At 37.5% G+C, this 72089-nt stretch overlaps 1 protein-coding gene across 2 annotated transcripts; it reads left to right on the top strand.

The window, feature by feature from the left end:
* The first annotated feature begins 37029 nt into the window (after positions 1-37029).
* RAD21 (RAD21 cohesin complex component) lies at positions 37030-64888 on the top strand. Of its 2 annotated transcripts, none has more exons than XM_057735722.1 (14): positions 37030-37223; positions 43960-44134; positions 49240-49369; positions 50559-50658; positions 52262-52368; positions 52670-52876; positions 53328-53453; positions 53783-53905; positions 55683-55906; positions 57193-57352; positions 57795-57940; positions 60786-60935; positions 62386-62469; positions 63189-64888. In XM_057735722.1, the coding sequence occupies exons 2-14, from the start codon at positions 43991-43993 to the stop codon at positions 63378-63380; spliced, it is 1893 nt and encodes a 630-aa protein (XP_057591705.1). In that variant the 5' UTR covers positions 37030-37223; positions 43960-43990; the 3' UTR covers positions 63381-64888. The 2 variants fall into 2 exon arrangements, with proteins under 2 accessions (XP_057591705.1, XP_057591706.1); XM_057735723.1 differs by lacking the exon at positions 37030-37223 and adding an exon at positions 37468-37487.
* Positions 64889-72089: the final 7201 nt, after the last annotated feature.

The following is a 72089-nucleotide window of genomic DNA, read 5'->3' as shown; positions in this document are numbered from 1 at the left end:
ACTTTTCAAAGAGCTGTTTTTTTAATTACAGAAAAATCTTTAAAAAAACAAGAAATCAGAATTAAAGGGAGGAAAATGACTTCTGAGATGTGATTCTTTGAAGAAGAAAGAAAAGAATTACTAACTAAAAAATACACTGGTGGAAATACCACATCTAGAAATTGCAGAACTAGTAACTTAATGACGCATAGCTCTGTTACCCTATAATGGGAAGCAGAACAGCACAGTGAAGGGAGAAGGGTATTAGAAATCTATAGACACGTGCTCTTTATTCACTTGGATTTGACTTCTCTTTTCCTTGTTACTTTTCTACAAACAATATTCGCTGCTCCTGGAATATCTCTCGGACTCTATCACTGCTCTGTGCCTTCGTTCATGTGCAGTTCCTATGCATGAAATATCCTTCTCACCCTGCCAACAATTCTAGTGAGTCTTCCCCAAATTCCCTACACAGGAATAGAACTTCTCTCCATTGTGTGTTCCCACTACTGTATCCATAACTCCAACTCTTAGTCCTTTCTATGCTAGACTCTTATTTCTTTGTTATCTCCTTTAGTCCATGAGTTTCTGAGGCAAACACCTTGTCTTATTCATGGGGTCTAGCCCACTGTTCCATAAATGCTGTGGGAAGATGGGTGAATGTTAAACTAAAGACTGACGTGCACTCCATCTTTATGGGATTTGAGTGGATTTCAAATACCTAGTAGAGAAAATTGTACATTTATGATTCAGGAATACACAACTTTTTTTTTAAGAATTCAAAGTCATCTATTTGCCTTGATTCCAATTTTATAATATTATCATTACTGTTATCTCCTATTGAGAAAATACTGAGAGAAAACATGCCAAAACACATTGAAGCATTAACACGCAATTTTGAGTACAGTGATTGTAGGGTATCAGTGAGCATTATTAATATTTTGCACAATGAGGTAGTAAGTGATTTTGTTTTGGCTGCTTAGGATCTTTGTTGCTGTGCACAGGCTTTCTCTAGTTGCAGAGAGCAGGGGCTACACTTTGTTGCAGTGCGTGGGCTTCTCATTGAGGTGGCTTCTCTTGTGGAGCACGGGCTCTAGGTGTGCAGGCTTCAGTAGTTGTGGCATGCAAGCTCAGTAGTTGTGGCTCACGGGCTCTAGAGCACTGGCTCAGCAGTTGTGGTGCACGGGCTTAGTTGCTTCGAGGCATGTGGGATCCTCCTGGACCAGGGATCAAACCCATGTTCCCTGCATTGGCAGGTAGATTCCTAACCACTGCACCACCAGGGAAGTCCTCTGATTTTTCTTTCGTTCAGTATATTTTTCTTAATGACAATGCTTTCTTTTTACATTCAGAAAATAACAAAATTTTACTTTAAAAGTCAATGTGCAATTAATAATAAAATGGCTATTTAAACAAATATATTGAGTTAAGAAGGAAAGATTTCTGTGGGTTGTTTCTGTTGCAGTTTCATAAAAGAGAAGGGACTGAAAGGATATGATGGAAAAGTAAACATAAAAGTTCTGATATAGGGAGGTGAATACACCACTTTTTAGTACACAACTTTTAAACCATGGCATCGAATGAGGCCAGCTCGCTTTTGCCAGCAAGAAGAAAGTTAACTGAGCAAAGTATAGAAAACAGTAGGAGCCTTGGTTGCTGCTTTCCAGTACCTGAGAGCCCCCTGCTGTCCACAAAAAGACACCACAACCTCTCCCCAGGCTAAGAGGGCAGTGTTAGACACTTCACGTGCAACCTTAAAAACTTACTTTTACCATTTCATACACCAGATCATCATCATCCTCAGCTTTTATCTTCCTCGTTCTGAATTAGCCAAGTCCTCTTTCTGGGTTTTCAATTTTTGTTAATGGTACCACCATGATCCAAATCATCCTGGCTCAGACTCTCCCTCCTGCTGTTCCTTCTCTTCTTTTTCAGCCATTCACTTGCATTGCATATCACTTAATCTCACAATAACCCTTATGAGGCAGGCAGTTATGTTCCTTTTAGTGAAAGGAAAACTGAGGCTTACGATGGTTAAGTAACTTGCCTCGGGTTATAAATATGACAGGGGTCAAAGCTGGGACTTGAACCAGGAATTCTGGCTGCAAAGCCCTTAACTTTCCAAGCCACTGCTTTTGCATCCAGCCCAAGTCCTACTGAGTAACTCGGTTTCACCTGCGATAGCATTCGCTTGGTGTTTTGTGAAGGGTGATATATAAGCATGCAGAATAATCATTAGATAAACTAACATTGTAAGAGCAAATACAAATGACATTGATAATAATTTATGTTTTTGAATGTTTAAACTGTTTTACTAGCAAAATGCATTAGTAAATGCGTGGTGGTTGCATATAGATTGAACAATTATTCACTCTTAATTTTTAACCTAACATCTTTTAGCAGATAATTTCCAACAAATAACTAGCACATGCACTTGAGCATTTTGATTTCATTTTTTTTTCTATAGAATATACATTCAATACACTTGGGGATGCTGAGCTAATCCTCCTTCCTCAACCCCCAAATGACCTTCCCATTCCCATCACACATACCAGGATGGCTCCGGATTTCTCACACCTAGCGGGGAAGAGAGGATGAGGGATAGGAAAGAGGGGAACAAGTGATGGACAACGACGGTCTGAGTATCTCATATTGCAGACCCCACATAACTTTCCTGGCTGCTAATAAAGGTTTGTTTTAGAGGCAGAAATCAACCTGAGAACACCTCACTGATTCTAAGCTTGCTCAAGCGTATTATAATGAAGTGGCGAGTATTGTCTAGCTCTTCCATCTGTGGTTGCCTATTTTAAAACACCTTTAGTTAAAATTGTATACCTAACTTTCATTTTCTTGCAGACTGACTCCAAGGAAAGAGGACTTAGATGAAGAGAATATTGGACAAGGTCCCAATACAGATGTGAAACCTGTGTGTATTTGTTTGATGTTTATTATTGAGAAATACCTTCTTGGTGAGAGTGTTGTTGGAATGGGGACTGGAAAGTAGAACTGAATGTTCCGTAAGTTGGAACTTGACTTTGAAGCTTGGAGTCAAATATCATATGGTCATTTTTTATCAAAAAATACATGAAAAACAGTGCGAGCTTTGGGTGACAGTTACTACTCAATAGTGATACCTTTTCATTATTAAAACCCCATCTACTTTCAGAAGGAGGCAGCTTATGAAATAGGTGAGTTTCCACCAATAGCACTGTGAGAAATCTCTGATGGTAGTTCGCTGGGTTCTAGGAAAATACAGGGAGGGAGGGAAACTAATGCAGACTGAATGAGGGTCAGGAACTTAGAATTGTGAAGAAAAGTCAAAGCCAGAAGAGTAAGCAGAGGCCAATCATGAAGGCATCTCTCTCTACCAAACCAGGAGAGTAACATAGATAAGCAGTATACAGAAAATGCTTTAATTAATAATCAGCAACCAACTACATTTGCCACTTTTTTATTGAAGTATAGTTGATTTACTGTGTTGTGTTAGTTTCTGGTATACACCAAAGAGATTCAGTTGTACCTATATATATTCTTTTTCATATTATTTTCCATTGTGGCTTATTGCAAGATATTTAATATAGTTCCGTGTGCTGTATAATAGGACATTGTTGTTTATCCATTCTATGTCTAATGGATCTTGTTTAGATTTGGATTTTGTTTGCCACTTTGAATAATCCTCAAGCAGGCAAGTAGCAAAAGTATCTCCCAGTGGTCAGAAAGGTCTTACTTTCCTAAACATCAATATTGTGTCCTGATCATGGACGATCAGAAACCTAAGCTTCCACAGGCTCAAGGACTCTCCATCCTCAGAGAATACTGAAGCTATTTTTATCTTCTCTGCCTAGTAACATACTTCACAAAGAGAGGGAAATTGGCTGATATATTTTCAAAAGATCTTCAACAAGGATTTTTGAGTTTTTAGTTAATTCTAAGGTAAGAAAAAAATGTTTCAAGATATCTGGGTACCTTATTTTTCTAGGAGGAGTTCATAAGGATTTATTTCAGTGATTCAAAGCTTTAAGCTGAAGAATTAAATATTCATCTGAGCTAGAATAATGGGGAAGATTCTTCATTACAGGTTTCAGTAATCAAATAATTAGGAAGAAAATGTTATTAAAAAGGAAGTCAAGGTACAGCATGGTGACTATAGTAATAATACTCTATTGCATATCTGAAAGATCCTAAGAGAGTAGATCTTTTTTTAATTGAAGTATAGTTGAAGTACAATATTATATTAGTTTCAGGTGTACAATATAGTGATTCAACATTTTTATAGATTGTACTCCATTTAAAGTTATTACAGAGTAATGACTATTTCCCTGTGCTGTATATCTTTGTTGCTTGTTTATTTTATGTGTAGTAGTTTGCATCCCTAATCCTCTACCCCTATCTTGTCCCTCTCCTCTCCCCTCTCCCTAAGCACTAGTTTGTCCTCTATCTCTGTGTCTGTTTCTGTTTTGTTATATTCATTCCTTAATTTTTTAAATTCCACATATAAGTGATAACAGACTATCTTTCTCTGTCTGGTTTATTTCACTAGCATAATATCCTCTAGGTCCATCCATGTTGTTGAAAATGGCAGAATTTCATTCTTTCTTATGACTAATATTCTATTGTGTATGGGTATATATATGTATATATACACACGTGTACACACACACGTTCTCATCACAAGAAAAAACACTGTAACCAGACTTTCTGTGGTGATCATTTTCCAATGGATACAAATATCAAATCATTTTGTACATCTGAAATGAATACAGTGTATTATGTCAATTATACCTCAATTAAAAAACAGAATTTTTTTACAGTGCAATTTGGCCTCCACTAGACATTTTGCAATGTCACTTTTGATTGGCACAACTGAGAGAAATGAAGTACTACTGGCATCTAGTGAGTTAGAGGCCGGATGCTGCTAAACATCCTACAAAGCACAAGACAACCTCCCATAACAAAGAGTTCTGCAGCCCAGAATATGAAAGTGCTGCCATTGAGAAATCCAAGAGTGTGTCAGGATTTTCTTTTTTTTTGGACCAAGCCATTCTTAGTCAACATTTAAATAATTTTTTATTCTAGGTAACACTGGGATGAAAATCATGGTAGTTCCCACTTGCTGAGGCTGTCCTGTGGTCTGCATGATAATTTATGTTAAGTTGCATCAATATAAGGAGTTTGGGATGCATGTGAGTGTGTGCATCTGTGTATAGGCTTGTACTTGGGAGCGTAATGCAAATTATCCCTGACCCACATCCTAGGAACAATTAAATAGCACGCAAAATGTCCTAAAAAAGATGAACATTTTAAGAGTAGATTATCTGGTACCTAAAGTATTCTTATTGATATCTACACAGGGGGTGTGTTAATTAGCATGTGACATTAAAAAAGTTTGCATTGATCTAATGGGTGATGTTTCCTATAAGCAACTGATAGAAGTAAGTTAGAAGACACACTGCTCCTGGATGCCAGAAGGTGTAGGAATAGGACAAGCCCAGGAATCCAATGCCGTCAGTAAAGTATTTGTGGTCAAAAGTCCCTCTGAGGATGGAAGATGCCTTAGAGGACTGGGGAGGGGAGGGTGGGGGGACTCAAGGAGGGGGGGAAGTCAAGGAAGGGAGGGAATACAGGGATATGTGTATAAAAACAGATGATTGAACTTGGTGTACCCCCCAAAAAATAATAAATAAATAAATAAAATTAAAAAAAAAAAGTCCCTTTGGTCACTGGTCCCTCCATCCATGACAGACCCTGAAGTCTGCTGGACTCTACACTCACAGTCCTGCCTTCAGGCCACTGCCCTGTTAGCCTTTCAGGCAAGTGCTGGTGACCGCACGTAAAACAGAGCTGGCCTCTCTGGGAAGATTATAGATGGAATGTGTTCAAACTGGTTTTGGGGAAGTATAACCGACCTTCAAACCATGATTTCCCTGGTATTGTTGCTTAGCGCACAACTGCTTTGAAATACACACAGACACACACACACAAAATTGGAAGTCAAAAGACTGCTCTTTGTGAAAAACTGGGCCTCGGCAAGGTCATCAGGTAGATTTGGGGTTGATCTAGACTATTCCTTCCTAGATTCATGACTTGGGGCAAGCTCCTGCTCTGAGCCTCAGTTTCCCTCGTAAAATGAGGATTTTATCACCAGTCTCAATAACTACATTAACTACAGAGCAGCACAGCTGACACACTGTGCGCATGCTACAGGTGTTAGTATTATTTGCATGTCTTTATACCCATCTCTACTTCATTCCTTAGGACAGATTTCTAGAAATGCAGTTTCTGGTCAATATCACCTTTGAATGTAACATGACTACCAGTATTTTCGCAAGAAAGCACTGATTGCTTCAGTGATTTAATGATTTTTTTTTCATTTTGTTCTTTTAGAGGAAGAAAAGGTCAGTCTTTGGTTTGTTCTTCTCTTTTGATGGGAGTCAACTCTTACTATCTAGTTTCAAGAATATATTTTGGGAGCCTGGTATTCCCAGTTGCCTGCCACCTGCCTGGTGTTCAGGTACAACCACTCCCACCTGGCGCCCTTCCACCAGCTTCCTGGGATAATTCTAGGAAAGTCTCACACCCGACCTTGCCCATAGCAGGATTAGAATTCCTGGGACTAAGAGAAGTAGATCCTCAGAAAAGAAAGATTATTTGCTTTTTATAACTAGAGAGACAAGACACATTACACAGTTCTTCAAAGTCAGGAAGGGAGTAATGAAAATGTTAAGGTATGTATATGTAGAGTGATGTATCAATGTAGGTTCATCAATTGTAACAAATGTACTACTGCAGTACAGGACAGTGATAGTGGGGGAGGTTGTGTGTATGCAGGGTAGTGTGTTGGGGGTAAAGCCTATATGGTAACTATGGTAACTCTCTGTACTTTCTGCTCCATTTGCTGTGAACCTAAAACTTCTCTAAGTACTGAAGTCAACTGTTTTTTAAGTCAGTAGTAACACCTCCATCATAGGCTTTGGGAAAAATTGAATGCGATACATATGGGCAAAACTCATAGCACAATGCCAAGCATCTAACTGCTCAAGCAATGTTTATCGTTGTTGTAGGAGAAAACGTAAAGGATGGCAGGAATTGCTTTAATCTGTACATCTATTTCCCCATAATAATAATGAAATAATCTAAATACTTGTTTAAAAAAAAAAAAAAAGAAGAAGAAGGGGAAGGAGACGGCACTACATGGAGTACTAGGTACTAAAACTCAGATGCCCTGCCTTTAAATGGCCTCTATCATTTAACTAGTTCTTCATTCAGTAGACATTTGTGGCCCATCTGCAATGTCTAAGGCACCCTGCCCAGTGCTGGGAATACAAAGATGAGTGAGACCCAGCCAGCCCACAAGGCAAACAGTGTGGGTAATCAAGAGTCACAGGGAGGGGCATCGATATTAGATCAGCTACATGTTCAGATACTAGTCATTTTAAAATAGCAAGGGAGAAAAGATCTTATTCAAGTCACTTAATAAGTGGGCAGAAAGCTCTGATACTTTACTGAGGGATGTAAAAGAAGACAAATACATAGCCATCAGGACTCCCTAAATTAATCCATAAAGTCAATGTAATCCAATTCAAATATGCCCAAAGGATTGGGGTATTTTTAACTAAACCAGTTTTTGAGTTCAGGTGGACTCATAAACCTGTGAAATGTCTAGAAAAAAAATTAAAACACGCATAGAGATAAGTCTAGCTTTTATTAAATATACACTGTATTCCTTCTTTTAAAAAAAAAGGCTGAAGCCACACGAATGTAGCCATGTGGGTTTATGCACTGTCTCCATTGGTCTTTAAAGTAGGCTTCCTAGTTTGTTTTCTCTTTTTATCCTAGGGGCATTGCAACATAGCATGATTTGGAATGGATGAAAAAATATGCCTCTCTCTCTCCCTCCCACTCCTCCCCCTCCTCTTTCTTCTAATGTAGAAGTATTGTTTTGAACTTGGGCAAGTTATCCAGAAGATCAGTTTGAAGATTTGGAATCTGGCCATCAATATATGTACCTCAGTTTGAAGACTATTAGCTTAGATGAAAGAGAGGCTGGTGTGGCAAGCAAAGGGATTTTCAATTTATCCCATGTGTAGAGGTTTCTGAACCCCCACAATATGGAATTTTGGAAATTAGGGGAAATTCTTTCGTTTGGGGAGGCCATCCTCTGCAGTGCAGTGAAGAATATTCAGCAGCATCCCTGGCCTGTAACCACAAGATGCCAGTAACACCACCCCACCCTCTCTAGTTGCAGCAACCAAAATGCCCCCAGATATTGCCAGATTTCCCCTAGGGGACAGCATCACCCTTAGTTGAACACCACTGCCCTAAGCAAAAGGTAAGTCACCGAAGGCCTTGAAGCAACAATCAAAACTGCAAGATTATTGCTTTTAGAAGTAATTGCAATGTTAATATGGGGAAAGGCCTAATAAGCTTTTTATAGACCTGGTGAAAGTGGAGGAATCTTTGGGGACATTTGCCTGTCCAATATCAAAGCAGACTTTAAAACTTTGTTATCTGAACTGTGGTACTTGGGTAGGAATTGATAAAGAGATTTAAGAAATGGAACAAACAGTCCAGAAATAGACTAATGTTAGAAAGAAGAGTGAAATAAGCACTCTCACACAATATGATGGTGTCATCATGGTGTAAATTGGTACAATCCTTGGAAAGCTATTTGTTTCTATGTATCAAGTTAAGAAAAAATGTTTATATCTTTTGGGACTGTATACACTTATCAGAATACTGTGAACTTGTTAAGAATTATCTTTATCAAGAGTGTATGATAGCATGCAAGCATGCTTATGTTACACTAAGTGAATAAAAATACAGAAGACCATATGCATATATACATACATATTGAATACAGAATACAATACACATTTTGAATGTATATTCAATATAGGCACAATTAAGTTAAAAAAACAATAAAAGTTTAGGAGGGTGTAGAATAACACAGTGCTTTTCTCTATAAACATTTCACAGGCTACTTTTCTGCTTTTGGTTTCTCTTTATTAAGTTTTTTTCTGTAATAAGCATATGATTCCCCCTTATTAAAGGGTGATTTTACAAAAAATTTTTGAAATAAAGTATGATTTAAAATTGAGGGGAAAAAAAAATAGCCCAGTGTAATTTTTATTTTTTTATTTTTTTGCTTTTATTGAATGTGTCTTTTGACAGTTGATCGTTACTGCCATAGCTTTCTTGGAGAGACATTTGTTTTTTGTTGGAAAAACCCTATGCTTAGGGACCGTTGAAAACTGAAGAATGTATGACATAGAGTTTACTTCAGCCTGATTATGAGTCAGTGTTTTGAGGGTGCTGGCGATGTGCGTTAATTTGAGACTGAATTTTCTTTTCCCTCACCCGGGTGGCATTCTGTCCTAGGAGGAGCATCCTGATGGTTTTATTCATCTTCCATTGTCATTCTTGACAGTTTTCATCATGAAATGGAGACGTTACTGCAGCTCAGGGTAAGAAAAAGTCTAAACTGAAATTTGTTGGGTTTGAAGTTAGGTCTAGTAACAGTTATGAGTTTAAATCTTTCTTTGTCTGGGACTCAACTCTACTCATCCACTTTGCTAGATGTAGAATGCAATTCCTCTTCTTTATTTGGCATTCGCATTTTTCTTCAACCCATGTAATTTATTTTTATGCTTGGCATTTTGGTTAGATTAATTTTTTTCATTTACTCTCAGATGCGTTAACTCTTACACATAACTTTATCATTTCCTGCCTTGACATAGTACAATTTATACTTAATTAATGAAATATCCTACCTAGGCTAAATGATATTCATAGAGAATTGTAATAAAAGTATCAGAGAAATGAAATATGTCGAGTTATTTTTAGAAAGTGAATCAAGATAAATTTTAGTCATGGAAAGCATTATTTTATGTATACACCTCATCCTTAATAATACTGTCTGATTCCTATTCCTATTCAACATGTCACTACAGTGTCTCTTAATTAATATGATAAGTTATTTCTACTGGAATTCATAATCTCAAGTAGTTATTAGGAAGACAAAATTTAATTCCATAGTCCACGAACTGTAAATATCTACTGAGAGGTGCTTGCTAATTAAAATAACTCCTTGAAGAATATTTTTGGCTTTTAGCTTTTCTATTTAAGTAGAAATGTTCCCATTCTGGTGAAAATTTTTAAAATATAAAATAGAGCCTTTTATAATGCTGGCATTGGAAGATAGGCTCTTACTTAATAAGTTTATGTATCGTGTTTAGAGAGAGATGCTGAACAAAAGGAAATTTATTTGATCCTCAAACTGATTCCATAAAATATGAGCCACATTTTTGCTTTCCAATTTGATAAACCAAAAGAACCACCTGTTAATTTGCAGTAAGAAATACAACTATCAAGCCAATTAGAATGTTCTTATCAATTAACATGTCATCTTCTGAGAAGAAAAAAGTCTAACCAGGAAACCAAACTATTAGATCTTTTCTACCCTATGTGGCACCCCTGTAGTGAGGTTTTAAGAGTCCAGTAGATGACACTACTTTCTTCCACTCTTGAGCTTGACACCCACTAAGAGATGGGATTACTGACAAAAACTTTATTGGAAGACAAGGCTTGGAAGTGCAGCCATGATGATCTTTCTTACCCTGCACTTTTCAGTGCTCACAAGCACCCTGTAAAGTAGTCACTTTTACTATCCCGATTTTATAGATGAGGAAACTGAAGCAGAGAGAAGTCAGGAAATCTGCTCATGTTCAAAGATGTACTAGATGGTGGGCTGGAAATGTGAAGCCAGGCATTTTGAGTGGTCAAAACAGAACAGAGTAACTAGAGAGGAGATGAAATCAGAGGATCAGGGAACTAGAACATTATGTGAATTCATCAGCAAGATGTACAAATTGTTTGTGTTTACATTGTTTTTATTGAACTAGGGGAATAAAACTGATGATCTATTTTAAAAATGTAAGCCATTGTTCACCTGTAATTCTTTATCTGACAACAAGCAGCTTAAATTCTGCGAAACAAACATCTTTGTAAAGTTAAAAAAAAAAAGAAAAAGCAAAGCACTGTCTGCCTTATTCCACAATCTTTTCTTCCAGTAGCTTGGGAACAAAGTTGCAAACATTAAGCTCTTCTGCTGCACTACTGAGTCTGAGACTTTTTTTTTTTTTTAATTTTGGCTGTGTCAGGTCTTGCAGTATGCAGGATCTTTGTTGAGGCATGTAGGATCCTTCGTTGCAGTGCACGGGCTTCTCTCTAGTTGTGGGGTGTGGGTTTCTCTTCTCTAGTTGTGGCATGCAGACTCCAGAGTGCATGGGCTCTGTAGTATGTGGCACGCAGGCTCTCTAGTTGAGGCGTGCGAGCTCAGTAGTTGTGGCACTCAGGCTTAGTTGGCCTGCAGCATGTGGGATCTTAGTTCCCTGACCAGGGATCAAACTCGCATCCCCTGCATTGGAAGATGGACTCTTTACCACTGGACCACCAGGGAGGTCCCTCAGACATTTTGACAGTTGACATTTCCTCTGAGAGAGTCGGTTTCATTCAGTGGTAACAGCTTAAGCCAGAAATTGTGAGAGCTCCAGGTCTGAAGTGACCACATTACTACCATAGCCGTCTGTGACTCTGGCTACATGTTTGTACAGGTTCCTTTCCCTTTACCTTGACTGAACCCTCCTCCCTTGTGTACTTCATAACGCTCAACCCTTCAAGACTCAGTTTAAGAGGATCCAATTGCCTATTTTTAAAAGCAGGTTCTGATCCCCTTGGGAAATGAAATGAGTCATGCCATCCACTTGACTCCATAGAACTTCCCTCATAGAGCACTCACCAAATGTACTTCGGACGATACACCTGCTTGCCTACATACAAGTTCTGTGGAGACAAAACTGGCATCTTTTTATCTTGCTCTTCCTAGGATTTAGCCAATTATGAGCCTTAAAAGAAAGTAGGCTCTATAATAAATGTTGTACAATTATAAAATCTAGTCCAATCTTATTTTGACTATTTGAATTCCTTCTACAACTCTACAATTTTAGTTTATCTCTTGCAGGCTGTGTAAGTGTGGGCTGAGGGTTTGGAGATTACGCATTTAGCTTTGGGAATGAGAAAACTGAGGAATTGAAAAGCAACTAAATTGTAGGTGTAAGATACTGTTACAAATTTTTATATAAAAAGTAATGTAGACTAGCTGTAGAGAAATATAAAAATCGTAAAACGCAACTCTAATCACATCACCTTGCTGTAACATTAATATATTCCTTCTAATCTTCTTAACAGCTATTGTTAAGCCATTAAAAAATAGAAAAGGGGGAGTAATAAAGAAAGTATCAAAATACTTTTACGGCAGCTGAAACAGGGATAAGGAATGCTCAGTTTAAATCAGCAAAAATGTATTGAGTGATAACTAAAGACAAATGTGGTAATAGTAATGGAACCGCCTTTGTGACCTCAGAATCCTCAGCTCTCAGATGGTGACCAACAGATAATTTTGTTCATTCATTCACTCATTCATCGAAGGACTCAGCACCGTAGCACATACTGGTTAACCCCTAATAGATCAAAAAGACCTGCAGAGCACATTTTATCCTTTATCCAGTAAGTTTACCCAATAAAAAATGTCCTGCTGCCTACTAAGCAAAAACAAATTAAGCGTGACCCCAGCCCTGCGTAGTAATCTCTTGTCAACCTTGGGGTCTACCTTCCTGAAAAGTCTTACTTAATCACACTGTAGGTTGTGCGCACATTAAGGTCTCATATGAAACACGGTGTTAAAATGATTTAAATGTCATTAAATATATTTTTGAAAGAATAAATAAATATTCCAAAAGGGATCTGCTTCCAAAACAAATCAGATTCATAGAATTAAAACCCAATCATATCAGATAACGCTTCTTTATTAATTGCCTTCTTCTGTTGTTCAGGATACATGGCTGTGGTATCATTTTCCTAAGGCAAAATTGATTTCCCCACAATTTTAATATCGTGCAGGTCTTTCAGGTCTTCAGATTTTTGAACTAGTCCTTACTGGCTTGAAATGTAATGCTGTTAACACTTGCATTCCTTCTGTTTTGTTTCAACATGCTCTGTAACATCTGCTTTGTCATAAACGATCATAGTGCTTGAGGGCACAGTGTTCCTGATTTTGGTCCCATAGGTAGAGGGGGTGGAGCATCCACACATACATACAAATTCTCTCTCTGTAATGTCCTCATAAATGCATACCTGTGATCTCCAAGACTGGGGAGCTAAATTTGGGTTCTTAACAAGACTGAACCAAACCACATATTTTTTTTTAATCAGAGTTGTTTATATATACAAGACCCCATTGGGACTTCCCTGGTGGCACAATGGTTGAGAATCTGCCTGCCAGTGCAAGGGACACAGGTTCAATCCCTGATCCGGGAAGATCCCACATGCTGCAGAGAAACTAAGCCTGTGTGCCACAACTACTCAGCCTGAACTCTAAAGCCTGCATGCCACAACTACTGAGCCCATGTGCTGCAAATACTGAAGCCTGCACATGCACACCTAAAGCCTGTGCTCCACAGCAAGAGAAACCACCACAATAAGAAGCCCTCGCACGTCCCTGCTCACCGCAACTAGAGAAAGCCCATGGGCAGCAACAAAGACCCAATGCAGCCAAAAATAACATAAGTAAAATAAATAAAGAATTTTTTTTTAAAAAAGACCCCATTATGTCTATTAAAAAATTGTCCAAGACCTGGTACGGTATAGAACCCTATTTTGTTATATTATTCCAACCTTTCCTCTGAAAAGAAATTAGCCCTCCTGATAAAGTGCAGAAGCAACTTTAGGGCTTAACGGGTTTAATACTTGTTCTGAGAAATGAGTCATCTACCCTCCCAGCTGACTCTCACTTGGTGATTGTTATGAAACATCATTTTTCTATAGTTCAACAAAGATTGGACAACCATCCTCTTTTCCTATAAGTGTTCTCATCAAGAGTGAATCTTTGAACTGGCCTCCTAGTGGCCTGGTTGCATCAGGCTCATAATTAAATCCTCCAAAAACTCTTTCTAAACATCTCAAAACCTCCATTAGCAAGTCAGAGTTTATAAGAGATTCTTCTAGTAAAGAAGAGAGCAAAATAAGTTGATAATTACAGTGTGTAATAAATTCCACTTTATAGATATAGCCAGTGTGCCACAAGGATAGAGGAAAAGCATTGAAAGCAGACTGGGACCAGCTTACTGGAAGAGAAATTGAAGGTAGGAGAATTTTTGTGAATATTTTATGAATGACTTTTCATTCAATGTGTTTATTAATTATTAGTTTTAAGACAGCTATCATTTCCTATCTATTTTTGCTAAAATACATTGTTTCATCCACATTACAGCTCAAACAAGCTTTTTTAGGAATAGCTGGGAATTTAACCACCATTGGTAATATCATTACTAGGGGAAAATATGTTACAAAGTCTAACCATAAAAATCCCAAATTGACATTTGAAACACAACCAATTGGTAAATAAAGATTTCTTGCTGGTCTTTATGGGTGAATACAAAAAAGATGAAATAATTCTTAGGTAAGTTCAGCTTGATTTGGCTCTGCAATATCATTCTCAGAAAGCCCCTTTCTGATTATTGAGTTGGAGTCCCAGGTATCTTGATAACAGGAAGAAGAATTTCAGCTGATGGATATGATGATAACATTAGTCACAGCAGTTAAATCTTCTGTTAAAAGTCAATTCATTACAGATGGCCAACAAACACATGAAAAGATGCTCAACATCACTAATCATCAGAGAAATGCAAGTCAAAGCCACAATGAGGTATCACCTCACACCAATCAGAATGGCCATCATCACAAAGTCTGGAAACAACAAATGTTGGAGAGGGTGTGGAGAAAAGGGAACTCTCCTGCACTGTTGGTGGGACTGTAAGTTGGTACAGCCACTATGGAAAACAATTTGGAGGTTCCTTAAAAAACTACAAATAGAACTACCATATGATCCAGTAATCCCACTCCTGGGCATATACCCAAAGAAAACCATAATCCCAAAAGAAACTTGTACCATAATGTTTATTGCAGCACTATTTACAATAGCCAGGACATGGAAGCAACCTAAATGCCCATCAACAAATGAATGGATACAGAAGATGTGGCATATATATACAATGGAATATTACTCAGCTATAAAAAGGGATGAGATGGAGCTATATGTAATGAGGTGGATAGAACTACAATCTGTCATACATAGTGAAGTAAGTCAGAAAGAGAAGGACAAATATTGTATGCTAACTCACATATACGGAATCTAAAAATGGTACTGATGAACTCAGTGACAAGAACAAGGATGCAGATACAGAGAATGGACTGGAGAACTCAAGGTATGGGAGGGGGCGGGGGGTGAAGGGGAAACTGAGACGAAGCGAGAGAGTAGCACAGACATATATGTACTACCAACTGTAAAATAGTCAGTGGGAAGTTGTTGTATAACAAAGGGAGTCCAACTCGAGGATGGAAGATGCCTTAGAGGACTGGGGCAGGGAGGGTGGGGGGGACTTGAGGTGGGGCAGTCAAGGAAGGGAGGGAATACGGGGATATGTGTATAAAAACAGATGATTGAACCTGGTGTACCCCCCCCAAAAAAAAAAAATAGCAACAATAAAAAAAAAAAAAAAAAAAAAAGAAAGCCAAAGAAATTTATGGGTAGGGGATTACAGGGATTTTAGTTGTTAAATTAGCCTTATTTTAATGAAAACATTGACTCATCAGACAAAATAAATCCTCAAACTCAGGTATGTGTTCCATATGGCAGGGTCTTCCACAGGTACACATCTTTTAGAATAAAATCACAAATGAGACGAAGTGAGAGAGTAGCATAGACATATATATACTACCAACTGTAAAATAGATAGCCAGTGGGAAGTTGCTGTATAACAAAGGGAGTTCAACTCAAGGATGGATGATGCCTTAGAGGACTGGGACGGGGAGGGTGGGGGGGAGTCGAGGGAGGGAGGGAATACTGGGATATGTGTATAAATATAGATGATTGAACTTGGTGTACCTCAAAAAAATAATAAATAAATAAATAAAATGAAAAAAAATCAAAAAAAAAAAAAGTCAATTCATTGGCCTTCTGGGGTATGAATTAGTCTTTTGTTAGAAAAGTGTACATTAATGCTAAAGTTGAGTCCGTGTAAATATGCACATGGTAAATATACACATGGTAAAAGAATCAGTTTAACTGCCTTAACCATATATTGACTCTGTCCTTGGTGCTGGCCAGTTAATATTTATTTGCTTCATTGTTTATTGTTAATGCCTTGGATAAAGTTACACGCAAAAAATTTCCAGTTGACACTGTTGACAAAATCAAAACTAAAAAATATCTCCATGTACTAAAATGAGCCAAAATTACACTAATAAGAAATTAACTAAGGATAAATCTAAGAAACAAATTGCACAGATATAGGAAGATGTGACTTAGTAGCAGCAGGTATAATGAAAATTTTTAAAATCAGAGGGGCTTTTATTAACAGTAAGCTTAGTGTGGGTTAAAAGTGGTCAAAAAAAGAAACTAATATGAACTCAGCCTATTTTAAAATGCAATTAACAGTCAGTTCTTATTTTGCACTATGTTTGGGTCTTCCATATCATCATTAAAGGTTTGTAATGAGAGGGGGCATCAATCAGGTTTATTCTGTGACGGTTGGACCCCAACTAGAGAACAGTGCTATGTTTAGAACAAAAAGGGAACAGTTTTGTTTGTTGGAGTTGCATGTTTGGGCTTGCAAGTTTTTAGTGAAATAAATTTTCCACAGAAAATGTTTGACAAAATATATATTATAGAAAGTTTTTAATTCTGTATTATAGAATTTCACATTTACCATTTGTTTTGAATTCTAAAAGGTGAAATTGTAATATAAAGGGAAGAACTCATGTGGAACATTGTTGAATTTTTACCATCTGAAGATTGTTCTTGAAAAGTATCTCTTAATCGCGGGTCACTTCAGTCTGGCAGTCCAATGACTAGATCCACAATCTCTGATATTAGCTAATAACTAATTCTTGTCTGCATCATATCTCTGTTAAAAAACATTCACTTCACCCATAGAGACATCATCTTAAAGTAAAATAAAATGAGAATCACTTAATTAAATCAATGTGCAAAATGCAATCTTGGGCAAAACCAATCTCGGCACAGCAGTGAAAGTTTTTTCCATCAAGGAGAAGGACTTTCATTCTACCGTGAATTTAGGACAAACTCTACAGTGCATGGAATTCCATGAACTATTAATTTAACAGATAAGAAGTAACTCCCAGATGCTTCATGCTATTTAAAGTGAAAGATTCATTTTCCTCTAAGCTACACTCAGAAAACTTCAGCTAGTAAAAGCCTCCTCAACTGAAATGAACTAAGAAAATTACATGAAAGTCAATTTGCTTTCCTACTTGGAAACTTTTGATTTCTGAGATGAAGAAAATGAGTATAATTTTCTATAAATTTATGGATTCAACTATATGAATGTAAGCACCAATAATACATCTTAATGGAAACATGGGAAGTTATTGCTGGCATCCTCCACTTCCCCATTAAAAAACCAAAAATCTCCTCCTGCAATCCTGTATTTCATGAAACAGACTACTTGGTCTCTGTGGCCTGTATTTAAAACAAGAGTAATAAATGCAATCTGGGATGAGTTGTACAATTTAAAGGAGACATTGGGGTTTTGATCCTATCTTTGGACTCAGGCAAAGAGTTGTTTTATTTCTCTTTCTTAGAAAAGACCTGCAGAATGCAGCAGAGACCACTGGCAAAACTAAATTTCCAAAAGTTAAGTAAGTATTAGCTGACAGTTGAACCCATGGGTTATGGAGTCAGACAGACCTCTGTTCAAAGAGTGCATGTGCCACTTAGTAGCAGATACTAAACCTCTCCAAGTCTTAGTTTCTCCATCTGTGAAATGGGATAAAAAAATACTACTTATAACAGAATAAAATATATGCATATATAATATAATATTTTTCTAGAAACTAAATGGTACCATGTCTAGTTTCACTCACCACCTATCAAAATGCCTTTGTTATATAGTAAATGCTCAACAAATAGCAGTGATTATCAATATCATTATTATAATTATTGGCAAGAATTACAAACATTAGCCCAGCAGTTAAAAGTACAGTCTACAAAGCTAGACTTTCAGGGTTTAAATCTAATTTCTGGGACTTCCCTGGTAGTCCAACAGTTAAGACTCGGTGCTCCCAATGCAGGGGGCCTGGGTTCAATCCCTGGTCAGGGAACTAGATCCCTTATGCCACAACTAAGAGCCCGCATGCCACAAATAAAGATCCTGCACATGGCAACAACGATCCCAAACATGACAATGAAGATCCCATGTGCCGCAACTAAGATTCGGCACAGCCAAGTAAATAAATAAATATTTTTCTAAAATAAATAAATAAAACTTCTACCCTTTCCTAGTGATCTTGGATATTACTAAGCCTCTCTGCTGTCAATTTCCACCATTCAACAAATGGTGCTGGAACAACTGGATACTGTATCCACATGACAAAAAAAAAAAAAAAGTGAAGTTCGAGGCAGACCTCACACTCTGCACAAAAATTAACTCAAAATGGATCATAAAGCTAAATGCAAAACACAAAACTATGAAACTATTGGAAGATAACATAGAAGAAAATGAAATGATCTTGGGTTTGGTGATGACTTTTTAGATAAAGCAACAAAGCCACATTTCATGAAAGAAATAATCGATAAGCTGGACTTCATTAAAATTAAGATTTTCTTTTTGCAAAAAGTATAATCAAGAAAATAAAAAGACTAGGAAAAAATACTTGCAAAATATATCTGATATTGTTGGTTATTATCTAAAATATACAAAGAACTTTAAACTCAACAATAAGAAAACTACTCAATTAAAAAATGAGCCAAAGATCTTAACAGATACCTCACCAAAGAAGATATATAGATGGCAAATAAGCATATGAAAATGTGCTCCACATCATATATCATCAGGAAAATGCAAATTAAAACACCAATGAGACACCACTACACTCCAATTAGAATGGCCAAAATCTATACAGCATTGACCACACCAAATACCGGTGAGGATGTGGAGCAACAGGAACTTTCATTGCTGATAGAAATGCAAAATGGTACAGCCACTTTGAAGGCAGTTTGGCAACTTCTTACAGAACTAAACACATTCTTACCATATGATCCAAAAATCCTACTCCCTGGAATTTACTCAAAAGAGTTAAGAAATTTATGTCTGCACAAAAACTTGAACACATATTAAACTAATGATTATTACAAATAATTATTTAACTAGAGTTGCAAATAATACTAAAATTGCCTCTAAAATTTAATTTTAAATTATTTAGGTCTCCATTCAGTGAGTCCTTTTGTTCCCAGATCCATAGGCAGAGCTGTCTCTTCCAGATTCCAAGCTCAGGTCAGTTTTTTAAGTTGTTTCACTCTTCTGATTCTAATTCAGTGGTCCTCAAACTGAAGACATTTCAGGTTGTCACGTAAGGAGAAGGAGGGAGGTGTTACTAGTAGACAGAGGCTAGAGATGTTGCGAAAGATCCTGGACACCAGACAGCTGCCAAAAATGGCACAATGACACCTTCTGTCTCTTAGATGTGTTCTGTGCAGTTTTCTCCTCAGCCCACCTCCCATGTGTTCCTCTAAATCCCTAGGCTAATACGTGATTATAATGGCAATGCAATGATTTTTACAATACGATCACTTGTGTCTCAGACAAAAACCAGCGTTCTTAGAATATGCATATTAGGGTAGAGTATTTTGTCAAAGGAAGGTAAATGTAAGTTGCTATCTCCCACAGAAATGAGTTTATTTTTTCACTTCTAGCCTTCCATTGAAAAGAAGTATTTGTCATAGCCAGCCTACTTATTATTCTCCATCCTTAAGATGTGTTTCAGTGATACATCTGACAACTTTTACTCAGATTTTCTTTTGGATGTAATAGCTGTACTATAATAAAGATGAAGCCTATTGTAAGAATCTTCCAAAATGTAGAATTCAATCATGCAAGTCATTAATTCTTCACAAAAAATGTTTCATCAATGACAGATATGTGTTTTTAAATTTTTTATGATGATGAAATTTAAAAAATATAAAGAAACAACATGAAATTAGATATGACATCTTTAATAGCACAGAATATTGTTAAAAGTAGTAGCTTCAAACATATTAGTATTAATAGATCTGTTCTTTCATTTCAAGAAGCATGTGTTCATTTAAATTCTACCCAAATCTTTGAATATCCTAGTCCAAAATATATAGGTCTATATAGCAAACCATGAATTACATGAGAAACCTCTTAAGAAATTTCCGCTTTGGAGTAAATGTGACTGTCTGATAGAGGGCTCATCCCCTCATTGACTCCACTCCAGCCAAGCGGGTCTCCTCTCTGTTCCTTGAAACTTGCAGGGAACCTCTTGTCTCAGAGCCTTTGCACTTTCTGTTCCCTCGCCTGGACACTCATTCCCTGGGGACTCACACGGCTCATCTTCTCATTTCCTTCAGATCTTCACACAAATATCGTTTTCTCAGGGAGCCTTCCTTCACCCTCAATTCTCTCTACCCCTATTCCCTACACTGTTTTTCTCCATGGAACTTATCACCTAATGTGCTATATATTTTACTCGTTTGTTGTAATAAGTACTCAGCAAATCTGTGTTGTGTTCATTTAGTAAATAAAAGAAAGGAAAGGTGCGGATGCCAGTAAATGGTTTTGCTGGAGTGGGTTTAGTAGACATTGTCTGTCCCTGGAGCTCTAATGCTGATGGAAGCTTCTAACTCTGGTCCATAGCTAAGGTAGTGTGGTTCTGGAACAAAGTGTGCCAAAAATGCCTTCCTGATTCCCCACCTTCCTGACAGTTGCAGAGGTAGCCCTTTCTTTAGAGCATGGCTCTCAGTTGATGTTCTGGGAGTCACTCCTGGAGACCCAGAGAGAGTTAGCTCTTCTTTACAATCTATTTCATTCATCTTAGCTTATCCAAATGTTTCCTGTTATCTACAACTGAGCCCTGACTAGTATTATACCCCCATTTTACATCAAGAAAACTGATCATCAGGAACACTAAATGACAGCAGTGTCAAGCCTGAGTTTATATGATCCCACAAACTAAATGAAAAATTCTGGATTCTTCTTCCAGTGACTCAGAAACACCTACTCAGTTCCAGAAGTTTCTCCTTCTAACCACTCAGAAACATGGATTTCTAGAACTGATGAAAAAATATATTCTTTCCAGCCCAACCCTCTGCCTGGAATAGTTTGCACCTGCTAAGGATGACTGTTAAGACTGCTCCCAAAGGGCAAGAAAACCCTGCATCTCAATATTTGAGCGTTTTGCATAATTTATTCTGTATGATATTTTTGTGGAATTTTCAAGATATGTTGTACTGGGTGACTCAAATTAAGTCACAGAAATCGGCTGTTTGGTTATAAACCATCCATTGTGAGTTTACAGTGCATATTATGGATTCAAATCTTCTTTCAACTAAAAATGGCTTGTTTTCCTTTTCTGATTACTCAGTTGATGACTTGTGTGATTTGGGACAATCAGAGACTGAGAATCTGGCTGTTGCTTCCTGTCTTTTGCACATTCTGTTGAAGCAGCTAAATTCTTTCCTTATCTAGTTGGGTTTTTTTGTTTTTTGTTTTTTTGTACATCTGTGGAGTTTGTTTTTGAAACTGAAAACATTTTTCAAAGAGAAAACCATCTCAGAAAAACATCATAGAGGGAAAATCCTCCCCATTATTTGTGTAATATTATACAGGCAAGCCAAGGACAGGCTACTCCTCTGAAAAGACAAACCTGGTAAGAGGAGATTCCATAATATACAAAGCAGATGAAGCAGAAGGAATCAGAGGATGAAAAGGGCCAACATATTTTTTCAAGGGTATGAAAGTTAGTAATACAAAGTTATTAAATAACCTGTGAGTTAATTATATTGCACTTTTAACACACTGTGGTTTTTTTCCTATTTATTAAAGAGTTATTCCATGAGTTTTTAAGAATTGGTTCCCAGAGAATTCCCAGGTGGTCCAGTGGTTAGGACTTGGCACTTTCACTGCCAAGGACCCAGGTTCAGTCCCTGGTTGGGGAGTTAAAAACCCACAAGCCACGCAGCGCAGCCAAAAAAAAGGATTGTTTCCCAAAAAGTAGAGGAGGAACTGTCCCTTCCAAAGTTGTAAGTTAGATCATGTGAAATTGTCAATGTTATTGAAAGTTATTTTTTTAAAAGAGAGTTTCTCTCTTCATTGTCAAAGTCAATACATTTCCTACTACTCAGATGGAAATCAGACCTTAACCACAAGGAGAATGCTCCTTAAAAATGGCAGTCTCATATCATCTAACATAATAACTTGCTAGGTTTAAAAGAGAGAAGGAGAGAGAAAGAGGGAAGGAGACTAAATAAATACCTTGGCTACCATCAATAAAAATTATACTTTTAAAAAAGGTTTTATAGTGGAGAATTCTGTCACAAAACACCATTACATAAAATATTACCCTAAACATATTGATATAGTAAGTATAAATAGGGTAACTCCCAGAATGTACCAGGAAGATTCAGGGCAGAGGAACTACAGGGAGTGTGCAGGGATTAGCGGAAGATTCTGCTTTGTACAAAGTCAGGCATGAGCAGGGCAGAAAAGGAAACCCTAGGAAGGAGAAGTCTCATATTTGAGTCTGTAGGATTTGCTAAAGCACCCAGAATATACATTTTTTGATTAATCATTAAATTCCACAGCCTGACACATTGCCATACACCTAATGGCTCAATAAATATTTATCAAGCAGTTTGATACCAATGATGTCTGTTGAGCACATATGTAGATGTCAACTCCTTTCTTCTTTCTTCTTGTCTTAAATGGTGAAACAGGCATCATGTTCCAACAATGAAGCCAGTATTCTAAGGATGATAGAGCAGGAAAATGTAAAAAATGTGGGTCTTTGAGGTTATCAAGGAGCTGTTTCCTCCAGATGTTTTGTTATGTATTTAAATATTTTATTCCCCCCCTTCTTTTTTTTTTTTTTTTTGCTTTTGAGTGAAAATTTATATTGGGGTGTTTTTTTTTGTCTTTTTTATTGAGGTATAGTTGCTGTACAATATTACATAAGTTACAGGTGTACAGTATAGTGATTCACAATTTTTAAAGTTTATACTTCCTTTATAGTTATTATAAAATATTGGCTATTTTCCCCATGTTGTACAATATATACTTGTAGCTTATTTTATACCTAATAGTTTGTGCCTCTTAATCCTCTACCCCTATATTGCCCCTCCCACTTCCCTCTCCCCACTGGTAACCAATCGTTTGTCCTCTATATCTGTGAGTCTGCTTTTTTGTTTTATCCACTAATTTGTTGTATTTTTTAGGTTCCACATATAAGTGATATCATACAATATTTATCTTTCTCTGAGTTATTTCACTTAACATAAAGTCCATCCATGTTGCTACAAATGGTGAGGTTACATTCTTTTTTATGGCTGAGTAGTATTCCATTGTGTGTGTGTGTGTGTGTGTGTGTGTGTGTGTGTGTGTGTGTGTGTGTGTATAAAACATCTTTTTTATGTATTCATCTGTTTATGGACTTTAGGTTGCTTCCACATGTTGGCAATTGTAAATAGTGCTGCTGTGGACATTGGGGTGCATGTATCTTTTTGAATTAGTGTTTTTGTTTTTTTTGGATATATAACCAGGAGGGGAATTGCCAGGTCATATGGTAGTTCTATTTTTAGCCTTTTAAGAAACCTCCAGGGACTTCCCTGTTGGCACAGTGGTTATGAATCCACCTGCCAATGGAAGGGACACAGGTTTGAGCCCGGGTCCAGGAAGATCCCACATGCCATGGAGCAAGTAAGCTCGTGCACCACAACTATTGAGCCTATGCTCTAGAGCCCTCGAGCCACAACTACTGAAGCCCACGCACCTAGAGCCCATGCTCTGCAACAGAGAAGCCACTGCAATGAGAAGCCCACGCACTACAACAAAGAATAGCCCCCACTCACAGCAACTAGAGAAAGCCTGCGCAGCAACGAAGACCCAATGCAGCAAAAAATAAATACATTAATTAATTAATTAAAGAAACCTTCATACTGTTTTTCACAGTGGCTACACTAATTTACATCCCTACCAACATCGTGCAAGGGTTCCCTTTTCTCCACATCCTCGCCAACATTTGTTATTTGTAGACTTTTTTTTTTCAGATTTAGAAGTTCCATTTGTTTTTTTGTTTGTTTGTTTGTTTTTTAATTTTTTTATTTATTTATTATTTTTTGGGGGGTACAGCAAGTTCAATCATCTGTTTTTATACACATATCCCCATATTCCCTCCCTTCCTTGACTCCCCCCATTTGTAGACTTTTTTATGATATCCATTCTGACAGGTATGAGGTGACATCTCATTGTGGTTTTGATTTTCATTTCCCCACTAATTAGTGATGTTGAGCACATTTTCATGTGCCTGTTAGCCATGCACATTTCCTATTTGGAAAAATGTCTACTCAGTTCTGCCCATTTTTTAATTGGGTTGTTTGTGTGTTTTTCTGGTTTTTTTGTTTTTTCTTTTTTGTAGGTTTTTTTTATTTTTTTGTTTTTTGTTTTTATGTTGATTTCTGTGAGCTCTGGAGCTAAAAGACCCATACTAAGATAACTATAAGACACTGATGAAAGAAATTGAAGGTGACACAAACAGATGGAAAGATAAACCATGTTCTTGCATTGGAAGAATCATATTGTTCAAATGACCATACTACCCTAGGCAATCTACAGATTCAGTGCAATCCCTATCAAAATACCAATGGCATTTTTTACAGAACTAGAACAAATAAGTTTAAAATTTGTATGGAAACACAAAAGACTCCAAATAGCCAAAACAATCTTGAGAAAGAAAAACACATCGGAAGAAATCACACTTCCTGGCTTCAGACTATATTACAAAACTGCAGTAATCAAAACAGTATGGTACTGGAACAAAAATCAACACATAGATCAATGGAACAGGATAGAGAGCCCCAAAATAAACCCATGCACTTATGTTCAATTAATCTACAATGAAAAGAGACTATCTTTTCTCTATAGTGAATACACAATGGAGAAAAGACAGTCTCTTCAATAAGTGATGCTGGGAAAATGGGACAGCTACATGTAAAATAATGAAAATTAGAACATTCTATAACACCGTATACAAAAATAAATTCAAAATGGATTAAAGATCTAAATGTAAGACCAGATATTATAAACCTCCTAGAAGAGGACATAGGCAGAACACTCTTTGACATAAATTGCAGCAATATTTTTTTTGATCCATCTCCTAAAGCAAAGGAAATAAAAACAAAAATAACCAAATGAGACCTAATTAAACTTAAAAGCTTTTATGCAACAAAGGAAACCATCAGCAAAATGAAAAGACAAACTACTGAATGGGAGAAAATATTTACAAATGATATGACCCATAAGGGATTAGTATCCAACATAAATGTTTTATTCTTTGCCCCTGAGACCACTGTTATTTATTACTTGTAGAAAATAAATGTTATTTATAACTTGCAGGAAAAAAAGCATTCTTCATTGATACACCCCTAAAAGGAAAACTGTATCTTTTTTCCAAGTCCTGAAAAATAGGCTTGGTCTGATTTCACAATATTCCCAGATGAACAAACAAACAAACAAAAATCACCTGTTTGCTGATATCTGCAATTCTTCATGCAACAGAACACTTTATCTAGAACATGTGATATGGACTCATACTAAATTGTATAGCACCTGCTTTTGGTATTATATTTGGGTTTGTTCCAAGAGAGAATTTCCTGCTTTGGGAACTTCTTGGCTCACAAATTCAGATAACCCTCAATATATCTATTTTTCAAGTATTACAGGTTTCCTGGTTCAGCCGTTGCTAAGTTTTTGTTCTCAAACAAATCATGCTGCTACCTTGTATTACATAAATAACCACCTCTAAAACTTTTCCTCATAAACCATAAGCCTGGATTCTTCCCTCAAATAGTCATAAATTGCCATTTGTGCCAGTTATCAATTTACTGTCTCTGAGCTCCAAATTCATCTTTGTTTTGCTTGGTGATAAGGGAGCCTGACCATGCAAACATTTCCCTTTGTCAGCTAGTGCAATGTTAGGCTTTGTCAGCAGGGGGAGTGGAAGGGACATTGCCAGAGAAAGGGACTGCTCTTTTGGGTTCTTGTGTGAAGATGGGGGGAGGTGGGGGGTTGCTCCTGCAGCTCATGACAGAAAGCAACATATAGGACACCGAGTGGCACTTGTGCACCAACAGGTTTTGCCAGCACCATGCAAAATCTCACTAGCAACTCAGAAAGTGACTTCCCAGTGAGTTTTACTAGCATCCCAGAGGGCTCAGTCCCAACTAGTTTTACTAGGGCCTCAGCAGGTGGTTTCCAGCCAGCTGTGGCTAGTGGCACTTCAGCAAATTCTCTGTCACTAAGTAGGCCACAGCCACACCCTCTCCAACAGGGTCTGGATGTCAGTTCTGGCCTCCTTTCCTTCCATGGGTGTTAACCTCAGCTGTAGAGGTAGTAGCTCCTCCCTGCATCTGCTATTCTTGTATTCTGTCAAGTTCACTTTATTGCTAAGCTCTAATCTCCTGTTATTTAGTTAACTATTAATTATTTATCCCTTAGTAGTTACTCCCTGCTATTAGTTCATTGTTAGATAATAATTCTTTATATGAAATGTTCCACTCAGTTTACTGAGTTGTTTCTGTCTCCTGTCTAGACCCTGACTGGCACATCTTCTTTAGGTCATTCATAGGAATTCTGCATGGGGTATCTTTATTTTACAAAAATGTCAGGAATCTATTGACTTCCAAAATAAATCAATCTATCAGTTGTAATGTTAGACATGTAAGGCCAAATTTCCAAGCCTGGTAATCCAGTACATTAAATTTAAATAATACGTATTATTTTGCAAAGGTGCAGGAATCAGGAAAGATTCAAAAGCATTGAATTGCTGTTGTGGTGACCTTCCTTTAACCCATTAATATTTATTTTAATTGTGGCTCCAAGGTTTCAAATAGTCTGAGAACTAAATTGCACATGTAAATGCTTCAGTGTTTAGGGAAATATTTGGGTATTGGAAATGGACTCTAGTATTGCCTACAACTCAAGGATTTGAAATTTTTTGTGTCTACAAATAATTAGCCTATAGGCAAACTAAATTTTTAAAAAGCTATACTTTTAACCCATACAACTGAATATCAGAACATTTTAGATTTTTAGGTTCTGTGCTATCCTTTGTCAAGAATGACCCATAGTAGAGAAAATATTTACAAATAATATACCTGATAAGAGTCTCTTGTCCATAATATACTAAGAATTCATACAATTCAACAACAAAAGACAAACAACCCAATTTAAAATGGACAAGTATTTGAATAGACATTCTCCAAAGAGGAGATATAAATGGCCAACAAGCACATGAAAAAATGCTCAATGTCATTAAAGAAATGCAAATCAAAACCACAATGAGATACCATTTCACATCCACTTGGATGGATAGAATTAAGAAATAATAATAACAGAAAATAACTAGTCGTGCTGAGGATTTAGAGAAATTGGAACCCTAATACATTGCCGGTAGGAATACAAAACAGCACTGGAGAAAGAGTTTGGCTATTCCTCAATAATTACAATATGACTCAGTAATTCCACTCCTAGGTATAAACCCCAAAGAATTGAAAACTGGTGTTCAAACAAATGCTTGTATGCAGATGTTCATAGCAACACTATTCACAATAGCCAAAATGTAGAAACAACCCAAATGTCCATGAACTGATGAATGGTTAAACGAAATACGATATATCCATACAATGGAATATTATACAGCCATAAAAAGGAATGAAGTACAGATATATACTACCATGTGGATGAACCTAGAAAACATTATGCTAAGTTAAAGAATTAGGCACAAAAGATCACATATTGTATAATTCCAGTTATATAATGTATCCCGAACAGGAAAATCCAGAGATTAGTGGTTCCCTGGGGCTGGAGGGATGATGGAATAGGGACAGACAGATTAATGGGTATAGATTTTCCTTTTTTGGGTAATAAGAATGTTCTAGAATTAGATAGTGATAGTTGCATGGCAATATAAATATACTAAATGCCACTGAACTGTACACTTTAAAGTGGTTAAAATGGTGAATTCTGTATTATGTATATTTTACTGCAATGAAAAGATTATGGAAGGGAAGGAATTGGAGGTGGAAAACATGAATAATTCTTTAAAGAAATTTGCTGTAAAGGGTAGTTGAGAAATGGTGCAGTAGCTGGAAGGGGATGTAGAGAGAAAGGAAATTTTTTAAAATATTGAAAATAGTGTTATCATGTAATAATTATCAAATAGGTACTTGCTGAATGGTAATGTGGTGTGTGGTTACTAGACAGACATAGAGGGTGGTAGCGTTGGATGAATAGCCATTGATCTGTTAGACCCTAAACAGAAGATATCACGACCCACCTTTGCTTCTGATACTCATGGTCTCACTGTGCAAAAGAAATTAATGACAGTAGGGAAGCAAGGTAAAATATGCAAGACCATAGAGACTGACGTGTTACTTAAAATATTAATTAGATTTCACCCCAGTTCATCTTCCCAAAGTGAGATAGTGGAGAAAGCTCACTGATTTTGTGCTACCAGCAAGATGTATGAATGAGAACTCCCACATCCAATTGATTGCTTCTTGCCAAATGGAACAGATGAATAACTTGGAGAATTGGATGGTTGCGTGTAAATTCCAAATGTTCTAGAGTCAATGCTGGTTAAAAAACATTCTGTGAATCTTTGGAAATTTAGTTATTTAAGATTAAAATTCTTCTTCATGTCTTGATCTCATTTTTAAAATTGTTTTAATGTTGTACTTTGAAGAATTTCAAACATATACAAAGGTAGAGAGAATGATTTCCTCATGTACATTTCACCCACCTTCAATAATTATCGACTTACAGCCAATCCTATTTTTATACGCCCACTTATTCCTCTTCCCTCTTCTTGAGGATTATTTTGTAATATATCCCAAATATCTTATGATTTAACCTGTGAATATTTCAGTATGAATCTGTAAAGGATAATGACACTCTTTTAAAATATAACCACAATACCATTTCACACCTAAAATAAACAATTCCTTGGTATCATCTTTTTGAACCCTACCTTCCATTAGCTAGTAGGCAAAAAGTTTGTCCTGTTTGAAAAGGCTGCTCCTTTTTAAGAAATCTGGGAATGCCTACATAACACTGAGCAGGACATATTAACCTGGCCACACCTAGATGCAAAGGTGGTTGGTAAATGTAATCTTTTACCTGGGTACCATATGCCAAACTAAAGATAAAGGGAAAGATATTGGGAAAGCAATACTTAGTTTTTGTCATGGAACTCAACATAGAATAAAGATCAACAGTGAAGGAGAAAATCAGCAGATCTCAGGAGAAATGAATGGTAAATGTGTTGAGAAAAATAAGTATGTCATTAGATATCCAAATATCAATAATAGTAACTATAATAATATTAAAAGAATAACTATTATTTACTGAGCTCAAACAATGTGCAAAGCACCGTGCTAGATGCTCTAGATGTGTAATCTGATGTAATCAACACCATAGCCATGAAGGTGTAGATATAAGTAGCCTGATTGTGCGGATGAAAAACACTGAGCCTCAGAGAAGTTAAGCAACTTGCTCAAGGTCACACAGCTACTAAATGGGAACAGCCATGATGCAAACCCAGGTCTACCTTGTTCCGAAGTCACTTCTCTAAAAATGCTTTCCCCTTGATGTGGTCCACATACCAGCAGCCTCTGAATTACCTGGAAGCTTGTGAAAAGAGAGGGGAAGAAAAGCAAAATCTTGGGCCCCATCCCAAACAGTTGAATGCAAATCTTTGTTTTAACAGGATCCTGGAATGAGTTGTAAACCCATTAGTGGAAAATCACTCTCTTCCATCCTACTATGAATATACTAGGCCTCACTGATAATTAAACATCCACTCTAGTCTTAGGGAAAGAATTTTGATCTATTTTATTGCAGTGTGAGTTGCTATAATAATAATAATTCCTCACTTATGATTAGCAGATAGGGGAATGATTTCCAAATGACAGGAAAGTTACATTAGTTCAGATGTGATTTTTTTTCCCTAACACGGTAATTTTTTGCCCCCATCAAGTTAATGCAAAGCCCATTAACACAGGACTATACATGACGCCCATTCCCTTTCAGTCGGCTCTTGGCTCCATTGAGCCCTGTACTGTGTCTTTCCAGTGCTTACTGCAGGAGTTTCCCTTATGTCATAACCTAGCAGCTTCTATCTTTCTTTACACCTCTTCTATCAAGCCACCTTCACCTTCTTAATTACTGTATCTGCTATATTATTTCCTTGATTAGTGGTAATTTAACATCTTTTTAAGTTTGCAAGGATTTTTTATTAAGATGTTACCATTTTTGTTCTTGGCATTGGTTTGAAGAGCTCTGCCCCAACCGTTTCCTGCCGGTTGCCCTACTATTTTTAGTAAGCAATGAAAAGAACAATGTATATCATGTTATTACAAAAACACCTGCATTCTGAAATGGCTGGAGGGGTTCAGAGGAAACACTATCCATCTGCTTTTGGATGAGCACCCATTATTGTCAAAGATGCTGCATTATTACAGGAGAGATGATGGGCTTGAAAGTAGAGGAAGTGCATAAAAATTATCAATGACAAAAAAGTCCCGCTAAAGGGACTTTTAAAAGTTAAAAGTGCTCCTGGCATTGAAATGTTGTTAGCATAGTGAAATTGAGAAAAGTCAAAGGAATTGGGACCTCCCTGGCAGTGGTTAAGAATCCGCCTGCCAATGCAGGAGACATGGGTTCAAGCCCTGGTCTGCGAAGATCCCACATGCTGCAGAGCAACTAAGCCCTGTGCGCCACAACTACTAAGCCTGTGCTTTAGAGCCCTCGAGCTACAACTGCTGAGCCCATGTGCCACAACTACTGAAGCCTGCGTGCCTAGAGCCTGTGCTCTGTAACAAGAGAAGCCACCTCAATGAAAATCCCATGCACCTCAACGAAGAGTAGCACCTGCTCGCCGTAACTAGAGAAAGCCTGTGTGCAGCAACAAAGACCCAACACAGCCCCCCAAAATTAATACATTTATAAAATAAAATAAAAAATTTTTTAAATTGTTTAAAAAAAAAATCAAAGGGATTGACATACACCCTGACCCAGCTTCTGCCTCTGCAGCTTCCACTCGCCTCAACTTCAGTCTTTGACAAATCTACATTCCCATCTGACCTAGAGACCTGCAGCATCCCTGACGCCACCCCTGGCCCCTGGCAATTTTTCTTTGCTGACACCTACCTGCTTGAATAGATCCTAAGTGCAGCCTTGACAGGGATGTTTGCAGCCCTCTCCAGAGCAGAATCCTGACTCAAACCCATGTGCCTGAAGCCGAGCATGTGACTATGAATGAAATCTACCATTTCTATACGCCATTACCATTAACTTACTTAATATCTAGAATGTTAATAATTAACATTTCAATACCAACGTCTTGTCCTTAATCCTACAGCTTCTTAAATATAATGCGTCTGATTATAATATTTTTGACTGACTGTTGTCCTTAAAATGTGTTCCCTTCTTTTTAATACTATTTTTTAAATTTTATTTATTTATTTATTTATTTATTTATTTATTTATTTATTTATTTATTTCTTGGCTTCGTTGGGTCTTTTGCTGCACCTGGGCTTTCTCCAGTTGTGGCAAGCGGGAGCTACTCTTTGTTGTGGTGCGTGGTCTTCTTATTGAGCTGGCTTCTCTTGTTGCGGAGCATGGGCTCTAGGCACGGGCTTCAGTAGTTGTGGTGCACAGGCTCAGTAGTTGTGGCTCGTGGGCTCTAGAGTGCAGGCTCAGTAGTTGTGACGCATGGGCTTAGCTGCTCTGCAGCTTGTGGGATCTTCCCAGACCTGGGCTCGAACCTGTGTCCCCTGCATTGCCAGGTGGATTCTTTTTTTTTTAATTAATTAGTTAATTTACTTATTTATTGGCTGTGTTGGGTCTTCCTTGCTGCACAAGGGCTTTCTCTAGTTGCGGCGAGCAGGGAATATTCTTTGTTGTGGTGCGAGGGCTCCTCATTGCCATAGCTTCTCTTGTTGTGGAACATGGGCTCTAGGCGAGTGGGCTTCAGTAGTTGCAGCACATGGGCTCAATAGTTGTGGCTCACGGGCTCTAAAGCACAGGCTCAGTAGTTGTGGCACACAGGCTTAGTTGCTCCTTGGCATGTGGATCTTCCTAGAGCAGGGATCGAACCTGTGTCCCCTGCATTGGCAGGCGGATTCTTAACCACTGTGCCACCTAGGAAACCCAGCAGGTGGATTCTTAACCACTGTGCCACCAGGAAAGTCCCTGTTCTCTTTTTGATCAAAATATTACCATACTTTTTAGGGATTAAAAAAATATTGTTGACAGTAGAAGAAAAGTCAGAATCTACAATTTTTTTTCAGTCATTTTCTGTCCATTTTTCTCTCTTTCACCCAAAATCTTTAAGAGGCTGGTCACTCTTTCTGGACTTTTCTTTAATGAACTTTAGAAACCTCATGCAACAAATATTTTGATTTTTCTTTATTTAAATAACTTTTAAATTCTGGTAAAACATACTTAATACTTATCCATTATTAATATTGAAATACTCCAGAAAAAATCTATTTGCCTTATTCCTTTCTTAATCTAACCCCTCCTACTTACAATATATTTTTTTTATGTCATAGAGAATTACGTTTTGAAAGTTTAGCAATTCACAGTAACAAATCTATGAATTGTGTTTAAATCTTAAACAACTCTGTTATTATGTGTTCATCATCTATTCCTGTAACAGTTTTAATCTCAGGAAAACTTTCAGTTTTGTGAGTGTATGTGTGTTCCTGAAATAGTGACTTAGAAAGAACACAACTGTTTTATAAACATGCTCAAGACAGTGGCATCCAGTTCTTCAGACAGTGATTATCCTAAATCATACAAGTCATCAACTGAGTAAGCAGAAAAGAAAAGCAGAGTATTCCAGTTGAAGGAAGATTAGATCTGTAATTTAAATTTGTCCTGCCATGGTTTTAGTCAAACAAATTCACAAGTATTAAAATTGCAAATTTTACATTGAAAACTTGCACATTTACCAAATAAGTATTTCCAGGTAAAGGAGATATTAACTGAAGCTAACTTCTGTAGCAAGAAAAATTAACTAGCTCAACGTTATATATAAGGAAATGAATGAATATATTGATAGGATGGGACTTCAAGCCAGAACAGAATATATACATTGTTCAAAAGAATCAAATCCAGCAGATTTAGGGAATTAGGGTTGTATGTGAAGAAAATATTAAAGAAATCCATGAAAGGGAAAGTGGGCTCCAGTGGAGAGCTACTGTATAAGAATAAATGGTTCAAGAGAAAAGAAGTGATAGTACCTTGGGAGTTCAGTACTGGGGGTGGGGGAGAGAGTGGTTACAATTGTAATCAAATAAGGATTACAAAATGGGCACAGAGCAAAGTATAGTTAAGAGGGGCATTTAGAGGATGCAGGTATTTACTGGTGTTCTTTTTTTTAATACATATATGTTTATTTATTTGTTTACTGGCTATGTTGGGTCTTTGTTGCTGGGTGTGGGCTTTCTCTAGTTGCGGCAAGTGGGGGGCTACTCTTAGTTGTGGTGCACGGGCTTCTCATTGTGGTGGCTCCTCTTGTTGCAGAGCACAGACTCCAGGCACGCGGGCTCAATAGTTGTGGCTCACAGGCTCTAGAGTGCAGGCTCAGTAGTTGTGGTGCACAGGCTTAGCTGCTCCACAGCATGTGGTATCTTCCCGGACCAGGGCTCAAACCTGTGTCCCCTGAATTGGCAGGGGGATTCTTAACCACTGCACCACCAGGGAAGTCCCTACTGTTGTTCTTAAAAGTTGAATATTTGATAAATATTTGCCATACCCTGCCAGCTATTTCATTACTCAGAAGGTAGAAGGTACAAGAGTAATAGTCACAATTTATGGAGTAATTACTCAGTTTCAGCCACTATGCTATTTCATATATATGATCTTATTTAATTCTTTCATCAATTATGAAGAGTATTACCTCCATTTTTGTAGATAAAGAAATCAAAACCCAGAGAAGTTACATATAATAAATTGCATATGGTAAAAGAGCTGGGAGGCAGAAAAGATGGATTTGAACCCAAAGCCCATATTCATAATCATCCTTCAAAGATAGAGGGAAAATAGTCTTAGATAAAAAGTAAGCCTGTTGATTTAAATGTTAGATTTGTTACTAGAAATTAGTAAAACAAAATTGTTTTTATCCAAACTAAGAGGAAACATGTTATCCCACTGACAAAAACTCTAAAAACTAATGTAAGAAAAACAAGAAGTGGCAATGCATATTCACCTGACCATATTTTGAAATGGAGAGAGATTTAAACTGAAATTTAATATTAACAATGAAGAAGGATTCATCATGTAATGTAGTCTATTTTTTTTTTTTTTTTGGCTGTGTTGGGTCTTCATTGCTGCGCATGGGCTTTCTCTAGTTGTGACGAGCGGGGGTTACTCTGTTGTGGTGCTTGGGCATCTCACTGCAGTGGCTTCTCTTGTTGTGGAGCATGGGTCCTAGGTGCATGGGCTCTGTCATTGCAGCATGCAGGCCCTTGCGCACGGGCTCAGTCATTGCAGCATGTGGGCTCAATAGTTGTGGCTCTCGGGCTTTGTTGCTCTGAAGCATGTGGGATCTTCCTGGACCAGGGATCAAACCTGTGTCCCCTGCATTGGCAGGTGAATTCTTAACCATGCAATGTAGTCTTATCCATGTGATCCTTAACCTGACTCAAGACTTTTCCCAAATGATTAGTTTTAGATCATTTTGTAGCTGATACACTTAAATTACTTTGAAGTGTTGAAGTAAAGTATTCACTGGCAGAAATTGAATTTTTTTATTGTTAAGAGTTTGTTAATGAACGAGTGTGTGTTTTTGTTTGGTTGGTTGGTTGGTTTTGTTTTTTTGGTTTTTTTTTTTCAAGATGGTGAAACAATTGCCAGAGTTGAGTTTATGAAAAGCCACACCAGCAGGAAGGATTTAAATGTTTTAAACATTTAATCTGTATTGGTTGAGGCAAATCTCAATGAAAATAATAAAAGTGCTTGCACCCCTTCCATACCTAGCTTGGGATTTCAACAACTATCCTTAATGCGAACCTCTTAAAGTCCCCATTAAAAAAAAAAAGAAAAGAACAAATACACACACAAAAAAATCGCCCAACTAAAATAGGATAGTCACTTGATGAAGCTTTGAGTTCCAGCTGCTGTGACCACTTGGCTAATGGACTCCAGTCTGTGAGTTGAACCCTGCCCCAAGCAAAAATCAGGTGACCCAGAATAAGTGGAGCACAAGGCTGCGCACTTTCTTATCCACCTGTTGCTACAACATAGAAAGGTTAAAAGTGAGTTGTGTTGTATAGTGTTAAAACCCTAGAAGGGTCCAGGGCAGTTGAAAAACTAGCACATAACTGGGCTGGATTAAAAGTGCTAGGTATCCACATCAAAAGATGGTAATCTTATCCTCTGCTCTGGCTAGGAGCATTTTGTTTTGCTTAAGGGAAAAAGAAAATGTATAGGGGAGAATAATTGTGATGATGACAATGAAGATAGTAATAAAAATAACTTAGCTGGGGTTTCCCTGGTGCTGCAGTGGTTGAGAATCCACCTGCCAGTGCAGGGAACACGGGTTCTATCCCTGCCCCAGGAAGATACCACATGCCACAGAGCAACTAAGCCCATGCGCCACAACTGTTGAGCCCATGTGCCGCAACTACTGAAGCCCATGTGCCTAGAGCCCATGCTCTGCAACAAGAGAAGCCACTGCAATGAGGAGCCTGTGCACCACAATGTAGAGTAGCCCCCGCTCTCCACAACTAGAGAAAGCCCGTGTGCTGCAACAAAGACTCAACATAGCCAATAAATAAATTAATTAAAAAATGAAAATAAAAAAATAGATTACTTGTAACATGCCATGCCCCATTCCAAATGCTTCTACATGTATTAATTCATGAATCCTTGCAGCAATCCTTAGGTGAGAAACCAGAAGCAGAAAGGCTGTTACTCACTCAAGGTCATTCAGGCAGAAAATGGCAGGGCCATTTTGTAAAGCCCTTAAGTTTGGGGCGGGATGGGGACCTTTTTTTGTACGGTGAGAGTGTTATGCTTAATATCAATAATACAGAGGATCAGGGAAGAAGACTCTCTTAAGGAAGTGACTTTTGAGCTAAGAGTATAAGATTAAGAATTAGACAAAAGGGAAAGGGATGGAAATGCAAGACTGTTCTAAGCACAGGGAACAGAGTGCAAAACTCTTGAGACAGGATCCCTCGTGGTGGGTTTGATGATTTAAAAGGCCGAGTGACTGGAGCACAGTGAGGAAGAGGGGCAAGAGAGGGAGCTGGAGGCTGGGGCTAGGTCAGTTGTGTTATCGTAAGCACTTTGGGTAAGAGCACATAGGCAGATACTGTCTCATTAGATCGTCATTATATACCAGACCCTAGGTATCATATTACGTGGTTCAGAGAAGACCGCCTATACATATAGATTGACTGAATGAATGAACCCCTACATTTTAGAGAACCTATTTAAGGGCTTTAAGTTACATTCGTTGCTGCAGAACCATTAAAATGAATTTTTGTGTCAGGGACACACAAAACTGCACAAAGACAGTGTGTTGTTTTGCTTTGCCTTTTCCTTTAAAACAAGCCCAAGAATAAAGCTAAAAGCAATTAGCGCCTCATTGGCAAGCACTGCGCTTGCGCCGCCGGCCAGTTCCGCGACGCTCGAAGACCCTCTAGCAAGAGAATCACCTTTGCGCTTGCCCAGTTCGGGCTGCTCAACCAGAGGGAGGGGTCCAAAGAAAAGGAAATGGTCGCTGCGCCTGCGTCGCTCCTTCTGGGGCTTAGGCTGGTTGCGCAGGCGCACAGGTACCATTTTGACCGTAAACATCCTGCCGATTTGAACCGAGGATTTGGGCGGCAGGAAGAGCCGCGGCGTAACGGCAGCCATCTTGTTTGTTTGAGTGAATCGGAAAGGAGGCGGCGGCTGTGGCGGCGGCGGGAGCTGCTCCGAAGCTATACCTCGCGAGGGCTCCCCCCCTTTCCCCGCCCCCTCCCCCGACCCTTTTCCCCTCCCCAGGCCACCCAGCCCGCCCAAGTCCCGGCGGAGTGCAAGGTAAGATAGTCGGCCGACCCCTTGTTTTTCTCCGGCTCCCTCCCCCCACCAGTTCCCCGCCGTCTTGCCGTCGGGGAGCCGGGCTCCGGGGGGAGGGGGGGGCGGGAGGGCGAGGGAGACGGCGGTACTGTCCGCGCCCCGGGTCGGGGCCGTGCTGCCACCCTCCGAGCTCCCGAACGGCGGCGCCGCCCGCCCAGGCCCCTTGCCCCGGGCCCGCCCTCGGCCGGGACCCGCGCAGCCTGGGCCCGCATCATCGCTTGTCGGGTAACAGATGGTTGGGGTCTATTGCAAGGCCCGAAAAGCCGTTACTCGGCCGGTCCTTCGGGGGAGACGCAGCTCCCCGAGGAGGCAGAGGAGCCCTTGGGGCGCGGAGGGCGAGGAGGAGGAGGAGGTTTGAACGAGCCCGCTCTGGGGACCGGGCCGCCTACTCCTCGGGTGAAAATGGCTGTCTGGGAAGACGCGGGATCCGGGGCGGGCTGGGCGCCCGCGATGCCCGCTCCAAGGGGCCGCAGCCGTCCGCAGAGCGCGGGTGCAGGGGTCGGAGACACGCGGACCCTGCCATCGCGGCTGCGGTGGGACCCTCGCCAGGGACTGCTGCTGCTCCCTCCCCCCCCCCTTTTTTTTAAAGGAAATTGGTTACGATGGGGATATCAAATGTTGGACAGACCAATAGAAAACGCGACCTAGGGAAGTTGCCTGTGATTCTTAGGAAGTTAGCGTAATTGGTTTTCCTCCCCTACTCTCCTATGTTGAACGTTGTATTTGGGAGGCGGGGGTGGTGGGGTGGGGAGAGGTGTGTGTTTCTGACAAATGCCTGGTGTCTTTTTCCTCGCTGAGAAAGGCTTTGAGAATGATTTGCCTCTGATGGTGTGGGGTGCCACTGTCGAGCTGTGCTGCCAGGCTTAGCGGCCTCCTTCACGTTTGAAAGAGGGAAACGCCGGAGGGTTTGGCCACCTTATGATTTGTTAGGCTTTCAGCGATCAAAAACTCGCTTGTGTTTTTAAGGGTTTCTGGTAAAGGCTAGTGTTTATTGGCTTCTCTTTGCAAGCGAAAGTTAACAGCTGCTCTCCTTATATTGTTTAGAATAGTCGTTGAATTCCAGAAGAAAATTCCTATTTTCTTCCAATGAATTGTTACGCCAGTGAGCTGTATGATTGTGTAGAACGTTGAAGACAGACTGGAGAAGCTTTCCTAAGTTGTAGAGTCATTGAATTTCTTTGTTTAATGTTGGAGGCAACTAATCAATCACTTTTATGAAGACGTTGGTGAGGACATGTGCCATATCCAGTGATTAAATTATTTAATTAGTTTGTAGATGAGGTGACAGCTGTGCATAGCTTAGTAAACATAGTGCTTTTTATTTACAAGTCAGAATTACATTGGTAGAGCTTAACTTTTACATTTTTTGTGTTTATAGAGGCAACACATTAGTACACCCTAGGATTAACTTTTCTTAAGGATGAGAATTTTGTTTCCTGGTGAGTTCCTACTTATTGGAACACAAAGATTCTAAGAAATTTTACCTCATAGTTTGATACAGAAAGGAAATTTCTAATCATTGGAAATGAAGATTTTCTGTTTTTTGTTTAATGTCAGAATTGCTAGTCATGATCATGATAACTGGTATGTGCTCTGTGGGAGTTTTTTTTCCAGAGTAACTACTTGCGTCTTCAGTGGCATTGTGTTGGGTATGATGTGCTATTTAATTCTCATAATCCTGTTTGGGAAACATCCCCATTTTATGGATGAGAAGGCTAAGACTCAGATGTTAAATCACTTTTAACCATTACAAAACAACTAGGGAGGGAGCTGAATTTCAACCTAAGACTGTCTGATTGTAAAACTCTCCTTCAAAGTACGTTAATGTCAAAAGGAAGGGGAGCTTTAGTGTGCAGGCTTGGAAATACCTTCTGTCCCAGAGACACACCCCTAGTACCCCCAAAGAGATGGTTCCATTCTTATCTGAGTTAGATGTTGATGTTTTCTAAGGTTAGTAACCACTTACTTTCCACCTTCCGTTTTTTGTAGTTAAGAAAAATGAACTACAGATTAAGCAGCTTAATTAAGCTAGTTACTGGCAAAGCACTCCCAACATAATTGTTTTTACTTTGAATGGGTGACGTTTGTGTATGCCTTAAGTTAAAAAAAAAAAAATGTCCAACAGTATAAAAGGGTAGGCCTCACTTTCTCACTGGACCCACTTTCCAAAGGTGACCATTGTCATCAGTTTTATTTGCACTCCACAGATACTTTATGCTCATACAAGTTCATGTTAATATACACTTATAGAGAGAGTTCTCTTTTTTAATACTTTTATGTGTATATCATTGTTTAAGAGTGCATGGAATTCTATTGTATGATTGTATTAATTTACTGAAAGTCATTTATTGGAGCTAGGTAGGTTATTTCTAATACTTAGCTATTAAAAATTGTGCTGGCAAGGCAACATAATGTTTAGTAAGACTTGTGGGCTCTGAAGTTTAAGTTCCACTTGCATTAAATACTGGTGACCTTTGCCACATTCCTTATCCTCCCCTTTTCTCCTTTTCCTGGTCTGTAAAATGGGCCAGTATTTATCTTCTAAGACTGTCACGAAGAGAATGGACATACAAAATACTTAGAGCTTAGTAATTTTTAAAATAATTTATTATTATTATACATGCTCAGGTATATCTTTGGTTTATTACTGGAAGTGCTGTTTCTGGCTAGAAAGTATAAGATGTTGCCAAATTGCCCCTCAAAGAGGTCATACCAATTTATGCAACTGCTATCCTGCCCTGTTTTCTATCAGATGAGTGAAATATAATGATTTAACATCATTGTAGAAACATGAGGTAATTTGACTTCAGTTTTTTAGAAACATCTTAAAGAAATTGGCATTTTTGCGTTCCTGAATATGTTCTAAAATACCAGTCTGCCATTTTACATCAAATTTAAATTATTTTTTTAGGATCAAGTTTTAAAAGTTGTTGCTGCTTTAGAAAAAAATTGAGAAATCATGAAATTAGTAAACGATGCTTTTTGACCAAGTGCAGGCTTTCTGCTAAGATCTTTTGTAAAGGATTAGCAAAATTTAGAATCTTTAAAACTTACAATCAGCCTTTTTTTTTTAAGATTGGTTAAAGGTTTGGTATTACTAAGGGGAAAAAAATGGTTTAAAAGGCAACAGTGAGTACAGTTTATTCTTATTTAGATATAAGCCAATAGTTGATCCACTACTATGCCATCAGGCTTCCTTTAGTTATTAGGGTGATTTCCTCTTGCTAATTGTTTCCCAGATTAATTTTAGCATGGCTCTGCTTCAGTTACTCCCCATCCAGTGCCAAGAAAGCATCTGTTTAGGATCTCTGCCTGAGCATAGCTGGAATATTTTAGGCATGGTAGTCTTGACTAGCAGCTGAAGTGCTGGCTATGAGCTACTGACACCTGTTGAGACGTACCAGTTTCAATTTCTAAAATTTCCAGAATTTTTTACATGTATCAATTGTGAGATCACTTAGTGTGTTTCATTTTCTTATTAATTAAGCACATATTTAGTAGTTGACATGCAGCAGGGAGTATTCTAGGAGCTAAATAGTACGAGTTTTTCATTTGTTTGGAACATGACTATCTTCTGTAGTGAAACTTGTAGCTCATTGTGTATGACAGTGACTTTCAGAGACCACACAGCCATATTGGATTTCTACAGAATCCTGTAGATTATATTTATAACACTGTAGAGGCAGCTTAATTTTTACGCTGACAAACTTTAAGGGTTGAAGTAGAAGTGCTGCAGCATAGGAGACTCTGATTATGGGAAGCATATTTTGATCTGCTAAGTGGGATAGAAGGTGCACTTGAGGTGTTATTTAGTGCTTCTACTTCAGAGTGTTTGATCTGAATTCTTCCTTGTTTAGTGTTCCTTAGTTCTTTTCTTAACTCCACATTTGAGAGGAAAAGGTTCACAACATTAGGCAGTTGATGAAGCTTATTTTTTTTTTCTTTAGAGAAAATTTTCCTAGTGTGAATTAATGATCACCTGGAAGCATCTGGTTCAGAGACTGAAAATTCCATTAAGTGATGGAAAATGGAGACGAGGCAAACCTGACTGAATTACTCTTGCACCACCGCCCTCCCAAACATTTTTGACAGGCATGAAATCTCTTGCCTGGGATATGTTTAACTAATGTATGTGTATTTTCTGTACCTTATTGGAAAGAATGAGCACAGTTTTTAGTTGAAAGTACAGTAAGCAAAGTTCTTGATTAAAATTTACAGTCTTTGTAAAAGCATGAAAGTTCGAGTTAACTTACTCTGGATCTTTTTTTTCTTAAGCTAATTCAAAAGAAATTTTGCATTCCCAGTAGCCATGTATGAGGGAGGCAGCTTCTCTGTACCCTCACTTGCATTTGCTTGCTGTTGCCATTGTTTTTTATTTTAGTTCTTATAAGAGTGTGTAGTGATATCTCATTGGGTCTTGCATTTTCCTAATGACTAGTGATACTGAGCATCTTTCTTGTTTTTATTTTGTCATCAGTATATGATCTTCCTTGAAATATCTCTTCATTTTTTTTGCCCATTTCTAGTGGATTTTTTTTTTTAATCTCTTTAGTTTTGAGAGTTCCTTATATATTCTGGATCTGGTCCTTTTCAGATATGTGGTTTGCAGATATTTTTTCCTATTTTCTATCTTGTCTTTGCATCTTCAGTGGGTTCCTTCGTATTAGGTTCTTTTCCTTTATGGGGCATGTTTTTGGCATAATATCCAAAAATTCTTATCAAGCTTTAGATATCAAAGGTGTTCCCTTGTGGTTTTTTCCTTAAAATTGTATAGTTTTACATTTAAGTCTGTGATTTACTTTGAATTAATCTTTATGTAACGTGTGAGGTTTGGGTTGAGGTTCTTCCCACCCTTCCCCACCCCTCTGTGGGTGATGTCTAATTGCTCAAGCGCCATTTGTCAAAATGACTAAAAGACTGCCTTCCTCCTTTGAATTGCTTCTGCATCTTTGTGAAAAATCAGTTGGACTTAATTGTGTGAGTCTATTTCTGGGTTCTCTGCTCTGTTCCATTGATCTGTGAGTCTTTCTCTTCACACAGTGTTGACTGTTATAGCTATATAATAAGTCTTAAAATTGGGTAGACTGATTCTTCCCACTTTTTCTTTTTCAAAATAGTTTTAGCTTTTCTGAGTCTTTTGCCTTTCCTTATGAGTTTTAGAAAAACCTTGTCAGTAGCAAGGTTTAAAAACCTCACTAGAGTTTTGATAGGAGCAGTGTTTAAGTTTCTTAAAAAGCTAAAGGAATACTTATGCTGTCCAATCACACCACAGAACATTTATCTCAGAAAAATGAAAACAGTCACCAAAAGTCTGTATACACAAATATTTATAGCGGCTTTATTTGAAATACCCAAAAACTGGAAACAACCAAATGTCCATCAGTAAGTAAATGCCTAAGCAGATTGTGGCATTATAGCCATCCCATTGAATGCTACTCAGTGATGAAAGGGAGCATACTGTTAAGACATGCAGCAAACACCTGGATGAATTTTTAGCATGATGCTGAATCCAAGAAGCTATTCCAGAAAGTCACATACCATATGATTCCATTTATATAGCATTCTCAAAATGATAAAATTTAAGTAAAGAACAGAGTGGTGGTTGGCCAGGACTTAGGAATGGTAGAATGCAAGGAATAGGTGTGACATAAATTTTTAAAGTTTTTAAATTTTAATTACTTTTCATGTGTTTTGGGTGTGCTCGAGTTTCTATAAAAGCATGACTTACCCTTTTCTAATTATGGACATTTTAGAAAAAATTCATTTGGCAAAATAAATTTTCTCAAATCCTCTGTGGAAAAGGGAAAATATATGATATAAGGGAAATTATCTTTTTACACAGTACATGTGCTCTTTAAGCTGGAGTTTCTCAGGCTTTTTTTTCCCTTAGGTATTAATACATTAGCTTACTAAAAAGGAAATAAAAGAATAACATTTGTATTTCTGCTAAGACTATTTCAGTCATGAGATAAATTGTATACTGTATCATCGTCCTGAATTTAGTATTTAAATTATAAGGAATCAAGTGCTTTTCAGATTCTTGAGTTGAGAGAACTACATAATGCTTCATCTTTTTAAGGCTCAGCTTTTCTAAACTTACCTGTAAAATGGGGCCAACCCACATACTTACCTGCTTGGTGAAATATGAAATGCTTGTCATGAGGTAGCAATTATTGTGTAATGCATTTAGCTAAGAATCTCAATTTTTAATGTGGTTCTAAACATGGAAATTTCCTCATTGATTAATATCTGTGCCTGAATGTTTTTCTTCTTGGACATTCTTTTCTTGTCATCAAGAATATATTCTCTAGCTTTTGGCCAGAAGAAGACTTATTTTCACAGTTAGTAATCAGGATAGGAGTGGAATTAACACCTGATGGAACTTCAAAAAGAATAAGATAACAATTTTTACTTAAAGGAAGAAAACAAACCAGCACTGTTATTTTAAAATGACGATGGGGCATGAAAGTGATTTGACTTGTCCCCTTTCCTTTCAGCTTAGTATTTGGGGGGTCTTTTCTTACCCTCTCAAAAGTAAACAGCAGGTTGTTTTTAAAATGCATACTGTACTTCAGTCAAGCCTTTCATAGTTCTCATATTTAGAAGAATAGGAAACTTTTATTGTCAGATTTCTTATATGTCTTGATAAATAATTTAGTTCTCATGCGCTGTTGTGTTAATTTTTTTTCCCCTTCAGGTTTCCTCCTGTTTCATAGTCAAGCAGAACAATGTTCTACGCACATTTTGTCCTCAGTAAAAGAGGGCCTCTGGCCAAAATTTGGCTAGCGGCCCATTGGGATAAGAAGCTAACCAAAGCCCATGTGTTTGAGTGTAACTTAGAGAGCAGTGTGGAGAGTATCATCTCACCAAAGGTATGTTTGACGTTGGTATTTTTATTCACTTTGTTGATTGTTCATTGGTGTGTGAAGTAAAATTGCATGAAAACAACATCTTAGGTAGACACCTATGTATACTGGAGGCAAAGAAAATCCATAGATTAGCCAGAGTTTCAATTTCGTACTCTCTTTTTAGATATTCTGTTGAGTACACAGATATTTTTATGAGTACACAGAAATTTTCATTTGCCTCTTTTAATAGCAGATAAGCATGGTCAGGCAATACCCAAATATTTTATATTTAATTTTCTAGATGTCTTTATATTAAATATGTGTATGGGTATTCCTGATTGAAGAATTTACAAAATTTTCAAAGTAACGACTCATTAATTAGAAAATGTTGCAGGGGCCAGATTTAACTATTGATACTTTATCCAGGTAGCATATAGTATCCAGAACACTTGTTCCACTTCAGCTTCACAGGCCTACTTGCTGTTTCTTGAAGATACCAAGAACTTTTTCCTATCTTAGAATTTTTGTGTTTGGCTGTGCACTTTCCCTAAATATTTAACTACTGTGTCCCCCTAGAATGGAAGCCTCATGAATATCCTTACCTTATCTGCCTTGTTTACTACTCTGTTTCTAGAGGAGATTTTATTGATATCCTCTGAAATTTCCAAGGTTTCCATCCTTGGATTTCACAAGTGTGACTTAATATGTGTTTTTTGTGTTCCCAAGGAAAAACCATCAAAACACACAGGCACAATTATAGCTACTAACATCATGAGCATTTCATTGAGGAACAGACAGGTTGACTTTAAAAATGTATGGAGGGCTAATCTCAAAAAATATATAAAATTTTTTTATAAATATTTACATCTGTGTTTGAAAGGTCCTTTCCTGGACTTTGTATTTATACATATGCATACACAATACATGCACCAATTTTCCTGTTTTGAAAGCATTCCAGATTGCAGCTCTCTGGACCACATTGGGAGCTACTCTTAGAATTGACACATTGGACAATGCTGGCATAGTGTGTTAAATAAGAGTAGTTCTTTATTGCTGAAAGAGCAAGGGGATCCCAGGAGTAAAGCTGGGATGTAGCAGAGATTTGTTCAGAAAAGTTATGTGGGAAAGTAAATGTTTTACAGGAGAGAAGTATTTGGAATTAGAGTAAGTTATGAAATTTCTATCTGTATATGGAACTTTGGCTAGTTTTAGAGTTACAATGTAGAATTTATTGCTGTTGAAGATGTTTCTATTATGTTATTCCTAAGGCAATACTAATTAGAAAACTTTACAAATGGGAAAATAAGTGACCTGTAGTTCTGCCACCTAGAGAAACCTTTAGTATTTTGGTATGTATTCTAGACTGTTATGGGTGCATGTGTTACACACATAATTTTTCTCCTGTTTTATGCATGTGTACAAAAAGTGCATTGTATGTTCTGTAACAGGACTGCATTCAGGAAAAGCTCTGTTCATAACTCTGCTATCATCTTTAATGGTTGCATTGTACAGTGTCATAATCTCTTATCCACAGAACTTAAATACACAGAAAAAAACCAGAAACACACTTGACCAAAATTGAAATGAGGTCATTTGTGTTTTCATAAATTCACTACAGAAATACTAATGTGTGTGATTATGGGGGGCTGCTGCAGACACTCCTGGGAATGTTTTAATACATGGCATGTGTACTCCATTACCTTTATGATATTCAAAAACCTCTGAATTCTAAAACACATTTGGCTTCTAGGACTTTAGATAAAGGATTATGGGGCTGTAATTTAATGTTTTGATTGTGTATGATTTATTTTACTAGCTTCTTTTGGGAGGGAGGGAAATAATCCATATTTTTTCCAAATTTTTTTAATTAAATTCCTTTGGGCTATATAATGCAACCATTAAAAATTACGATAATGCTATGAACAGAGATTTTCCTGGATGCAGACTCTACAAAACAGTATGATGCAGTTTTTATGTGCACATGCACACAAAAACAAAAATTGTGTATATGCACATATGAAAGTCTAGAAGGCATATTAAAATATTACTAAAGATTTCTCTAGGTGGTAGGAAGGCAACTTTTTATTTTTCTCTTTTTTAAAAAACAACTATTTAGTAACCATTACTTGTAAAATCTTTTGTTCTGTGTCTTTCCGTAATGTTGATGTTTAGGAATATAATTGTTGGAGCAGGTGATATACTTAAGATTTCTGATATTCATTAACAATTTGCTCTGTGGGGAAATTGTACCAGTGTGCATTGCTGGTTGAATTGTTTGAGAAGATGTTTTCTTTTTATAGGTATGCTTACTGAGTTAAGTGAATGGAGAAAAGAGAAATTGAACTCTTTTCCTGAAATTGATACATGTGGCTAATCTTTAACATCCATAAGCAAATATTGAGGGTAATTTGGCTTAAAAGGATAACAAATTTTTTCATTATTTGTGCAGAATACTTTGTACACTATTAGGGAGGGACACTACAACTTTAAAAACCATTTCTAAGTGTGTTTTTCTTTGATTGACTTTGTTTTATTGTGATAGGATATATCACAATAAATATGTCCTGAAAATTGCAGATGTTTGCTCTTGTGCAGTTCTTGTGGGGAAATGTTGGTTTAGTCGTTTAGAACAAGTGTCAGACAAAAGGCTCACCTGCAACTGCATATCATACCTCTCCCCCCTTCCACTCTCCCTCTCTGTCTCTGGTTGGAACAGCCTCTAGTTGTGGTGAGTGGGGGCTACTCTTTGTTACAGAGCACAGGCTCTAGGGCACGTGGGCTTCAGTAGTTGCAGCATGCATGCTCAGTAGCTGTGGCCCACAGGGCTTAGTTGCTCCTCGGCATGTGGGATCTTCCCAGACCAGGGATCAAACCCGTGTCTCCTGCATTGGCAGGCAGATCCTTAACCACTGCGCCACCAGGGAAGTCCCATAGCCTGTGTTCTTGATTATACCTACTTTTTGTTTTAATTAATTAATTTATTTCATTGGCTGCGTTGGGTCCTTTTTGCTGTGCGCGGGCTTTCTTTTTAGTTGCAGTGAGTGAGGGCTGCTCTTTGTTGTGGTGTGCGGGCTCCTCATTGCTGTGGTTTCTCTTGTTGCAGAGCACGGGCTCTAGGTGTGTGGGCTTCAGTAGTTGCAGCACATGGGCTCAATAGTTGGGGTGCATGGTCTTAGTTGCTCCATGGCATGTGGGATCTTCCTGGAGCAGGGACTGAACCCGTGTCCCCTGCATTGGCAGGCGGATTCTCAACCACTGTGCTACCTAGGAAGCCCTATGCCTACAATCTTAACGTGGGCTAGCTCAACAGCAAAAATGCCACACCTCATTTTACTTACTCCTAGACTAAACTCTGAACCAAACTAATCCAGAAAGAAAGCCTTTGCCAAAATACCACCTTTTTGTTTTTTAATGAAGTATCTACTTTATTTTCTGCATTTTTAAGAAATTTACTTTGAGGTCACATTGGTTTATAACATTATATAGATTTTATATTTCTACTTCTGTATACCCTGCAATGTGCTTACCATGAGAAATTTAGTTTCCACCCATTACCATACAGTTGATCCCCTTTACCCATTTTGCCTTTCCCCCATCCCTTCTAAGGTAACCACTACTTTGTTCTTTGTTATCTCCATGTTTCGTTTATACATCACCTTTTAAAAGTTGCTAATTCTGGACAAGATAACGGCATGCAAAGGTTGGGTTTTTTCCCCTCCTTTTCTTTTAGGTGAAGGTGCAGTCGATATTAATCTTACATTTCCTAAAGCTGCGCCATAAAGGGAGCTTGTCATTTTCCATTAGCAGCAGTGTTTTAATTGGGTACTATATTTCATATTAGGGATTTATCATCAGATAAATCCTAGATTTAGTCACAAATTTATTACAGTTTTAGATACTTAACAAGTTACAACACTAAACTTCATAATTTATGCTGTTATACAATGTGACCATAAATGCAGAGCCTGAGAGTTATTGTGAATAGACTCCTAGACGGCTCCAGGGAGTACACATATTAAATAAAACAACACATATTTGTAAGTTGTAAGTAATGTAGTGTACTAATCATAATTTAAGCTTTAAGCGTATATTTAACAGCTTTCTTTGTTACCTGGTAAAGTTGAGCTCATGTTTTCTTGTTCTTTAAAAAAAAAAAAATTATTACAACCAGAAGAATCTTGAATCATTCTATTTAGATTGAGTGTTTACTTCTCTCATTCTTTTCCCAACATACTGGATCCCCCATAAGTGTTGATCAAGATCGACCTTGCTAAAATACAGCCTGAGGAGCCTATTTTCTTGTGAAGAAAGATGGGTACCATTATCCTTTATCAGTTAGTATGCTTTCCAGTCAGGTAATAAAATCTCAGTGAAAAATGGCTTAAAACAGTAAGAAAATTAACAGTCTTATTTAACTAGAAGTTTAGAAATAGAAAGATTTAGCAGTGGTTCAGCAGTTCAAAGATGTCATCCAAGGACTCACCTTTCTTAGTTTTTTGGCTTCTGGTCCTCATGCTTATGGCCTCATAGTTATGGGGCTACTGCAAGCGGCTACAAGCCCCACCTACTCACAGTGCAGGAAGGGGAGAAGAAAGAGAGGGGTGTGCGTTGTTTTGTTTTAATTGGGAAAATCTTTCTCAGAAATTCTCTGACCTACTTTATACTTCTCGTTAGCTAAACTGGGTTACATGCCCACTCAAAAGCAGGCACCAGCCGAGGAGAATGAGACAGTCATCCTTCAAGCCTGGGGATATTCACTTCCCAAATAAAACCAGAGTTCAGTTAGCCAGCAAAGAGCAATGACTAGATGGGCACCCAGAAATGCCACGTACTTCTTAATGTGCTAATGACAGCAATTCAGGGATTGCCTTAATACTTGCTTCACAGCTACCTTCACATCTGTGTTAATTCATGAATTTCTGCCAGTCTATTCTCTGGATGTACTCAAGAAATTTACAGGTAAAGGTAGTGAAAAATAAAATAGACGTGATTACAAGGTAACTTCAAACAAATGGTTAAAAGTATGGCGAGATATAAACTGCATATAAATTGCACAACCTCCAAGCTTTGAAATATTCTCTAAAACCAGAAAATTCACTTCATAGGTTAATGTTAATGTTAATTCACAGGTGAAGATGGCACTCCGAACGTCAGGACATCTCTTACTGGGAGTAGTTCGAATCTATCACAGAAAAGCCAAGTATCTCCTGGCAGATTGTAATGAAGCGTTCATTAAGATAAAGATGGCTTTTCGGCCAGGTATTGTTGACTTTTTTGTTTTGTTTTTAACTTTGGAGTTTATTTAGTGTGTAAGAATTGCTAGGCAAATATTCTAAATGAGCATAGTTTGTTTTGTTTTAATTGCAATACAAGAAATCCTTCAAAAAACAGGCAAAGCTTAGAGAGGCAGTGTTTCAGGGGAGAAAACCCATTTTATTTTTGTTCTATGTATGGAGTTATAACAGTTATACTTTTTTTGTTATTCCTTTGGAGCTGCCTTTTTCTTTTAACCCCTTTTTCAGCAATCAGGGATTGAAGTATTGAAAATTAATTGTTCTATGATTTTTTAAAATATAGCTCAGGAAAGAAAATCTTAGAATTTTAAATTTTTTGGAGTAATTTTAGTGTAGTCTTAAATTCACTTTAGCCTCAGTTGCTGAGACTTCATTAAATGTTCTCTTATAGTTCTTCGTTTTTGTTTTGTTTTAGGTAATAGTTGATTCTAAAATTGGACTCTAGCAACCAAACTTCCATCTGCAAAGAGAATTACAGTTGTATATAGTTTTTAAAGCACTGACGAAATTTTATTCTGATGAAAACAATCTCAGTATGTAGGAGAGATGTGTTATACCATAATTTCTACTGTTTTTATATTCTTATACTTCAGTTTATTTTAATATATAATCTAAGATTTGATTAAAAGTAAAATGTTTAGGTGGAGGCTGGTGATTTCTAATATGTGGCTATTAAGTGTATTTTGCTTTAATAATATGTTTTGTTTCATTTTATCTTTTAAAGCAATGAATTTTTATTATAGACCACTTGAAAAATATAGGGGAAAATGTAAAGAAAATTAAAATAATTTATTCCCACTTTCCTAAAATAACCAATTCCTCTTAACATTTGGGGTACTCTTGCAGTCATTCCTTTTCCTCATAAACTTCACATTTAGTTAGAAAACTGTTACTAATATTTATTTGTTGATAATGTCCTTTTAAAGTCTTCTCAGTTTAATGTGTAATCAGTGTTTGAACCTCTTGTAAGGCAAGTAGTGTGGCTTATGATTATTAAAAAAACAAAAGTACTTGAGCTTCAGTGGTACTTTTGCAAATATTATCAACCCTTCTGAAATATAACCTTACGAAACTTATACGGACTTTCTATCTTCCTTGACCTCTTGATAATCTTTGGTGTAGCCAGGTTTTCAAGCTTGCCATTTCTTTTCCAGGTGTCGTTGACCTGCCTGAGGAAAATCGAGAAGCTGCTTACAATGCTATTACTTTACCTGAAGAATTTCATGATTTTGATCAGCCACTGCCTGACTTAGAGTATGTCTCTCTGTCTCTTGTTCTTCTTTTTTTTAATTATTGACCCAGTGTACAAAAAACATTGCTTACCAAATTTATCGTTTTCTTGGGATGTTTTCACATTGAGCTAACATTCGGCTAAAATGCATATGCTTTCACTTAAGATAGTATATAAATATGAAACATATAACCTAGAAGTGTTTCTTCTATAAGAAGGTCATGTAGAAGATGTCAGCTTTATTAACACAGCTAAGAGAATTCCTATTTGCTTCTGATATTGTGTAATTTGAACAGCAGTCTAGCTGTTGCTTTACATAATGATATCAGTAAACTTGAAATGTTGCTTTGTGATGTTTTTCCAGAGGTATATACTAAATTCATCTACCAGTTTATCATGTTGGCCAAGCTATACTCAGCCACAGTTTTTGTTCTTTTTTTAATAAACATATGAAATAACTTTATAAAGAGTGAAAAAGGGTCATTGTAACAACACACATTTAAGGAGAGAAAGTTGTACAGAGGTGGCAATTATAGCAGAATGCTGTGGTATGTTGTTTGCCTCTTCTCAAGTCTTCAGAATTCAGCTCTCATTACCATGACAGGAAATGTGACTGTCACTTTCCAAGTGATTGAGTAGCACAATTAACCAAGAAACCCTCTACACTAAGCTCCATTAATTTTTTGACATATTTCTCTGCTTTAAAAAAAAATGATCTGTGACTTGTAATTATAAGAGTAAGTTTATGATTTGTTTTGAATTTATTATGTTAATTAGTGCTAGACACTGGCTGCTTTAGTTTTTCTCCCTTTATACTTCTATTTTATTTTTTAATTTTTATGGTGGAAATTTTTAACATGGCTAAAAAGTAGAGAGATTAGTAAATATTATGAACCCCAAGTACTGACCATCCAGCTTCTTTAATTATCAGTATATTGCCAGTTTTATTTCATTTGTACAAGTTGACCCTCAGCACAGGTTTCACCTGCGAGGGTCTAGTTATGTGCAGATTTTTTTTTCACTAAATACATGCTACAGTACTACACGATCTGAGATTGGTTGAATTAGTGGATGCAGAACCACATTTATGGAGGGCTTACTGTAAAGTTATATGTGGATTTTTGACTTCAAGGGGAGAGGTGGGTAGGTGCCCCTAAGTCCCATGTTGCTCAAGGTTTCCGCACTACATGTTTTTTATATGTTTGTCCTTGCCATTTATTTGCTGAACAAACCTGGTGATTTGTTTTGAAGTATTTACATTCTGAATTTGGTTGGTGGTATTCCACATTTGTGGACAGTTAACTTCATTGTTCACACCGCCCGTAGGTTGCAGGGCCCTGATGAAAACCCACGGCCTATCTAGCCCATGCATCTCTAAGTTTTCCCTCTGTCTGCCATGTTGCCTTATATAGTGATTTCAGCATATTATATTTTGCTCACTAGTCATTAACAGTTTTAAATTTTAAATACAAATTACATTAAATATTAACTTAAATATTTAGGCTCCATTGGTTGTATGTATGGTTTTTTTTTTCCTTATGTAAAGAATTGAGGTGTTTTCCCTTATTATTATTAATACATTACAGTGAGACTTGAGACTAAAATGTATTTGAAATTCTTTTAAAGTGACATCGATGTGGCCCAGCAGTTCAGCCTGAACCAGAGTAGAGTGGAAGAGATAACCATGCGGGAAGAAGTGGGAAACATCAGTATTCTACAGGAAAATGATTTCGGTAATAGAGAAACAAATCATTAGCCACTAGCTATAATGTTAAAATTATGTTACTTAACATATTTAGGATAACCTAAATCCCTATTTGGGATCTTATATTTGAATTTTCTAATCATGCTCCAGAATCAGTTTATGAAATATAGATGCTAAAGACTTCGTTTAAACCAGATGTTTTAATGCTCAAAGATAAATAAGACTTCAGTAAGCAAATGTGACACTGTAATTAAATCATTAGCCATTTTCTTTTGTATTGGTGATGTTTCTAACTTTTTTCAACTAGTAACTAACTAAAATTTGTTTAGGTGACTTTGGAATGGACGATCGTGAAATCATGAGAGAAGGCAGTGCTTTTGAGGATGATGACATGTTGGTGAGCACTGGTACTTCTAACCTCCTATTAGAGCCTGAACAGAGCACCAGCAATCTGAATGAGAAAATTAACCACTTAGAATATGAAGACCAGTATAAGGATGACAATTTTGGAGAAGGAAATGATGGTGGTATATTAGGTAAGTCACAGCAAGGAGATTATTCTAACATAATTTCTTTATTTACAGCAGTTGCTAATTCTCAGTCTTGAAGATCTTTCTAGGTATATATGAGTGAATTGTGACCACTTGGTTCAGTAAAAGTTTTCTGTAAACCTGTAGCCTAAAAATGTTATAACAATACCCAGTTTTGTTTAAAAGTGCTTGTCTTAGAGTTTTAAGTTATACTAATTCTTCAAAGCACCGTATTTGTGTTTAAGTAAACACATGTTTTAAAATTAAGGAGAAATTTTTTCATAGGCCAAGTGTTTTATACTTTTGTATACTACCTTGAAGAGAACAGATGCATATTGAATACAAATTTTAATTTTTTAGTTTAATCCATTTTAACATAATTTTATTTTTCTAGTGATTGGCTATTGTTCTTTTAGCATTTCTTTCTTAAATTGTAACTAATTACATCCCGTTTCAGATGACAAACTTATCAGTAATAACGATGGCGGTATCTTTGACGATCCGCCTGCCCTGTCTGAGGCGGGGGTGATGTTGCCAGAGCAGCCTGCGCATGATGATATGGATGAGGATGATAACGTGTCAAGTAAGCATTTCCTGTTAGGTGATCGGGGCGCGATGTGTGGCATCCAAAAAGGTATTCACTGTAGAAGACCAAAAACTGAAAGTTTCAGCTTTTAATGAATTATAAACTTAAAAACAGTGCTTCTAATTGATTCTTTTATGTGTTTAACCCTGTGCTCCTCCCCTTTTTTGGCCAATAGGTCAACTAGAGAGGCTTCCTTATAACTAGAAAAGTGTTTTTTCTTTGGTAGCGGTGGGTTTCTTTCAGTTACTCAGAGGGGTTTTTCCCCCCATTTGTTGGATATATATTAAATATGCACGCCTTTTGTGACCAAATTTCTGCTTTTATAGTGGGTGGGCCTGATAGTCCTGATTCAGTGGATCCTGTCGAACCAATGCCAACTATGACTGATCAAACAACACTTGTTCCAAATGAGGAAGAAGCATTTGCTTTGGAACCTATTGATATCACTGGTGAGCGAACAAACTTTTTGACTTAGAACTTTTTCTAGTTCTGGTTCATGTCTGCTATCTGCTGCTCATTTTAAATAACTGAACTTCTTTTCTCCTTTGTCAGTCATCTATCATAGAATCTTTAATTCAGTTACAATTTGAGTATCTTACACAGTATCTTTACAAGTCGCTGTGAAATAAAAGTATGGAATAAGCTTTCTGCTAATGTGTATCTTAGTCTTTGGTGGTTACAAAAATGCTAACAGGCCACAAGTGTAACAGAAAGCATTGCAAGGCATTTTTCAATAAAGTACAAGATTGACTAATCAGTTATCTTCCAAACTTCTAGATTCTGTGTATAGTTTGGGCTACAATCTGGGAAAAATCTAAAAATATTTTTATTTTTAACTGGAAATATCAAAGGTTCTAAAATCAGTATTTTTCTTATAATGCTTATTAAGAAACACAGCAAAGCATATTTAATTGGGGGTGCTGCTTCTGAGTGAAAGAGGCAATATGTAATCTGGATGTGAAACTAAAATTTCTAGATGGTTTTATGGGTACAATGGGGTAGAATAAGTCGTTTACAGTATAATTTAAGATACTGTTATTACTCCTAAGTAAAACAAGATTTACTTTTTGGGTTTCCTACTTAGAATCTGATCACCAAAAATTGTGATTTGGGCTTCTGATTTTGAAAAGAGTACTTACTTGTGTAACTGTATTTAGGAACTAAAAATATAAAAATGAGCAAGTCTTTATCTTCATGGAATTTAAATAATAGGGGAACATGGGTAATTAAGTAAATTATGTACTGTATTATTGACATATTACGGAGCTCTATAAACAAGATAAGAGGGGCATATACTGTAGTGTTTAAAATAGGATAATTGAGCTCAGCCAGCTGTTACAAGAACTTGAACTTTTAATTTCAAGGAAGGGAACTCAGTAGCTGGAGGACAGGGACTGGACAGAGGCTGTCACTGTATAACATCTTTTTGAATCTTGGATTTTGACTCACAGTGAATACTTTATAAAAACCTATGGAGTATATAACATGTATGACAGAATGAAATCTTGAGGAATTTATTTAATACCATGAGCTTTTCTGTTCTTAAGAAATTGAGATAATGTTACCTACTTTGTAAGAGTTTAGTAAGGGTTAGAAATGAGTATACAAAAAGTGTATAGGATGGCGTTCCAGGTTCATCTGACTGAGTTTGGGCATGTTTCACTTCATCAAACTGCTTGTATAGCTGCCATATATGAATTGTAACTTTTCCAATAAAAATCATAGTAATTGCAACCATTTATGGAGTCCTTAATCTATTCCAGATATTATACCAGATATTTTACAACCCCCTGTAAGTGGTTGGCCATATTTCAAATGAGAAAATGAAGAGTTCAGCAAAATGAAGTTAACTTTTCTTAATGGTCACTCACCTAATAAGTGGCAGAACCTAGGACTTGAGCCCAGCTCTGAATCAAGTGTAGCATGTTCCATGTTTACAGTATAAAGCTACATGGGCAAAAATGAATTGGCTTTTGCCATTATTTTGTTCTTTTTGTGCCAGAAGTCAATATATATTCATTCAGCAAATTTTTATTGAACACCTATTGTATGCCAGCCTCTATATAGTTCTTGGGAAACATCAGTTAAAACAGATTCTGCCTCATGAAAGCTTAACTTTCTTCTAGGTGTTTAGAAGAGCAGGAATATAATGAGACCAAATCTGATGGTTGTTTGTTTCATGCTGGCCTCTCAAAAAAATGACCTTATTTTCTTTTATCATACCAGTCAAAGAAACAAAAGCCAAGAGGAAGAGGAAGCTAATTGTTGACAGCGTCAAGGAGTTGGATAGCAAGACAATTCGAGCCCAGCTTAGTGATTACTCTGATATTGTCACTACTTTGGATCTGGCACCACCCACCAAGAAACTGATGATGTGGAAAGAGACAGGGGGAGTGGAAAAACTTTTCTCTTTACCTGCTCAGCCTTTGTGGAATAACAGACTACTGAAGGTAATATAGTTTGCAGAATTTTACATTTCATATAGATTTTGATCATTTTTTAAAATAAACTTTAAAAACTTTCATTTGAATCATTTTTGATCGGCTATTTTTCAGCTATATGGCATCTTTTTCTTTCTTAAACCACAGTATACTGAACGTAAACTTGATCTGAAAGATCATGATAATTGACACCTGCATTTCTAAAAGATGTAGAATGAATTTTCACTATTCTAAAAAGTTTTTTTTTATTAGTAGCTCTCTCCAACTTCCTGTGATAAATTATTAGTTCCGTTGCCTTAGTGTGTACTGTGGTTCAAGTCTGCAATCTTTAGATGTTGCTTTCCGGCTAAAACAAGGGGTGATTCTACTTTTCCCACAATACAGAAATCTCGCTTTGTGAGAATTTTTTTTTTTTCACTTACAGGCCCTTTTCTGCTCACTTTAGGTTCCAGACTATTCTAAAACAAGGTTCTGAGGCATCTGAAAAGGTGTTAGGCTGTTAATTCTTTCTAAAGTTGAGATACTCATAGAACAAATTTATTTTTACTATAAAGTGTTCAAAGCGGCAAGGCTTTGGTAAAACTGCTGTTTATTGGAAGCACAATCATCTTTTGGAAGAAGGTCCTTAAGTTTTTTTGGTTTGGTGCGGGGAGAGGGGTGTGTTTTTGTTCTTTTGACTCAGTGAATTCTTTGTTAGGAATTTTTCCTAAGGAGGTAATCCAAAATATGGAAAAAGCCACTTCTATGAAGATGTTCATTATTATTTATACTTAAATTTTTTAAAAGAAACTTAAAATATTGAAGAGTCATTCAAGTGTGGCATTTATATATACACATATATATTTATTTCCACTCAGTGGAATAGTCATTAAAAATACTAGAAATGATAGTTAATAAAATGACCATATAATATTAAGTGGAAAAGACACTATGTAAAGCTATTAGGTATGATTTCAGTTACATTGAGTTTTAAATGTATGAATATGAAAATAAACTGTAGGTAAATATAAAATTTTAGTGTTATCTCCAAGTTATGAGACAATGGATAAAAAAATTTCATTCTCAATTTTTCTAAAATTGCTGCAGTGAAAATAAGTTTTAAATAGAGGATTTCAAATTATAAAATAGAATGAAGTGTGAATATGGTAGAACATTACAAATCATGCTAAATTATATATACACTGATTATTTGTTAAAACATACTTATGGAAAATAGTAACATCAGTGGTAGTTTTCTGGTTCATGTGATTTTTAGTAGAGAATTTGTAATTGATGTTTTATTATTTTTTTAATAGCTCTTTACACGCTGTCTTACACCACTAGTACCAGAAGATCTTAGAAAAAGGAGGAAAGGAGGAGAGGCTGATAATTTGGATGAATTTCTCAAAGAATTTGAAAATCCAGAGGTTCCCAGAGAGGACCAGCAGCAGCAACATCAGCAGCGTGATGTTATCGGTCTGTTCTATTGGAATAGTTCCCTGATAAAATTTAAATGAATACTTGGCTTGAAGTTTACCTATATATTGCCAAAGTAAGAGAAATCAGGAGTAAAGAAGTATACTCAAATTTTTGGACGGGGAAATACATGCCTTATGTTCTCTGACTCCTTTGTTAGATGGGAAGTTTTCTGTTTTCAGAAAGGTTTAAGGTTTAGAACTTGTCCGAGTGATAGTCTGCTAAAGGATTGTCCCGCATTGGACTGGAGGTGGGACTTGTCCTTTTAAAACCTTTTCCCACCTTTAATAAGTATTGTTATAAATTTAGTAACCTTTGTGGAGGTAAAATTTTATTCAGCCTTCATCATTTGGGAAAGTCTTAGCCTATTAGTATTAAATGATTCTAAAATACTATTGAGGACTGTATGACCTTAGTCTCCTCTTCATATGACCAATTGCAGATGAGCCCATTTTGGAAGAGCCAAGCCGCCTCCAGGAGTCGATGGAGACCAGCAGAACAAACCTGGATGAGTCAGCCATGCCCCCACCACCACCTCAGGGAGTTAAGCGAAAAGCGGGACAAATTGACCCAGAACCCGTGATCCCTGTAAGCACATCTGTCCAGCAAGATGTTTGGAGTTTTCAGGCAGTATTTTAGATCTCTAGTAATAGCAAGTGTTATTTAAGGAGACCTTTTGAAGTATCTTGGTTTGGGCAGGAAATAGTAAGGAATGGGTCCAGAGAGAAAGAATGGCAGCTGAGGATCTCAACACAGTGTGCCCTAAGTGGGAGATGTTCTTAGAGTTTTTGGTTTTTCTGACTCTTGGATAGAGTCTTGTTTCATAGTGGCCTAAAGTAAGCATCCTTGGCTAATGTGGAATCCTTGACTCTGAACCTGGTTCTGGTTTTATTTTACTTCCCAAACATTAGCCCATGGTGAATCTGACACTTCTAGATAGAATAAGAAAAGCAGCGTACGGAACCTGTTAGATATGTTGTGAGTAAAATGAAACAAACTTCCTGCTAATAAATAACTTTCTGTCAGCAAGATGGAACATTTTTTCTCGTTTTATTGAGATAATAATTGACATAAATTGTATTAATTTCAGGTGTACAGTATAGTCATTTGATATATGTATATATTGTGAAACGGTTACCATGGGAAGTTTAGTTAACATCCATCACCTCACAGCATTAGATTTTTTTCTTGTCACGAGAGCTCTTTTAAGATCCACTCTTAGCAACTTTCAAGTGTATAGTATAGTTGAACCTCCTTATCCATGGATGTATACTGAGGGCGCTCTGCAGCACATTGTTTTATGTAAGACCCTGGAGCACCCATAAATTTTGGTATTCAGAAGGGATCCTGAACTCACTCCCCTGCAGATACTGCGGGACAACTGTATTGTTAATTATAATCATACTGTGTATTACATTCCCAAAACTTACTTATAACTGGAAGTTTATCTACTCTTTTACCAACATCTGCTCATTCCCCCACCCCCCAGCCTGTAGTAACCACCATTCTACTCTCTGCTTCCGTGAGCATCAGCTTTTTAAGATTACACATGAAAGTGATATCTATCATACAGGTTTCATCTTTCTGACTTATTTCACTTAGCATGATGCCCTCAAGGTTCACAAAAAGCCGAATTTCCTTCTTGTGGTGAATATTTCATTGTGTGTGTGTGTATATCATTTTCTGTATCCGTTTATGCATTGATAGACACTTAGGTTGTTTCCATAACTTAGCTATCATAATAATGCTGCAATTTAAGTTTTAATTTTTTGAGGAACCTCCACACTGTTCTCTATAGTGGCTGTACCAATTTATGTTTCCACCAACGGTGCAGGCGGGTTCCCTTTTCTCATCCTTGTCAACACTTGTTATCTCTTGTCTTTTTGGTGATAGCCTTTCTGTCAGGTGTTAGGTGATATTCTATTGTGGTTTTTACTTACATTCCCCGATTAGAGATGTTGAGCACCTTTTCATGTACCTGTTGGCCGTTTTTAGTCAGTTTTGCTCTTGAATTATGTTCTTTGAATATTTTGGATATTACTCTTTTATAAGATAAATGATTTTCAAATATTTTCTCCATTCTGTAGGTTGCCTTTTCATTTTATTGATGGTATCCTTTGTAGAGTGTTTTAGTTTGATGACATCCCCCTTATTTTTGCTTTTGTTGTCTTTGCTTTATCACCAGTGTTTTCTTTTAGGAGTTTTATGGTTTCGGGTCTTAGATTCAAGTCTTTAATCATTCTTTTGCGTGTGTCTGTCCAGTTTTCCCAGCACCATTTATTGAGAGATTGTCCTTTCCTCCTTTTGTATACTCTCTGCTCCTTTGTGCTAAATTAATTGACCATGTATGCATAATTTATTCCTAGGTTCTCTATTCTCTTCCAATTTCTGGTTTATTCTTTAGCAAACAGTCCTGTATATCTTTAATACTAAGCAGTTTTAGGGCTCTTTTAAGAAATCAGAATATACTTGTCCAATTGCTGAAAAAAAGTAAAGCAGTGTCTTGCTACTTCATTTAGACTTGCTATTTCATTTAGACTGGCTACCATTAAGTTCACTTAGTGTTCCTGTCCTAAGTATAAGGGAAGGAGGTGGTCTGGTTTAAGACTTCCCGAGCTTAAATCTGTAGAATAAATTCATCTGGGCAAAGGGAGGCTTTTTGGTACCTTAGGCGCTTGGTTCGGCCTCCATCAAGACATTGGCAAAAGAATATTCCTTGCCAGTTTTCACAACAAGTTCCCTATGCCCTCTGGTGGTAAGGAGTTGTAAAGAAGAGTGTTTTTCTGTTTGAGTTCAGGAATGGGAACAGTAATTAGTGGGTTGCTCTAGTACTACTCTCCAGGTAATTGTTCCCTTGTCAGTCTTTTAATGTTCTCATCTGTTTGTATCAAGTCAGAGAAGAAGGAAATTCAAGAAATGGACCCAGAAAAACAGTCTCCTCATTCCTATTATTTGCTGCTGGAAGAAAACAATGGCTCTTATTTAGAGTTCAAGCTGAGTTGCAGTAGCCTTAAGGCAGTCTTATACATAAATGGTTGACAGTGCCAGGCTAATGTTAGAGCCTTTTTGCATTGCCCAGGAGTCAGTGGGTTCTGTTTATTCCTAAGATGCTTATACAAAGAGTTTTGAGGGTTTGTTGTTGTTGTTTGCAAATTCCTCACATAGACTTTAAGTATTAGACCTCTAAAAAGTAAGTATGAAAAAAGCCCACTTTTGATCTAGGATAATAAGATAGTGAATATAATTTCTTTTGTAAACTAATGTTGTGGCTTTACAGTAACAGAACAAGATATGTACAGTAACCAGTTTTTGATTATGAGGAAGTGTGGAGATACGACCCCAGTATTTCTTTGCATTTTGAAAACTGCAGCAGCTACAGATTTGTACCCTTAAAATGTACATCTTAAATTGCCTTATTTTTATTGCTTTTAAGCCTCAGCAGGTGGAGCAGATGGAAATACCTCCTGTAGAGCTGCCCCCAGAAGAGCCTCCAAATATCTGTCAATTAATTCCAGAGTTAGAACTTTTACCAGAAAAAGAAAAGGAGAAAGAGAAGGAGAAAGAAGATGACGAAGAGGAGGAGGTAAGGAAATGTTGTAAAAAAGATCTGATGAACAAATTTCCATTCTAGATTTAGTGGAAATCTTCAACCAGCTCTTGTTATTCTCCTATTGGAGCTGAGTTGTGGTTGAGCATCACAGTGATGAAAAATGTTTGAATATAAGCAAAATTTACCCAGATTTCTTAGTGATCTAGAACTTCAAATTTTATGCTGTGTTATAACTCAGTCCCTGTGGGCTTTTCAGGGACATGGGACTTGCCCTTTCACTGATTTCTTGTCTTCTAAGTTTCTTGTAATCTGCTTTTGTTACCTTGTGGTCAGTGGTCAGTTCTTACTGCTATTAGCATCTGCCTCTAGTATAACCTATTTGTGTGGGTTTTGTTTTTTTTCATTAGACTGGAGTGAGATATGACTTTGCTAATAAAATAGATTTTTATTTTTTTAGAAGTAGAGGTACTTGGGAATGGATTTTCCTTTTCCTGGGGGACGCTTTGGCTGTCCGTTGTTTTTTTTTTTTTTTTCACTCTTCTGGATCTTTAGGGTTGTTGTATAAGACTAATATTAGAATATATCCTTCTATTTGATGATCTGTCAAATATTTTATTTAAACCTTTGTTTAAAGTTTCTTCCACCTGTTCATATTTGTAATTTATGCCAGCACAGATTTCATAGCCATTTAGTGCTTAATATGAGCCTTACGTTGTTTTAAAGTCAGAATTTAGCCCCAGAGCTCCTCCAGCCTGTGTAGTAGAGTACGTCAGATTTAGTGTTCAATTAGTATTTAAAATTAGATTTTCTAATATATGTGAAGCTGTTAACTCCTGGTTCTTTGGATGTGGTGATAGTTCCAGCATAGCCTGGAAGCATGTCAGCTCTTGCTCCATGCCAACTTCAGACAGTCTTGAACATGGCAGGTAACTGGGAGCCAGGCCACTTCAGTTAAATATATATTATAAATTATAGCCCATTTCTTCTAAAACACCTTAAAGAATAGTATTAGTTGTCTTTGCTAGTCTGCAGTCTCTTTGGTAGTGGTCCACAATGAGATTAGGAATCTGCCAGAATATAATCATCTAGAAAATCATGCTACCAAAAAATATACGGTAAATACATATTCCGTTGAAATGAACAGTATGCTTGGTGACATACTTGGTTTATGTCCCTACTTAAGTTTCTTGCCTTAGCAGGAGCCAATAACCTATAGCTCACCAACCAGCAATAGTCCATGGACCACACTGTAGCTCACACACTTATAGACCAGTACAGAGTCATATATTCAGCTAAATGCTTGCAGGTACAGAGGATTTTTTTTTGGGTAATTTAAGGAAGACTTCAAACTAGATGTTGAGTGATTTTTTTCCATTAGTCAAAGTAACACGACTTGATTTAGAGCTTTCAGGAGAGACAGAAATGCTTCATTTTGTAGCAGTTTTGTCAGTTTTTTGTTTTGTGTGGGGTCATTTTCACTCAGGATGAAGATGCTTCTGGGGGTGATCAGGATCAAGAGGAAAGAAGATGGAACAAAAGGACTCAGCAGATGCTTCATGGTCTTCAGGTATGCCTGTGAAGTCTTAGAGAAAAAGAAAAAGTTTCATCAAAGGCTTTTGGCATTGTTTCCTAAAAAAAAAAAAAGAATACATGCTATAATCAGAAAGTATACCTTTTGTGAATCTTTTTCCAAAATTGCATACCTTAAACTATTTTAATACACAAGCTGTTAGGCTAAGAGTAAGCCTGGAAAGCATCTCGGTGAACACCTGCCCATGGTTACCCTGCAGAGCAGAACTCCTTTGTGTGTGTACATTTTCTTACTTTTGGTTGAGCAGTTTTAATGTGTTGAATCATTAAATTTTTCAGGTCATTGTACACTTATCCTTGGACCTTAATGTATCAGATACAGAGGAGCTATCTTGAGTGTCTATGAAACATCAGGCAAGGTGCTCAGGGTCTCCTAAAATAAATTCAAAAGACAGTTAAGTTCAGAACTATAAGTGCTAGATTTTGTTATTTTATCAATTAGATGAAATTGATTAGATTTTATTAATTAGAAGAAATGAGTCATTTATATTAGGTTGTTCCAACAAATGTTAACTTTGTCCCTTTGCCTTTTTTAATGTGAGAAACTTGTACTATTCAAAAATCTACTCCTAGCCCCCATCAGAATATACAGTATACTTTTTTCAGTATCCAAAAGTAGTATCCTTTTGAAATTACTACTTTATTGTGCACATTACTTTCATTTAATTCTTCCTTTCTTTTTTTGTTTTATTTCAGCGAGCTCTTGCTAAAACTGGAGCTGAATCTATCAGTTTGCTTGAGTTGTGTCGAAACACGAACAGAAAGCAAGCTGCAGCAAAGTTCTACAGCTTCTTGGTTCTTAAAAAGCAGCAGGCTATTGAGCTGACACAGGAAGAACCATACAGTGATATCATTGCAACACCTGGACCAAGGTTCCACATTATTTGAGCAGCTAGAAACATTATAGCTAGTGTTCATTTCACTAGTGTGTACAAATGGCCCCCATGTGTAGGGCACACAAAACCCTTCAAGAAAATTTAGGTTTTTGTCTGTACAGAGTCTCTGCCTTTTTCTTCATGTTTTCCACTATTTTAAATTTATCAGATTCATCTTTAAGGGAAACTGCTTGTATGGTGTTTGTGTTCTGATGGAGAAAACAAGCACCCCAAGATTATTTTAGCAGAACAGATGTGTGCAATATTGGCGCATATGATAATGTTGAGTAGCAGTGGAAAGTTGGGGTTTTTATCTTAGTTCTCCATTACTGCATTGTAAAGGAGAACTTTTGAGGAAAAAAAGCCTGACAGTTCACTGTAGTGTGAATCTTTGACAGAAATTGTCTTTTCCCATCAGTAACCCCCAGCAATCTTCTTAGTAAACATTGTGCTTTAGGGATGGTGCCCAAAACAGCAGTTGTCCTCTTAAGTTTTAAAGTATAATTCCACAACTGACCATGGGGGTGTGTGAAACTGTACCATAACTAATCCCCTTCAGCTACAAAAAGATAGGGCTTGATTTAAAGTGCTCTATTTTGTAAATCATTCCATTTGAAACTTTTTAATGAACCTTACTATTCTGAAATCTGTTGTTTTAGTGAGGCTCTAAAATGAGCAGAAATAGACTTTTTAGAGTAGGTGAATATGGAAAACATTTATAACTTTCCAGGGGCTATAAATCAAAGTTTTAAAAAGATGTTTGAGTATATTTGAATATTCAGATCATGAAAATAGAAATTGCTATGTCAACTGAAAAGACAGACTGATGGGAAATCGTACAACTGGTTGACTTAACCTTTAAGCAGACAGTGCTGTAAAAACTAATGGCTTCTCTGATATTTATTGTAAGTTTTAGTACTGATCTTTGTTTCCAATGCTTGCACACTCCTGTGTTGGGAACTCTTAATAGCTTTGCAACAGAAATCCAGTATCCGGTTTCCTATAATTTAAGTGAAGAAAACCACATCCAAATAAAGGCTTTAATATTACCAGACCAGATAGCGCCAGAAATCATGTAACTGTTATGATTATCAAAACATGTCTTAATGTTTTAGGGCAAAATTACACACAAAGTTCTAGCTTAAGGGTTGGCACTTTGGTGGAAAAAAAAAATCACTCAGACTTCAGTGTATACCCAATAATTTTAAATTATGTGAGATGTTTTAAATTTGTGAACTCATAATTACTGTTTTGATGATTCAGTTTCTTGAGAATGGTAATTGTATAAAATTGCTATTGCCGCTTTATTTTCAATATGATGTGCCTGTAAACCATGGGTTTTTCTCCCTTTGTATAAAGACATTGTAGATAATTGAATGTTTGATTATAGAAAGGTCATTAGTTTCTTGTTACACATTTTGTTAGTCTGGTTTTTGTTGCTTATCGGGTTTAATATTGTTCTTGAAAATAGTTGATGCTATGTTATGTATAACTTTTCTAATAAAAGTTGTGTTATAAGCTCTAAATTTTGGAGTATTGGTGGCGTTCCCCAAGAAAACATTGCTTCATCGTTTTTGCCTTATCTAGAATTATCTGTACAAACAGTAAGTGAATTTTTCAAGAGGTCTTAGAGTAAAAAATAAGTCTTTACAATGTATATTAGAATCTATTAAGATTAAAATGAAACCAATACATGGCTGGTGCTGAGGAATCTTTGGGGCAGAGACAGAGCCCTGCAACCGCTAAGTACATACAAATTACGACAATGCCTATGGGTCCTTGGGGCCCTAAACAAATGTAGCCAACGAGCAATGTCTTGGAGATTTTCTGGATCCATCTGAGAAGCCTACTTTAGCTAGGACTTTCAGTAGATAACTTGGAATGTATCCACCTTTGCATTCAGGCATCTCACTTGTCCTGCTACCAGCTGTGAGCGTTAAGACACTTAAGACGTTGTGGTTTAAGCCCCTCAAGTGTAAATAGTTATACTGTTTATAATATAAAAACCAGTGTTTACGAAACACCAATTATCCTCAAATCCAAAGGTGCTTTAATTTCAGGCTTGCCACCTATGGTAAAGACAGCCTACTAAAGAATTACAACCTAATATGAAAGTAATGGGACCCTAGAATACAGCATGCCAAAGGACCTGCAGGTAGTACAACAAGAAAAAGCTTTTGCTAAGGTTTGAAAGGTAACTCAGCATGATAACTAAAATGGTTTTGTTTCAGGTATAGTAGAACCATGAGTATTCAACTTGGGATTAAAAAGCCTAGGTAGAGACATGAGAGTAGAATCCTGTCCTTTGACTTCTTTCCTCAATTTAGAGCTAACGAAAGGGTGCAGTAGAACAATGAGCCGGGGGTGTAGAAACTCAGCTTCTAATTTTAATTTGATTATGGAGCCTAAAGCTCAAGAAGCTTTATTCTCTATCCAGGCCAGATCACATACAGCAGAGGTTCTCAACCTTGCTGCCTTTGCGGGTCCTGAGGAGCTTTAAAAAATAATGGCTATCTGGGTTCTGTTCCCTGCAGAATGTTTTTCTGGGTTGCTAATGCCAACTGAATACAAAATAATTGAATGGATGGAAAGAAAGTAATAGACCTCCCACAACAATCTTTGAGTAATATTGGTGCTCCTGGAAGGCATATCTTATATGCTGTGTGGTTTGGTGTAATGCTTGACATGCCACCAGTCCCAGGATGTGATAAAGATGGGTCAAGTGAGAAGTATACTGGTATTGACAGTTAAACAGACCAGGGCTGCCTTGAGACTCCATTTCCTCAACTATCAATCTGGGTGGTTGGTACAGCACTTGCAGTCTGTGAAGATTACATGAAATGATGAGTGCCTAAGAGTGGGCACTCAATAAATGCTGGCTATTATAAAACTGTTTTAAGCAAGGGGTTCATGTTAGAAACTGGAGTTTTCAGGATATGAATCTGACGGTGAGATGCAAAGTAGAAAGGAGTATGAAGAGACTAAAGGTCTTTGTAAACACTAGGGAATCTGAGTAAGATGCCAGAAGGAACCTAGAAGGTGGTCTCCCTCTGAACATTCCCTCCCTTTCAGCACATTACCTTCCTTCTGCCTTCAGTGCCCTATGAGATAAACAATCCTGGCTGCAAAGATGGTGACAGGAGGCTCCTGAACTCCCCTCCTCCCTTGGACATACCAAAGGTACAGCTACACATGAAGCAATTTCCTTTGAAAGAAATGCAGAAAATCTAAGCAACTCCTATACATTGGGTAAAATCAGCACATACCCACATCAAAGTGGATAGGAAAGGCTGAGACGTATTTGGCATAAACCTCACCCCCAGCACAGCAATATACAATCAGGAGGGAACTCCAGCTTCCAGCTTCTCCCTGAAGAGCGAAGGGCTTGGACCCCACATCCACCACCACAACTTTTAAGACCCCACCCAAGGGATGGGCCCCCAAAATGCCTAATTCTAAAAGTCAGTGGGGGGACTTCCTAGGTGGCACAGTGGTTAAGAATGCACCTGCCAATGCAAGGGACACAGGTTCGAGCCCTGCCCCAGGGAGATACCACATGCCTCAGAGCAACTAAGCCTGTGCACCACAACTATTAAGCCTGCGCTCTAGAGCCCGTGAGCCACAACTACTGAAGCCCATGCGCCTAGAGCCCGTGCTCTGCAACAAGAGAAGCCATCACAATGAGGAGCCCCCGCTCGCAGCAACTAGAGAAAGCCTGTGTGCTGCAACAAAGACCCAGCATAACCAATAAATAAATAAATAAATGCCAATGGGGCTTGCATCCACGGGACCCACAAGACTAGCAAATTTTTAACAGGTGTGTGAGCATCACCCCCACTATCCTCCCAGGGTTCAGTACAAAGGGAGCAAAGAAAGGCTTCTATTTGTGTACTTTAAAAGCTGATGCCTAAGGGTCAGGCTTCTAATTTAGCACACCTATAGGAGCTGACTGCAATCCTCAGAGACTAGGGAAGCCAGCAAGACATCTCCCCTGCTCTGTCCCTCTAGCTTGCTTCAAGTTACCAATATATCCCTGAAAGGAGCTTTTACAGATGTCTCATGCCTCAGCTTTTATGGCTGCTGCCCGAGGGAAAGACCCCTAGATCACCTGAGATATCCAACAGGGTTCACAAGTTGACGTTCACAAGTCCTACAGGACTGTAGCAAACAACAGGAGCAGACTCAGGAGTACGTGCGTGTGTGCACATGCACGCACACACACGCACACATCCTACTGTCATAGACCCAGGCCCAAATCAGAGGGAGAAGGCAAAATGCCCACCTGGAGGGCCTAAATACAAACTTTACCAGCTGCTGCCTATGGGTCGAGCTTCCAACCAGCCTGTATCTATGTTCTGATTGCAGTCCTCCCCTTTGGGACACTGACATATCTGGGTACACCTTTAACTACTGAGAGCCAATAGGAACAAAGCAGGTTGGGCAATCACAAAGGCTCGAGAGACAACTAGGAACATGGGCCAGGCTTATTGATGAGGTTCATCTCTTACACAAGACCACTTTGTCAAGGATGGGAGAGGTGACTGTTTCGTCTAATGCACAGAAACCAACACAGAGAGTCAAAGAAAATGAAGAAACAGAAATATGTTACAAACAAAAGAACGAGACAAATATCCAGAAACAGATCTTAAGGAAACAGATATAAGTGATTACCCAATAGACACTTCAAAATAATATACAGATGCTCACCAAGCTCAGGAAAACAATGCATGAACAAAATGAGAATTCCCATAAGGAGAAAAAATATTTTAAAGTACCAAATAGAAATCACAGAGTGTAAGAATACAATAACTGTACTGAAAAAAATCAATAGAGGGGTTCAACAGCAAGACTAAGTCAAGCAGAAGAAAGAATCAGCAAACTCAAATCCAGGGAGTAGAATTCATTTGGGGGGGGGGGTTGGAGACAGAAAGAGAAAGTGACAATAGTGTAAGGGGCTTATGGGACATCATTAAGAGGATCAATACACACATTATAGGGGTCCCAAAAAACCAAGAGAGAAAGAGGCAGAAAGCTTATTCTAAGAAATCATGGCTGAAAACCTCCCTAACCTGGTCCCACTGGACTGTATACATTTGAATACTTTAAAAGCTGCTGCCTGAGCTTCTGGCTTCCAATCAGCCTATCTAGATGTTGACTGAGATGCTCCTCTTTGGGACACTTACAGGTCTTGGCACACTCTCAACCACTGGGAACCACTAAAAATATATGAACTTCTTGGACCGTCACTAAAGTTTGAAAGACAACCAAGAGCTAGACAGAGTTGAATGATAAGGTTCTTCTGCTACATGAGGCCACTCCTTCAAGACTAGGAGAAGTGACTCTTTTACCTAATGCACAGAAACCAACACAGAAAGTCAAGGAAAATGAAGAAAAAGAGGACCATGTTCCAAATGAAAGAACAAGATAAAATCTCAGGAAAAATTCTTAATGAAACAAAAATAAGTGATTTATCTGATAAAGAGTTTAAAGTAGTGGTCATAAAGGTGCTCAATGAACTCTGGAGAAGAATGGATGAACACAGTGAGAACTTCAAAAAGAGACAGAAAATGCTGTATAAGAAAGTACCAAACAGAAGTCGTATTATGGAAGAATACAATAACTGAACTGGAAAGAATGTACTAGAGGGGTTCAACAGCAGACTATATGAAGCACAAAAACTCACCCAATCAGAGCAGGAAAAAAAAAAAGGAGAGAAAGGAAAGAAAAGAAAAGAAAAAAGAAAAGAAAAGGAAAGGAAAAGGAAAGAAAAAGAAAAAGAAATGAAGATAGTTTAAGGGACTTACCGGACAACATCAAGCAGACTAACATTTCTATTACAGGGGTCTTGGAAGGGAAGAGAAAGAAAAAGTGGCAGCAAATGTATTTGAAGAAGTAATGGCTGAAAACTTCCCTAACCTAGTAGTGAAGGTTAAAAGACAAAAGTAGTAAAAACAACTATAACTACAATAATTAAGAGATACAAAAGATAAAGATGTAAAATGTGACATCAAAAATATAAAATTCGGAGGTGGGGAAGAGAATAAAAATGTACAGCTTTAGAATGTATTCAAACTTAAGTTCTTATCAAATTAAAATAGACTGTTATAGATACAAGGCATTATATGTAAGGCTCATGGTAACCACAAAGCAAAAATCTATAGCAGATACACAAAAGATAAAGAGAAAGGAATTGAAGCATACTACTAAAGAAAGTCAACCACAAAGGAAGAGAACAAGAGAAAAAGAAAGGAACAGAGGAACTACAAAACACCCAGAAAACAATTACTAAATGGGAATAAATAAACACATATCAAATTTTCTTCAAATGTAAATGGACTATATTCATTTAGTAAAAAGAAAGAGGTCTTTTTTTTTTTTTTTTTTAATCCATTCAGCTACCCTATCTCTATACTGGCTATGGGAGACTCATTCCAGATATAAGGACACACATGGACTAAAAGTAAAGGGATGGGAAAAGATATACCATGCAAATGGAAACCAGAAGAAAGCTGAGGTAGCTATACTTATATCAGATGAAATATACTTTAAAATAAACATTGCATTAAGAGAAAAAAAGAACATTACATAATGATAGAGGTCAATTCAACAAGAAGACAAAACATTTGTAAATATTTATGCACCCAACATAGGAGTACCTAAATATATAAAACAAATTAATAGGCCTAAAAGGAGAAATAGACAGCAAAACAATAAAGGTAGGGACTTAATACCCCACTTGTATAAATAAATGGAAAGATATTTCATGCTCATGGGTTGAAAGAATTAATACTATTAAAATGTCCATGCTACCCAAAGCAATCTACAGATTCAATGCAATCCCTATGAAAATTCCACTGTTTTTTTTTTTTTTTTTTTGTAAACAGAAACAGAACAAACAATCCTACAATTTGCATGGAACCACAAAAACCCTGAATCATCAAAGCAATCATGATAAAGAATAAAGCTGGAGGCATCTCTATCTGTGATTTCAAACTATATTACAAAGCTACAGTAATCAAAGCAGTATGGTATTGTCATAAAAACAGATACTTAGATCAATGGAACAGGATAGAGAGCCCCAAAATAAACCGATGCATATATGGCCAATTAACTTATGACAAAGGAGCCAAGAATATACAATTGGGAAAGGACAGTGTCTTCAAATATGGTACTGGGAAAACTGGACAACCACATGCAAAAGAATGAAGCTGGAAATTACACAATAATTAACTATAAATCAATTAAAGTTTAAGTGTAAGACGTGAAACCATAAAACTCCTGGAAGAAAACATAGGTGATAATCTTCTGTTAGGATCTGATCTTAAAAGCAAAGGCAAGACAGGAGAGAAAAGATGGCGGCGAAGTAGAGAGATGTGGAGTGCATCCCTCTCCACAGATGCATTGGGAATGCACGGAAGGACGCAGTCATTCCCACAGAGAACCAGCTGAACACCAGCAGACGGCCTCGGACACCAGAAAGGACTGCGGGGAGCCTGACATAGCTGGTAGGGAGGCATCTACGAGGGCTCAAAGAGGGTGAAGCGGCGGAGCTGTGGCAGACGGGAGGGAGTGAAAAACATACGGAGGGTCCGCAGCGCAGCTCAGCGTTCCCAGACCGAGACATCGATCCACGGCTGAACGGAGGGTCCAGGAGCAGGAGCGTGGGAACCGGAGAGCTGGTTCAGGGGGAGAAACATTGTTGCCGGTAGGGTGACGGACCAAGAGGACAGGAGGGAGGAGGTCCGCGGAGAGGAGTGCCCGTCCCTGAGAGCTGCCTGGCCATAATGGCGGCTGGAGGCTGCAGGCTCACGGGCGGGGGGGAGGAGCCGCACGCGTAGCCTCTCTCTCTCTTTCCGTGCCTCTGCAACAGGCAGTGGAGAGACGCCTGTGGGCCACCTAAGGCGCTCAGGGATAACAAGCACCCTCAGGTGCTCAGGCGGGGCTAGATTAAAACCCCTTGCAACACCAGCAGCAGGGAGGCTGCTGAGAGAAAAAAAAAAAAAAACAGCAACAACAACAAAAAAAACCCGAGAGAGGCCCAACTCTAAGACTTTCTGTTTACACCTGAGCCACCAGCGTCCCTCTGCAACAGGCACCTCCAAGCCTGACTGAAACAACAGTGCGTCACTGCTCACTCACTCCCAAGAGAAGGAGCCACTACTGTACCCTCTCCCTCCCCACACACCGATGCTTACAGACGAACAATAAAGGAACCTCTGCTGGTCACAGAATAATGCAAAAAAACCCAAGGCAAGGAGAAGGACACTTACAGCTGAGACACTAAGGAAACAGAAATAGTAGTATCAATACCTATTGAACTGGTCCATTCTGGGATCAGTTCTGGATTTTTTTTTTTTCTCTTTTTCTCTCTCTCTTTTTTTTTTTCTTTATTAAATACGATCTTAGCCCTAAGGGATCTACAAGTTTTATAACATAATTTTTTAATGATATTTTTTATTCTTTTTTTTTTCTTTTTTTTCTTTTTTTTGCCTTTTTATATACTTTTATATCTAGCTAAGTTTTTGGTAGTACGGACAATATATCTCTCATACTTTCCTTTCATCCCTATCTTTTATACATTTCTATTCCTTTCTTTTTATTTGCATATTTCCAACCACACAACACTCTTCTGTTCCCCTTTCTTCCAGCCATTTTAAGTTCATTTATGTCCTAACGGATTCAGTAATTGTGTGTCTTATACATGTATGTGTTTCCTAGACTT

Source organism: Hippopotamus amphibius, chromosome 5, assembly GCF_030028045.1.
Source record: "Hippopotamus amphibius kiboko isolate mHipAmp2 chromosome 5, mHipAmp2.hap2, whole genome shotgun sequence".
NCBI classification, from domain to species: domain Eukaryota; kingdom Metazoa; phylum Chordata; class Mammalia; order Artiodactyla; family Hippopotamidae; genus Hippopotamus; species Hippopotamus amphibius.
The sequence above is the reverse complement of the archived record's forward strand: the minus strand, read 5'-3'. Positions and strand labels throughout refer to the sequence as shown.

What these genes read in the sequence shown, in the direction of transcription:
- RAD21 (XM_057735722.1), top strand. Translation starts at nt 43,991, where the DNA reads ATGTTCTACGCACATTTTGTCCTCAGTAAAAGAGGGCCTCTGGCCAAA. An exon ending in AAAGATGGCTTTTCGGCCAG is followed by an intron (nt 49,370 to 50,558) that starts GTATTGTTGACT and finishes TTTCTTTTCCAG; the next exon opens with GTGTCGTTGACCTGCCTGAG. An exon ending in AAGATGACGAAGAGGAGGAG is followed by an intron (nt 60,936 to 62,385) that starts GTAAGGAAATGT and finishes ATTTTCACTCAG; the next exon opens with GATGAAGATGCTTCTGGGGG.